Below are 61,021 nucleotides of genomic sequence, written 5' to 3' on the forward strand. Positions count from 1 at the left end.
TCCTAGTCTTTCAAATGCCCAATTAAATCTCTTCCTTTAGGACTGGAGTGAATCTAAAAGATAAGTGGGAAGATTTATTGGCTTTATGGAATAATTTGACCTGAGTTTTGCACATTGACAGAGGCCACTTGATTTATTAAGATCCCTCTCTCCCAATGCATTAAGACATATTGCCAACATATTTTTGTAACTGTAATATTATTAACTAGTGTAGTCTGATTAATCCAGTTTTAAAGAAATGGTTAGGATCCCCTTGTGTCACTAACAAATAAAATAAAATAAAAATGACCAATTTTCATAATTATTTTTCTCTGAATCTGATCTAATCTAGTTGAAACCTGCCCATCACAGAACAGCTGTTAAATATTTTTGAATAATTATGTATAGATAAGTAAATATTATAAAATGTTTCAATTAGAAAATGTGTGTGTGTGTATACATATATATATATAAACATACATACACACACACACACACTATACTTATATATGGTTTAATATTATTTAATTTAATATTTGAATATATATATATATATATATATATATATAGTTAGTTAATAATGATGACTGTGGGTCTCACCGTAGTCCTCCAGTAGCTGTTTCTGAAGTTGTGCCAGAGACATTCTGTCCTGAGGGGAGCTGCTACCGTCCTCATCAAAACACACTTGATTCAGCTGGTAGGGGCACAGAACACGACTCAAAAACTGGGCAACTAAACTCATCAGTAAAAGATAACTTACTAACGTACAGCTATAACGTACACTCTGATATACGATCAGTGACTATATCTGACCTTGAGCCACAGGTAGTCCTCAGTCTTATCGGCCACTTCTCCATGATTGTCGGCGATGTCGCATTTACCAATGAGGCAGTAGACCGCACGCTTGTAGGGGTCTGCGCTGTTCCTCAGCACACGTCGGTAATGAAGTCGTAGTTTATTCTCTGTGGCTGGAGACAAACTGAGAAGAACAATGCAGTTGAGTAAATTTATAAAGAACTATAAAACAGATTTACTGAATTATTCAGTTTTAAGATAAACTTATGCATGAGATACAAAAAGGGAGCAAGCGGGGTCAAGCATACCAGAGAGAAGGAGTTACCAAAAGCAGAGGAGAAATAGTTCTCTTAGGATGTGATCTAGTTTTTGGGGTTTGCGTATGTGCGTTCTCACCGTCGGTCGGGGCTGTTCATGTACTCCTGAAACCAGATCTTAAAGTCTCCCAGCTGATGCTGTGCCCTGTTCACCACCTGCATGGCGGCAGACAGGTCTCCACAACGCAGGCAGAAATAGATCAGAGCCCACACTGAATGTCCCTCCAACTCGCCGTCCTGTTACACACATGCACGCACAGCAAGATTAATCCTCGGGTCACACTGCGTCCATTTACCCCCTTTTTACTTTCAAGTCCGAAATAAGCAGCTTATTGGCCCATGCAGGGAGAATCCACTGCTGTTATCTAAACTACGGAAAGCCACAGTCAGAGCAGTCCGCTCGAGAGTATCTGCAGTGATGCCGTCTAATCTGTATGATGTAGTGCTGCCTGTGTTGTGCGGTGTGGACACGTTTTGCTGCAGTACCTGCATGCCTGGCAGCGGGGTCGGCAGCTTGATGTTTAGGAAGCTGCATACGAGCTGATAAGTGCCAGGTACACCACCCAACTGAGCCTGGTGCAGATTCCCAAAAACAGTGACCATAGTGTAATTTTTATAGCTGTAGAAGAGAGACACAAGCATTGGCTTAAGAATGATTGTTTCACAAACTGAAATCTCTACGGCCTGTAAGCACCCTTTAATCTAAACAAGAGCAAAATCAAGCCGACGAAAATGTATACAGCATAAAATCGATATTCACAAATTTTCATGAAATTTTTTCATTAATTTCCATGACTTTTCAAGTGCTGGACTAGGTGGGTGAGAAATCCCTGATATTTTCAGGTTTTCAAGGACCATAGGAACCCTGAACATACAGTACAATTGAAAAGGCACTTCTTTTATTCAGCAAGGATGCATTAAATTGATCAAAAGTAACAGTAAAGGCATTTATAATGTTACAAAAGATTTCTATTCAAAACAAATTCTGTTCTTTTGAAGTTTCTATTTATCAAAGAATCCTGACAAAAATCGAACACGGTTTTCACTAAAATATTAAACGGCACAACTGTTTTCAACATTGATGAGATAAGACATATTTCTTGAGCACCAAATTAGCATATTAAAATGATTTCTGAAGGATCATGTGACACTGAAGAATAGAGTGATGATTATAATTCAGCTTTACCATTAAAAATAAATTACATAAAAAAAAGTCTGTGACTTATTTCAAAAGCATTTAACATTCAGTGTAACTGCAGAATCATACAAACAATTTCCACAATAAATTGGAAGTCTTTAATCAGAGTAAACTGTACAATTGTACAGTGAAACATTCATTACTTTTCATTATTCAATGAGCTAATTGTTTCTGCCTTAAATTATTACATCGTTTAAATTAATATATTCTTAGCAAACTGTGATTTTGAATATGTAGATTTCTGAAATACATAAATTAGACAGTTAACTCTGATAACAGATCACTCGAAATTGTAATGTGGACTCATGCATTTTCTGTAAAGCTGCTTTGTTAAAAGCGCTACATAAATAAATGTGAATTGAATAAAACATGCAATGTCAATATTATCTCTCTAATCAAAGAGCAAGCTGAATTTCCTTTCTTTCACCTGTTCTCCAGGAACTGTAGAGCTTGTCTGACGAAGGCCATCTGCATGTCCACAGACACTCGACTCTTCAGAGTGTCCTTTGCCGGCACCAACAAAACGTCTGTCATCTGCTTCACCATGAGCCACATGTCTGAAACGTTCTACAAACACACGCACAACCAACTTTACTATTAATGCAATCGCTTCCCTACATTTTTGAGATGAAAAGCACAGTTAAGAACACACATGCTGAAGCCAAATGTGATGTACCTTGTCATCCAGGCTTTCGGCCACTGATGCACAGAGATCTCCCAGGTTGGGCTGAAGATGCCCATTTACTATCTTCTCATTGAAGATGTAGATCTAAACGAAAGAGGAAAAATGCAAATTGAGAATGAAGGTCAAAGACTGATTGCTGGCCAAGCTCTGGGCAGCTGGATCCACTATGATCTGGAGGTGAAATGAAGGATGATGAAAAACAAAACAAACAGGATAAAAATGTTTAGAAGGTCTTCAAAAAAGAGTGCAAAGACTAGAAAGATGACTCCGCAGGCGATGTGGCGACACATGATTAGAGAAAAAAAGACAAAAGAAATAGAAGAGAGATCTGATAATAAAAAGGAGAACAAAGGAGAAGAGGGTGAGAAACGGCCCTCCCCTTTATGGATAGATTGGGAGCTTACCCATCATGACATCATCCAGCCAATCAATTTTATAGATCAACTGAGCTAGGCTCGCAAAACACAAAACATTTATTCTTGTGTCTAGATCCCTGACCAAGAGAAAAGCTAAGCTGAACTAAATGACAAGGTACTCCGATTAACTATGAGCCACTCGTTTATTTTCAACATGTCTGAATTATTTATTAGTGATTATATTGGTTTCGGACAGTTTTTTCTTTCTCTGTGATGTTTCAAAATTCTGGAAAGTTAACAATTCTACTGTAAATTATAATGTTCAGATGACTGATTTCATGCGCTAATTATACGCTAAAGCTTTAATACATTTTTAGTATTTTTTTAATATTATGTATTAAAATGATTTCTTAAAATATATAATAGATATATTTTTGTACTTTAAATTTATATACATACAAACAAATAAATAAATAAATAGATAGAAATGGCAAATTAAAAATATATATATATATATTAATAGATACAGTATATATTTAACATTTTTTTGTTTTATTTTTTATTTGTCATTATATTTATTTTGTATGTGTGTGGCTTTCTACAAACCTGTCGGCTGTAGGCAACTTCCACACTGTCCAGTGCACTGCGTCCTGGAACTGCGACCTCACTCACGAAACTGGGCTGTGGGGCACATAGCAACAGTCGTTAAGGCATAAACAAGGATGTCTACACAACAAGACTGTATTAATATTCTCTACATGTGTAGGTGTGCATATGTGCCTCTAAAAGCGTGGGTTTGACAAGTGCACAAGCTGCGTTTATCTCGGAGAGTTGTTTTAATCTAAATGCAGCGACCAATGTACCGTGAAGCTATTGTTAAGAACATAACTCACGGTTGAGAGCACACAGCTCAGTACTGTGAATATACAGAGAGAGAGAGACACACACACACGAAAACCATCAATTTTTTACGTGGACATAATTGTATCCAACCCGTTCTAAAGAAAAAACATTTAGAAAGATTTGACATTGATAAAGGATATGGTGCTTTAATTGAAATTATTTTCAAAGACACGCACGCGTGCACACACTTCCTAGTAGAAAAATTCCATGAACAGCCTGGCAAGAAAGCCACTGAGGCGTTGTAGTTTGTGTGACTATCTAGCAGGGAGGGGCGACTCAGGCTGGGTGTACAAGAAAGAGTGAGCTCCTGGCATAGGAAGAGAACAGCAGGTCACACATGGAAAATTTAACTGCTGTTTAATAATTAAAGCAGCAGGACAGCAGTCAAAAATCTCCTAGAGCAAAATACACAATATACACACAAACACAACACTCTTCTCGAATCCTTTATAGGACAATATAAGGAAAGACAAAAGCATATTCTGAGTCAAAAGACTGTCGCTATTTGCCGTAGACGGACTATTGTTATACTTGAGGACATAAGAGTGAAACATGCATTTTTTGGTATATATTATTCAGAAGAAGAGTGCTTGTGATCTTCAATGTTTGATGTTTTCTACATCCTTCCTCTTGCTCACCTCTCCATTTTGTGACAGCAGAGATGTGAGCAGTGCTGCCAAAACACCCTTTATTTATGAATAATAGCCTCTAAAAACAAAACCATCTTATTCTCACATGATTTTTCCCCTCTTGTATGCTGAGAGCATACACAACTCTCTCTATATAAAATATACACATATGAATATACCCACAGCTAACAAGAAAAAAAAAATGTATTGGCAATTAATAATGTTATATAAAATATCAAATTCAATATTTGAATATATACATTTTAAAATTATAATATATATATATATAAAAAGCTAACTCTCTCACTCTCCCACTATAGTTTTTATTAATATGTACTATATATATATACATATATAATGTGTGTGTGTGTATCTATGTGTGTTAATATGATCAGCGTAAAAGATAGAGAAAAAATTCATATATATCTTTTTATTAATTGGAAATTTTTGAATTCTGTTTGGTGATGCTTTGTCATTTATAATTAATAAAAAGACAATCAGGTCTAAATGTCCTTGTCTGAAAAGAACTACTAGAAAAGCTCTTGCCAGATAAGATTTCACTAACACTCAGATCCAGGCCAAACGTAGCCACAGGCTGGCCGTATCACAGCAACAGATCTGAACAAGCTCCTTAGAAAATTTGTGCTTCGTGAACACGTCACATGTGATGTGAGGTGAGTGTGTGCTATATATACAATACAAGGGAGCTATATCATATCTGTCCTGTGAGTGTATTGTGTTTTATGTGGCGTGATGTTCCTCAGACCTCCACTTCCTGGCTGAAGTCCAGTGCATCCTCTCCAGCTCCCAGCAGGGTGTGCAACACTCTCTGCTTCACCTGCTCCCACTGCACCAACATAGAGTCTCTGTGGTACTCCTCCGCCAACAGAAACGTCTGCGAGGAGGACAGAATGAGTAAAATCGAGGTACAAATCACACATGAAAAACAGACTACATGTGATGATAGAGAGCCAAATGAGCGAAACTATAAAGCCTTCAGTGAATATATAGGTTACCCAACATGTGACACATTAAAAATAGCTAGTGGAGTAAGAAGGGAGCAGCCTGGATCTGGGAAGCATGCTGTGTCCAATAAGCGCTAACGGGCACCACTATCTTCACCCTTCCCCCAATCCCACCTCCGAGGGACAAGGAACGAGAGCTGGGCCTGGGGAGACTCAAACTGGGTCTGGCCCGCTAAAGCCTGGATGCGCGGAGGCCTCGCTAATGGAACTGTGCCACTATCTGGGTCTGTCTTCACGCCTACTACCGATTTAGCCCATACCCTGATTGAATCCGAAGACCTTACGTCTATTTTTCTCGGTCCCGGCGGATCGACGTGTGATAATTGCAAGCGTTCTAATTAAAAAGGCTTCTGAACTCTGGAGGAAGAGATTTTGGAATCAAGCTTAATGAAGGAGGGAGTGAGATAATATCAACTCAATGTGCAGAAGTTAATGTGAATCAGGAAAAATTCATAGAGGTAAAGACGCATAGGGGCTTTTTGTTTTAGGGTGGGAAATAATAGTGCATGTCTTTATAAGCACTAAAAGGAACTAACTTTTCTCCAGATGATTTTGCTGGGTCAAAAAAGCCATTAATCATCCTGCAGTTTACTCCATTTTCACTTGGGGTCCAAAATTAACACTAAAAATAAAATAAATAAATAAAATTGACAAAGAAAATTGGCTTTGGAGAGTAGTGTGAATAAAGTACTTGCCAGTTGGACGGTAACTTTATTAGGAACTGCAGTTTACGTAGAATTTTAAGAACTATTGTCTGACACTTGCTGATGTAAGTGACGTGCAAGATTCAAAAACACATAAATGGTCTGCTTAAGAAAACTTCTACTTCTAAAACGTCTAGTCCATTTTCTGCCCAGCTCTCCATGCAGCAACAAATATGTGGAATATTCCTCCCATTAAGGCACAATAATAAAAATATGAGGAACTAAATCAAGATGAGTTGTCATGTTTTTCCAGACAGGTGCCATTATTTTTTTTAAATAAATATAAATAATGCAAAACAGATTTGATGGTCTGTAAGAAATATTTATATATTTATAGTAATTAATAGTCAGCAAAAGTTGTCAAAAATCTTGTGTGATTTTGACCCTGTCTGTGATGGACATACATTTTACTTTAGTGCTTGAGGACCCAAAACTTTCACCAGCGACATTTTGTCACATCCAGGTAATCTGGGTCATTGGTTAACACCTCCTCTTTGGTGAGCAAATTATCCTCTCCATCTCTTTGCTGACATTCCTCCTCCTGAGAGGTTTGATGACTAGACTGAGAGGATAGATGGATATTGACCTGAGCTTTCTGCTGCTGAGAGATGGATACCGTAATGACAGCTGAAAGGGCCTGTTTTTACCTCGCTGACAGTAGCTGAAGAGGCAATAAGGGGAAAAGGGGATTTGGCCTGAAACCGAAAGAGTGACCCTCGGAAGGAGACGCTTTTAAAGGAGCAGTCAGATGAATTGTGCAGATTCTAAATGTCTGGACAATACGAGATGTAGTTATACTGAGGTTTAATGTTGCTAAAAATCATATTCCTTTTCTCTACAATGGACAAAAAGGCATAATTTGACCAACTAAGAAAATCAATAAAAAGGATATAGAGTACTGAAGGAAGACACTCACCCTGCGGCGTGATTCCTCGATGGCTGACAGCAGTGCATTGTCTCTCTCGTTCTTGAGAAAGCCCTGGAACAAGAGACACGGCATGGAGGTTAAACGTATTGCAACCTACTTTCCCCTTTTCTGCATGCAGAGCACACGCCCTCTCTCCCTTTCTCTCTCATTCCCTCCATACTTCGTCTAAGACGCAAGCACCACAGGCTAGAGATGGAGAATTGGCATCATTATTAAAATAACTCCTAAAAATGTGCTTAGAATCCACCCTATGAGAGATCGCCCAAAATGGCGGCTCTCGACTGTTCAGCAAAGCTTTGGTTCAATACGTTCTTGAGTGTACTAAAAGTACTGTGCATTTAAGATACCCAACATTCGTGCAAACACGTGAACCACAGTTCTACACACAGAAGTTTATGGACAGGTTTGGAAAATGTGGTTCAAACGGCTTGGTTTCCACGCATCTAGACTTTTTGGACCAATCTCTATGACACTGACAAAACCAGAGACAAGCCCGATTTGAATGTTCCCCAACGCAAATCCTTAACAGCTAACAGCTGCTTATATCTAATTATGGACCATCATCATCTAAAACGTCATCTTTGTTCGATCACAGATGGAAAATGCACACATCAGTAGCCTCAACGGATACACAAGCTACATTTTCTGACTAGATGACAAGTGTGCAGCTCGAACAACCTGTATGGATGCATTATAAGCACTCGTTTTTGATGTACACCAGGGTAACGAACACTCACACACACACCCGCATTCGTTTTGATTAAACAGAACAGAAAGATCCAGCAGCTGATCCTGAGGACAGAGAAGTCACTGGAATGGCGTGCAACACACACACACATTGAGTGGGGGCTGGGATAGGGAGTGGTACTGATGGAAGGGGAAAGCTGGTTCTGATGGGTTTGGAGGATCATCAGATCACTAAAAATCCAATATTGAAGGATGGAGAGAAACGTGACCTCTGAACTGGAACCTGCACTCATCGGCTTTTATTATTGTAACATAGATGGAATTTAAAAAGCATCAAGTACATTTTCCATTGATTTTTACTGAATACGGTAATGTCATAAAAAACATGCCACTACATTGATTTTCAAGATGTTTCCTTGACACCATCATTAAATCCTTGACTCCTCTCTTATCCAAGTGTTAAGTACAGAGTTGAATCCTGACCTCCCCTCCCCCCGCTGATTCCTCACTTCTTTCCTCCCCCTCTGAGATCGCACAACCCCCATCAACACTTTGACTGACAGCTGTAAATGAGGATTGATTTATTCTGATTTGGGGAACGCAATGTCTAAATGACACATCTGAACGAACAAGCTGAGCTAATGGATACAGAGATGGAAAGTGGGTTGGGGGGGGTTAAGGTGTGGGAGCAGCCAACATTTCGTACTTAGCAGAATTATTTCTTGCTCAGTCACTGTGCCTCCAACCGCTAGCTACAGAACAGTGCCTCCTTCAGGCATCCATGCTCTGCATCAAGTACCCAAGACCCACTAACTGACAAAAGGAACACATTTTAAATGGATGCATTTGGGTCATGCCTAAACTGAGAACATGCTTAATACATACTGTGAAGCATGTCATTGCATATGTCATTTTAACCCACTATTAGTCACATTGAAATAAAGTTCTCAGAGGAGATCAGATTTGCAATTTATACCAAAGATTCACATATCTTTTGATGCACATTTTGAATCATCTGACCACGGTGAAATAAATGCGTGACTAAAGGCTGGCATTAAAGCCGCTAGACAAAGTGCAGATTTCATATGCTGAAAGGGAAGGTTATCATATCCCCTTCAATTAAGCACTGTGGATTTCTGGAAGATTCAAAGCACAGCGAATATTGAACGAGTTTGATAGAGATAAAAACGATTCATCATTACGGGCAAAAAAACGTCAATATTACAATATGAAATGCATACATACATACTCAAAGCCATAGTAATGAATGCAACATATAAAATTCATACATGTTCATGATGCACACACCTCCTTTTGGATGCATTTATATTTTGAAATCAGGTATAACGCAATGCACTGATATTGACCATCACAGATTGAGAAGTAAAGTGAAAATAGCAGGAGCATATAGCAGAAAATATGACAAGGATTGGCATCGAATGCAAGAGATGGACAAAAGACATGCATACATACGCCAACCAAACCCACGGCAGTTGATTTAAACAAAACAGCCCCTCTATATCTACACATCCCTCTCTTTTTTTTTATCTTTCATTTTCTTCTGCACAATTATTAGTGGAGGAACCCCACCCTAACCCAACCACTTCCTGTGTGACAGACAAGCCTTCATCATCATCCTCCTCGCCATCTTCATCATCCCTTCGGAGAAGGCGACAGTCTCATTTTCCTGGTTGAACCGACTGACCGAGACACATGTAGAATAGCGAGGTGTAGAATGCATGTGTGTGTAGGTGATACTCACTCATGCTCTGGTTTAACCTGCTGGGAAAGTGCTGCTGGGAGGTGAAACTGTCTAGAAGCGGTGTGCCCGTCCCCTGCTCCTGCTCTCTCCATCTTCTTCGTCCTGTGGAAGCGGGCCAGTGCATTTCTGGGGCGTTTCTAACCTCTTTTACCAGAGGGCCACTCTGTCTGCCACATTCACTCTTCTTTACCTCAAGGCGGCCCAGTGGTCTGAACCTAGATATGAGCCACGAGCAGGGTTACTGTGGGCTGCTTTATTGTCAGAGGCGGAGTGTACCAAGTCAGCCCAGAGACACGGGGGGAATCCGAGGAGAAGTCATTATTCAACCTGATCCGTGTGCCTGTTTACCATCAGCCGTCCACCCCTCCTCCTCATCTCTCCTCCAGCATCCCTGCCAGCCTCCTCATTCACTCACACTCATTTCTTCCTTTTTTAAACATCTCTGCATCCTTCCTTTTTCCACTTCTGCAAGCGCAATGCAATTATGGTAATGCCCCCCCCCCCACCCCCACCCCCACCACACACTCTCCTGATGGATTTCGACATCCTGTCCAGAAACTGGGCTAATAATCCTCTTAAGAGTCATGTTTAGTTAATGAACAGAGTGCACCGACCAGAGATCAGACTCCACATGTAGAGCTATTTGCACTTATCCCACACCTACCATTGTGTGCTTAGATAACACACTCTAGTGTGAAGGTATGGTGCAGGAAAGATGGAAGTAAGTTGAAGTGAGAGTTAAAGAAAAAAGATGAGATGCATCGCCGGTTTCGGCGCCATTTTGCTCGGGTAAAGCATCTCCTGCTTTCAGTCTGTCATTTAAGGCGTTTGCCTTTTTGACTACAGGACATAGGCACCAAAATCGAGTTTGTGCCTTAAAAAAAATTATATTATCCTTAGTTTATAATGGAAACATGTGGGTTACAGAAGGCTGCAGGTTGGGTCCACACACACAAATGCAGAAGGCGAGAGAAAGGCAAGAGACTACGCCTCATTGGTAGCAAGCATTTCCTTTGTCTTCAGGCAGGCAGCTCAGCAGCCTTATGGAGCACGCACAATATACAATTTACACTTTGCCGCCACCTCACAGGGTCGATGCACATCTGGATATCTCGGCACAATTACTGATACAATTCTGAGCATGGCACCTGCAGCATCTTTGTTTTATTCAGCAGCGAGTTTAATGCGATTCTGAACGTCTTTTCAATAGGAGATTGAGACTGTGGCGATACATAATGAGAACGAAGATGATGATAAATGGAAGAGCAGTTACACAAGTTCGACAAAAGGAAGATATTAAATCTCATAGCCCTTAGAGTCAATCAGAGTTGTAGTGATAATGATAAAGAGATTGTCAGGCACAAACACACATACGTTCGGGCAGGGAGGGAGGTGAGGAAAGTGCCAGGCAGTAAGTGCACTTCCAGTAAGAGTCTGCACTCTGGCAGGCCCACCACAAAAATATATCTGACAAAGACGAGAGTAGGGGGAGGGATAGAGACAGTGAAAAAGAAAAGGAGAGAAGAGATAAGCAGTGGAAAAGATGGGTGGGGGTAGATTGTTTCGAACCTTCAGGAAGCGAAAACCAAGTAGATCATTACAGGACTTGATGAGTCAACAGCCAATTCTCTATAAGCGTCTATAACATTCGAACAGACGAAAATATGTTTATCCTTTATGGAAAGAAGCAATTGATGACATCATCCAATTGCTATTATCAGGACATAATCTGTTAAACATCTCCTGTACATTTAATGGGTGCGGCTGTGTGATTGGTCAAAAATTCGAAATATCTTTTGATTCTGATAAAGAGTCAAAATATGTGCACTACGGTTGTGCTACGGTTAACCCAAGTTGAAGGGAAAGTTTGCCCAATTTTTTTTTTATTTTCTGTTAATTTACTCACCCTCAGGCCATCCAAGGTCTAGGAGTCTCTTTTTCTTCAGTAGAACAGAATATTTTTAACTGAAACCGTGGTCCTCGGTAATTCACATAATAAAAGTCAATAGCAGCTAACGTCACTTTGAGAATCAAAAAAACATATAGGCAAAATAAAATTAATACCAGTGACTCCTGATGACACATTGGGGTCATATGAAGTGAAACGATCAGTCTGTGCAAGAAAATGAACATTATTTTGAACATTATTACCTGTAATCCACAGCCTCGCCAAACAGTCCTGAGCACATTCACGACAGTCTGGAGCGCAAGCTTGTGTATTACAGGTAATAATGTTGTAAATAATGTTCAGTTTCTTGGACAGACTGATCATTTCACTTCATAAAACATCAATGTATCATCAGGAGCCACAGGTATTCATTTTGTTTTGCCTGTGTATTGTTTTTGTCTTCCGAAGTGACGATAGCAGTTGACTTGCATTGTATGAATCACCAAGGACTACGGTTTCAGCTAAAAAGCTTCTTTACTGTTACTACAGAAGAAAAAGTCACCTACATCTTCGATAACCTGAGGGTGAGTAAATTAACGGCAAATTTTCATTTTTGAGTGAACTATCCCATTTAAAGTCCGGGCACCCAGCTCAGATTCTGATTACTTCCTGTCTGCTCTATATATTATCCAATTAAAATTGTAAAATGCCTAAATAAAATGATCTTACTGTTTTTCTCATACAGGCTACAGAAATGCCTCGTCTCTGCGCATTGAAAATAGGCCATAGATTTGGATAATTTACAGATAATCACCAGTCTAGATCCAATTTTCCCAAGTTATGGAAGCCCTTCAGTAAGACATAAAGTGCCCCTTCTGTAAGACTTATAGTACCTCTTCATCGACATTAAACCACAAAAGTGTTTGTCAAAACAGAATTTGTCAAAAAATTGGAATAACAAAGTAAAACTGACATCTTTCCCAATAATGATTAAGCAGGGTTGAGTCTGGTCAGTACCTGGATGGGAGACCAGGGGAAAACCAGGTTGCTGCTGGAAGCGCTGTTAGTGAGGCCAGCAGGGGGCGCTCACCCTGCGGTCTGCATGGGTCCTAACACCCCAGTATAGTGATGAGGACACTATACTGTCAAAGAGCACCGTCCTTCGGATGAGACGTTAAACCGAGGTTCTGACTCTCTGTGGTCACAAAAAAATCCCAGGATGTCTTTTGAAAGAGTATGAGTGTAACCCCATATTTGCCCACTGGCCTCTATCCATCATGGCCTTATATATATATATATATATATACACACTAATTGGCTTCATCACTGTCTCCTCTTCACCAATAATCTGGTGTGCGGTGGGCATTCTTGCGCAATATGGCTGACGTAGGATCATCCAGGTGATGCTGCACATTGAGAAAAGTGCTATATAAATGTAATGAATTATTATTTATTATTATTTGATAATGGATGAAGCCCCAATTAATGGCATGACAAGAGCATTTGCAACATCAGGCTTTAGTTTATCTCAAATCCACTTCAACATTCAAGAATGTGATGATATATTACTTCCTGTGATTTTGTGTAAATACATTTAGGTCACTGGTTTGCAGCAGTAAATGTATACACACTGGAAAAGTACAAACATTTTCCACTTATGCAGTAAAATCCCACCAAACAGACTAATTTAAGCTTAGTGGCTCACAATGCTATGAGGTGTGCAGACATGGACAAAAGCCACAAAATCATGTGGTTTGCCAGCTCAGTGTTGACTTGACGGCTGATTCCTGGCTCTAGTGAACTCACTATAATTCACTAAACCAGTAGCAACACAATGCAGTCACCATAATCATCACCCTTCTGTCCCTTTCTGAACCCACGTGCTCTATTTGTCTTCAGGTGCTTTGTGTACCAGAACAGAATAACAAACAGGGATTGGAAATATGCATGAATTGAATAATCCTCTTGTATCAACAGCATCCACTGGGGGGCGTAGTAACCACAGTTACGTTTCATGAAGTAATAAACAAGTTAAAAAATTATTTTGCCTTTTTTACATTTATTACATTTTTATTAAAACATGAAACTCTTTCTTAAGTTGTAATGCTCTTGGCTGTGTAATTTCAATGTTTGTTTGTAAATGGTTTTAATAATTACACAATGCATTGCCTGACTCAAGTTTTGCCACGTCACGCCTCTTGATCATCACGAAAGTCTTACTATTACAGATGCAGCTGAATTCAATTGTAACCCATTGCTTCAGCAAAGTCACGCCTTAGCAAACACATATAATCAATCCACACAGCATGAACTATATATAATTCCCAAAAGTTACCATCCACAAATTCCCAAATCAAAATAAACAGCAGGAAATGCATGGGGTATGGTACTACATACACATGAAAAGCTGCACTAAGGAGCAATGATAATGTACAAAACCATGAATAGCAGGAAAACCTGTTGCCATGAAGATAGACGCATACACATGGACTGTCTGAGACCCATTAGACCCATCCTGTCTCTCAAGCTCTAAAGGCAACAGCCTAGTGCTAATTATAAATGGGCTTAGTGTGGAGATTGTTTAAATGTTTATTTGGCTTCTACTGAGGCAGTGATGCGGAATGTCTCATCAAATTATTACCCTACGTCGATGCCGAGTACATCACTAACAGGGAAAGCAATAACAAAAACCAAACACTACCAACAAAACATTTTCAGGACAGTAAGTAATTAATAATTCTGTTCAGCAAGGATGCATTCAATTAATCAAAGGTGACTGTAAAGACATTTATAATGTTAAAAGAAAATTCTATTTAATATAAATGCTGTTCTTTGGAACTTTCTATTCATAAAAGAATATGTCAGACTGTATCATGGTTTCCACAAAAATATTAAGCAGTACAACTGTTTTCAATATTGATAATAATAAGAAAATGCTTCTTGAGCACCAAATCAGCATAGGCCTGTTAGAATGTTCTGAAAGATCATGTGACAATGAAGTCTGAAGTAATGGTGGTTAAGTTACACATAAAATTGCTGGCAATAAAAATCAAACCGTCTCATGCATACAATTAGGATTCATTTTTAAAAATTACATTTAAAAATGTTTGTTGTAACTGACAAGCTAAATCATTTATTGATATTAGGATCTCTTTTTTAAAAATAGAATCCTTTACATGCACAGCAGATGGTTTCAAATAGAAGCGACTTAAAATAAAATAAAATAAATATAAACATATATTAAATTAACAATTACAGACTGAAGTTTAAAAAAATGCATCTCAAAGCACATTTAAAAGCAAAATCAACTAGGTATCTGATTAAGTTTAACATACATGACAATACAGCACAGAAATGAGTACAACTTATTAAAATATATTTTAAAAAACTTATCATCAGACCAGCTAGCAACTAGCAATTTAGTCATGATATTTGATGTCCATGTATATGACAAGCAAACTTGTATCAAATGGTGGTGTAAAGCTTGATTTTACTGCCCATACATGTTTTAAAATGAGAAAAAGAAGGACAATGACAGACTCGGACTATAAAATATAGAACATAAAACGAGGAATGCTCCACTGTTGCCTTCTGACCATATCAAAAGAAAGTAACTTGATTTTCTATGTAAAAAAACAAAACAAAAAAAAAACAACTAAATCTTTGGTAAACTCCATCACAGCACAATATTCAAACAAACTGCACTTTTCAAGGCAATTTTATGAAACAGCTGGTTTCCACTTATTTGTGGAAATGGTGGTGTAAAGCTTGATTTTACTTCCCATACATGTTTTAAAATGAGAAAAAGGAGGACAATGACAGACTCGGACTAAAAAATATAGAATATAAAATGAGAAATGCTCCACTGTTGCCTTCTGACCATATCAAAAGAAAGTAACTTGGTTTACTATGGGAAAAAAAACACACCACTAAATCTTTGGGATCTCCATCACAGCACAATATTCCAGCAAACTGTATTTGCAAGGCAATTTTATGAAACGGCTGGTTTCCACTTATTGCTGCTCTTAAATGCTAGAGGCCGCTAGAGGTTGCTTATTCAAAAAGGCGTAGCTTGATGAAGCCGTGATTGAGCGTGGATTCATGGGAGTTCTCGTCTTCACCTTCACCGATGGAAAGGAATCCGACGGACTCGGGCAGAAATCATGTTCATGGATGAGCTAATGTATTAAAGTTTTATTATCGTTACTGTGGTATGAAGCAGGGCTGGAGCGAATGCTAATGAGAGAGACCTGCGATACACACCGGCATTTGAGTCCAGCGGTGCTTTTATTATGCTTATGCTGAAAACAATCATACCAAATACATATGGGAGTGTTGAAAGTTATATTATATGCACTTTGCAGTAATCTAGATCGATATTGGAATATCATATTAATAAAACTGGAAGACTTGTGTTGCTAAATGCTAAAAATATAATGTGTGATGGAGAAAGTTCTCTATGATTATGCCTTGTTAGCCACTTGACAAATTTGTGTTGTCTCTGAGGCATGGTATAAACATTGTAAGCTATTCTAGGTAAATCACGAAAACAAGTGATTCAAACAAGAAGACTAACCGTGTTGAGCTATACATTGTTGGAAACGTTTGGAACAATGCAAGTACAAGTCAACAAAATATAACATTGTTCTAGTGGTTTTTGGATATTTTAATCTAAAAATCTTATACAGTATATTGTGCCTTTAAGCAGATCAACTTAAATTCAAATTAAGCAAATCAGCATATTAGAGTGATTTCTGAAGAATCATGTGAATATTTAAAAATATTAAATTACAAAAAATTGTAATATTATTTTACAATATTGTTATATAATATAATGAGGTTTGTTATATATTGTTTTACTGAATATTTTTATCAGTTAATTCCAGCCTTGGTGAGCATAAGAGACTTCTTTGAAAAGCCTTTAAAAATCTTACCGACCCCAAACTTTAGAACTTGGTGTATAGAAGTTATTTTAAACTGTAGCGTACATCCAGAAAATTAGAGCACTTTGATAACAACAAATGCTACAGTTTAAACAATTTAAGCAGTAGCTAAATATATGACATAACACAGCTGCATCTCATGGGATGCAATGGGGAGGTATAAAGTATAAACGCAACTATGAACACAACCTCCCACCCAAACAAAACACCTACTAACCTGAATATCTGTGTCCTTGACTGGCTCAAGAGGCTCAAATGTAGTGGCCGCACTGAGACTTTCAAGACGCTGGGAGATATGGAAGATGTCAAGACCACGAGAGCCCAGGAGGATGGAGCTGGAGTAAAAAAAAAAATGATGGCACCATTTTAAAGAGCATGCTTTTTTTATTACTTCAAATGTATTTAAAAGTCATGCCAATTCATATTAACACATCAATCTGAAAACTCACGCTTTTACATCAGCTGTGTCTTGAGAGGTCCTGGTGAGAGTGCGGGACCGTAGTCGCTCTCCTGCCTGCTGGATCTCCTGTAGGTTTCGCTCGACATGGGGCAACTCGGACACGGCCTCAGTCTCTGCTGCAAGCTGTTCTGCCTGCTGCAGGAGTTCCCCGAATCCCTCAGCATCCATTTCCAGCACCTGTTCCACCTGACAGCAAAACAAGAGCAGTGTGCCTGTTACACATGGTGATATGCACGTCATTACCCAGCAGATTATCTGATACTAGTTTTTGTTATCACTAATACTGAAAGCTTTTTACATTGATAACCCTACAGTTTGAAAGAGACTCCGTTAATTTATCACGATTTTACAGTAGTAACCCTGAGATTTTTGTTGAAAATATATATAATTTTCATGATTGCTTAGGTAAGTCAGTGACATGATATACATACATTCGCATTTAATCTTTTAGCATTGCTTTGACGAATATTCGTCATATGAAAATATATAGATAGATAGATAAATAGGTAGATAGATAACATAATATTAGTGCTACATTTAATGAATATCATGGTTGTTTAGCTTTTGTAATAACTGTAGTCAATAGAAATGACTGTCACTTGCTAGCAAGCTAACTTGACATGAGGGACTGTCGGTAAACGTGTCCCAAACAGACACCTGTCAAATGCAACTACAATCAACAAACTTTTAAATAGTTAATTAGTTAACGCATATGTAACAACCCACCTCGCTGAATGTGTAACGTTATTCTTATAGCGGCTATACTAGAATGATTTCACTTTAGCCGCTATGCTAAACACATCCCCCTCGTGACATCCCGGGTTTCTGTGAGAGCGAGCGCTGATTGGTTCAAACCATTTTTTCCCAAAAACACCCGCGACTAGAGCCCTATGCTAGAGCCTCGCGATAGAACTTTATTCAGATGTTTCTGTTTACAAATTACAAGATTACAATACGTTAATATCGGCGAGATTACAGTTTTTTTCAGTCGCTAACAAGCGTTTGTCCAACCAGTTGTCACATTTTCAATACTCTAAACACAATTAGCACAGCATCGGTCTTTTGTCACACATTTCATGTCGTTTTCACACAATATGCAGTCAGTGAACACATTTCCACAATGCTTACATTTTCTGAACAGACAAGCTATACCTCCCTTGTTTTTGTAGTATTTACAAATGTTAACACACACCATCCCACAATAGCAAACAATATTCCAAACCTTAGATACAGTATAAAATCAGAATATACTGCTTCTGCAATTATATCAGTTCAAAAACAATATATCTCAGCTGATAATAAACAAACAATTGAATAATTGACACACAGCTGATTTATGTTGGGTAAATTGTGCCAACCATAGCTAATTCTGGCTTAGACTAAGTGGCAGGGGTTTATTTTTTTCTATTACATTGACACTTATAAAGTAAACTGTATAAGTTATATAAGGTATTTGACTATAGGCATTTATTATAACTGTATAAGGGACTTTGAGGTGCTATGTTTTTGGACACAGAAACAGAAAAAGACAAACACTGTAATGTCTGGACGAGGAAGAGTAAGACGAGCAAGGGGCCCAGGGAAGAGCAGGCCCAGTGAGATATGCAGTGAGAGGTGCAGGTGCAGTGAGATATGCAGTGAGAGGTGCAGGTGCAGTGAGATATGCAGTGAGAGGTGCAGGTGCAGTGAGATATGCAGTGAGAGGTGCAGGTGCAGTGAGAGGGGCAGGTGCAGCGAGAGGTGCAGGTGCATTGAGAAGTGCAGGTGCAATGAGAGGTGCAGGTTCAGTGAGAAGTGTGGGTGCAGTGAGAGGTGCAGTGAGAGGTCCAGGTGCAGTGAGAGATGCAGTGAGAGGTGCAGTGAGAGATGCAGTGAGAGGTGCAGGTGCAGTGAGAAGTGTGGGTGCAGTGAGAGATGCAGTGAGAGGTGCAGGTGCAGTGAGAAGTGTGGGTGCAGTGAGAGATGCAGTGAGAGGTGCAGGTGCAGTGAGAAGTGTGGGTGCAGTGAGAGATGCAGTGAGAGGTGCAGGTGCAGTGAGAAGTGTGGGTGCAGTGAGAGATGCAGTGAGAGGTGCAGGTGCAGTGAAAGATGCAGTGAGAGGTGCAGTGAGAGGTGCAGGTGCAGTGAGAGGGGCAGGTGCAGTGAGAGGTGCAGGTGCAGTGAGAGGTGCAGGTGCAGTGAGAGGGGCAGGTGCAGTGAGAGGTGCAGCGAGAGGTGCAGGTGCATTGAGAAGTGCAGGTGCAATGAGAGGTGCAGGTTCAGTGAGAAGTGCAGGTGCAGTGAGAGGTGCAGTGAGAGATGCAGTGAGAGGTGCAGTGAGAGATGCAGTGAGAGGTCCAGGTGCAGTGAGAGGTGCAGGTGCGGTGAGAGATGCAGTGAGAGGTCTGATGAAATTCGTGCCACTATCATTGACCATGTAATCAAACACGGTCTTTCACTAAGAGAGGCTGGTAAACAGTAAAGGAAAAAAAAAATGATTTGCTTTTTACTGGAATGCTTTTGAATGTGAACATTACTGTACATGTGGACATACAGTTCCCAACCAAGAAACTTAGTGTAAAAACGGTGGATTGCATGTTTTGCATGCAAATACCTGTAAGAAACACAAAAGTCTATGAAGTTTTTGTAATGTCAACAATAGCCAGTATTTTGAAACCTGGTGTACTTTGATTGACTGAAAGTATCTTGTGAAGTGAAAAGAAGTGTTATTCTTTGACAGAATAATTTCATTCTGAGTCAGATTTCCAGTGTTTTTGGTAAAGTTAGTGTGTGCAGAGAAAGATGTGTTCTATTTTGAAATGAATAGTTAGTATATATTTAACAAAATGTGTTTTTGAGAAGAAAACTATCCATTTGGCCAATTGTGTTTTGTAGGTGTGAGTCTGTGTTAAGAGTTTAGAAAACGTATCTGAAGTATGGGTAAGCGCTTGTTAGCGATTGAAAAAAACTGTAAGTCATGCACCGTTTCTGTAAGATTGCTTGGAAATCCATTGACTGAAACATGGTGTTGAAGATACAGCGGTGTCCGATATACTTGATATATCATGGTAAGCCTATATGACTAAAAATCATGGTAGTAACATTGTACAATAATAGTATTTAAATATTTAATGTTTTAGTAATAATGTAAACTTTATATAATATATAAATTAAATTATATATACATTTGTACAATATAAGTATTAATAATAGTAGTACTAAATTACAGTAATATTAAATTCATATTAAGTCCTTAATTACACCATCCATGAAGATAAAACAAGCAACTTGTTCATGTTGGCATCTGCCTCATTTAACTACCAAGTGACAAATGAATGTGTGCCAAAATACAAAGTATGCTTGGATAAACAGCCTTTGGCATATAAAATAAATACATTGCTTTAACCCAACCCAACAATTGAAAACCATTTATTTTTTCCCCTCTTCACTATGGTGACTATTTCCAGATGCTCTTTCAACAAACCTAGCAGAGCAGTGATTCACTCAAACAATATCAGCTTTAAGTTATGGCTCCTACAGTTATCAGCTTCCAAGAGAGATGTGCTCACATGCCACGTTTAACACCAGAGATTTTGGTTTCACCTTTTAATGGTCCCTTTGACACATTTTGTTGACCAAGCAACATTGCACATGCAGGTCTACTAAATGAGTGTTACTAAGAGTGTTAAGTAAACTGGTAGGGCTAAAATAAATTGACATGTACTTGTAAAGTTTCTTATTGTCAGTATAATGTCTGGAGGACAATCACAATAAAGAGTTGCAGATATTACTCAGGTTGACAGGTAGTTGCAAAGTTCTCTATACAGAATGTGTAAAAGGGACCATCAAAATAAAGTGTTGGTAAAACTAACAGTGGGATTGCACTGCCATCTTATGTATTCTAAAATTTGCATTACCAATATAGCACGTCAATATCCGACCATCAAAATAAAGTGTTGGTAAAACTAACAGTGGGATTGCACTGCCATCTTATGTATTCTAAAATTTGCATTACCAATATAGCACGTCAATATCCAACCCCCAATTATATAAGTTAAGGTGCATAATGTATATTAGAGTTTACAAAAACAAGGTATGAAATAAAGCCACACACACAATTAACTGCTGACATTGATATATTGTAGACAAGGTACATGGCAGAAAGACTTACAAATGTCCATTTATAAAGAAACATCTTGTGATAGCCTAGTCTTTTTTGTAGCAGTACAGATCAGTCCATCATTTTCCCTCTTTAGCCTGTTAAATGATTCCACAACATTAAACTATCAGATTTGAATAACTAGGAGGTCATTTATAGCAGTAAAAATCAGTGCATCATTTTCCCTCCTTAGCCGGTGTTAAATGATTCCACAACATTAAACAGTCAGATTTGGAACAACTGGGAGGTCATTTATTTAATAGAAAGACAACAGTATGCGATGCAAAACGATGACAAATACAGTTGAACAAATTCACATTGTTGTAGCAAAACATCACGTTGACCTCCTCAGTCCTCATTGACAGCAGCTGGAGCCACAGGTATTGCCCTTACAGACACAGCCCGAGGCACATTTGCTGCAACCAGATGGGCAGCATGGACAGCAACCTGTGACAATAGAAGAGGAAATAAGTTTAGCCACCTCAGAGAGAAAATATATAAAAAAGTAAACGTTACAAAGTTCACTTACTCTTCTTGCAGGTTGTACACTGGCAGTTAGTGCACTTGCAGGTGGCACCACAGTTGCAAGTTCCAGCTACAAAAACACATTTAGAAAAACGTTGTTGATATAACTCATTAAACCAATTCAATAGAACTAAAACTACTATCAGATTGTGCTACCAGCATCATTTTAATGTGGTTTGAGGCTTTATTAAAGTCCACCTATCCCTACCCGTAACGTTTTTAAATGAAATAAGCCAAACAATCTGACATGTAAAGTGAGACGTCAGGATACCTGCAAGTGTAACTTCATTCCAAAACTAAATTCAACATAATTGTACATTCAACGTCTAAAACACTTACTCTTGGCGCAGTCACAAGGATCCATTTTTCTCAAAAGTATCTTTCACGAGCCCGAAAGTCCTTTGGAAGTATCGCTTCACTCGATTAGTGAATGAGTTGATGTAGAAGGTGCAGAGAACTGATCGCGCGCTGCTTTTATACAGCTCTGACTGCACAGTCACACACCGAGTGCAAAAGCCCGCCCGCTTCAGCCTGCACACGGGCATTCATCATTAATCACACGGGTGCAAACTATCAAACAATCAAGAATCATCATTCCCACCCTGTCACATCAATGTGTTGTTTTTACGATTATATAACTACCATTCCACTCTACTGGTTCAGCCATTCATGTTGATTGCTGTTTGTTTACGTGATTATATAATTCGATGCTTTTGTTTGTTATTTTCGTTTTGGGAGATGGAAAGACCTTGTTTGATAGCATAAAGTAGTTTGTTAGAATCAAAGAGGTCTATAAAAGACCATACTTTGTCATACTCGCACAGTCTTTGAGGTTCTTTAATGGTTTTAGATTTCTGTGAGAAAGTCAAAGTTATAGACTACGACTCCTTTAAATGTAGCCTACTAACACGAATTAGAGTCTAAATAAGTTATATGCCGCCTAACTTAAGCAGATATTGGCCCATATATGTCATTAAAGACACAGAAGATGCTCGTCTAGAGGCATTTTTTGCTTTTATGAAAGCTTTATTCTCTCCTATAATTGTTTGTCAACAGTTTGTCCTTGCACACGGCACTAGTGAAACAAACTGCGTGCTTGTGCGTGACAGCATCAGCACGTGCTCCCTCTGTCTGCACTCGGCGGAGATGTGGGCGAAACCTCAGTAAACAGAAGAATTGATTTGCACTCGTTTACTCTCTCGCTGCTGCCCGGAGTATTTTTCCGATACAAATTATTCATTACAACTGAACTGATGTAACGAGTGCAGATCTGTCTTTGAATTTTGGGGGTGAAGATAAATAACTTAAAGCATTAAAATGCCAAACAAGTCCACGTCTTCTGTGAATAATCTGTCATGTTAGTGGCATATGCTATTTGAACTTGAAATTCCACTGCCCTGACTTCCCAGCCAACATTTGTATGTGGGGCCCTTACGGACATTGGCATTAAGCATTAAGGGACCCCCATAACCCATACAGAATTCGCCTAGATTAAAATGTTAATAATAGAAGAAAATATTTGTTATAGCCTACTTATGCAAATATATTTTGAAATATGTATTAAAAAATATAAAAAATATTTGATTTGAGCCCCTTTTTAATATTTTTCACATATATTAAACAACAACACAAATATGTACATACGTCATTTACATGTAAATAGGTACGTTTAGATATTTGCAATATATTTACATCTTAATTTTTAATATTTGTTAATAGAATTGTTTAGAATTTTTTCTAAAATTGTTTTCTGTATATGTAAATGAATTTTCTAATATTTCATTTTAAATAAACTAAAAGAGGTAAATGTCCTCAATTAAAACAATGCACCCCTCCCCAACCCTCTGACTTGACGTCAACTGAGCAGAGATGGGGGACTCAAGTCACATGACTTGAGTCAAGGCTTGTTCGACTTGAACCAGCGTTGCACAGACCGATCGGTTGATGACATCAAAGTACCGCGAGAGCGATTAGAGAGCAGACGGCTCCTTATGCTTTTGAATCGCTCTCGCGGTACTTTGATGTCATCAACCGATCGGTCTGTGCAGCGCCAGTTCAAGTCGAACAAGCCTTCAGACTCGAGTCGCAAATTTAAGTAGGCCTACTTGAGACTTGCTTGACTAAATTAAGAAAATGACTCGACTTGACTTTGACTTGAGATCCAATGACTTGAGACTTGACTTGAACTGTATGACTCGAGAATGACTTGATATACATTTATCATCGCAACATCAATTGATGAACAAAATGAAAGCAACGGAACAATTGAAGCCAGTCATCAGATTCTGCGCGATTGCGTGACACTGCACAAGTCCAGAAAAAACATACATCTGTGAGCGCTCTAAATACAAAAACATCTCCCAGCATCGTTTCTTTTTGGATATAAACACTAGAAATTGACTATATTCATATAAGAAGATTTGCTGTACGCATAATAACTGGCAGGGGATATCGGACGACCATCACAACCACGAACAGTCGAACTTCATTCACCACGTCTAAAAGTAAGCTATGGCTTGTTTAACTTGTTTGTTATAGTTAATTTGATTATCTTTTAATCGAGAATATTGGTCAAAACAGCATGCCTCTTTATACACAATTATGTTTTCAAATGTAGCTTAATGTTGTCAATATTCAAATGATAATTAATGATGTCATATGTTTTGTATAACATTTGCCACATTTCTTTTTAAATCATGCTTTAAAGCCAAATATGTCGTTCTTTCCAATGACAAAAAACAACATAGAAAACTGTTAATGTTTTGTCGTGTTTTATGTTTCTCTTAAAGCAGGGTTAGATGTTATCAGGGGTTACATCTATTAGATGTTATCAAAATGCCAGCAGAATTAATATTGCACCCAAAATTCAAAATGTGGTGGAAAAAAATGCCCTAGTATGAGTTATTTTCATAATTATAACATATGATATTAAAAAAATATTTCCAGAATATTATCGCGATTGCAAATGTGATAATGATTCTAAAACAGTTCAGTAAACAAAGAGTGAATATTGTGATGTGACATTTAGACATAGCCTAATATTCCAAATATTTTCTGTTTTTGCTCGATTTCTCCAATGACAATAGTTCCAAACAAGCCACAGAAAGAGTTATGCGTATTTGTGATTCAGTGACCTAGTTGCTTAGCTCCAGAACGAATCTGCAGTTTTGAACATAAGTTAAATGAATGCTTATATGACTCGTACATTAATACGGTAATTTGGCGCCACCTATTGGCGGTTTTTACTTCATAATTAAAAATAGAAGAATGCCTTTGGTCGCATAGGAATTATACTTGAATTGTGAATTGTTTAATACCTTTTAATGGTCTTCTGCAATGTTTGAGGCATATTTATTTTTTCATGCTTTAATGTTGGCCTAATTTCAGTTACATTTAGAATTTTATTGTAGTAACCACTCAGCTATATGTGGAAATGCATATATTAAAAAAATGTTGCAAATAAAACCATAGTCCACAACTTCTGTAGTTTTAACTTATTTTAATATATAAATTCCGTGAAATCGTCAAACGTTTGTATGACTTGCCAGTGACTTGTGACCCAAGCTACGACTTGACTTGACTTGCTTGACATAAGGCAGTGACTTGACTTGACTTGCCTTTATAAAAAATTTACTTGGACTTGCTTGAGACTCGAAGGTTAAGACTTGAGACTTGCTTGTGACTTGCACATGTGTGACTTACTCCCACCTCTGCAACTGAGCATACAGAACAGTTCTCTCTTCTCAGTGTCGCAGAATTGGTGCATTTCCTCTGTGAAATTCAGGTGTGTGTGTGTGTGTGTGTGTTTCATTTGATCTATAAAATCATTACTGTGCTTTAAATCATTTAATTTAATGCAAAACAACATACAGAGCCGCAACGTAACGCCTAAACGAGTGTCGCTCCTGTCTTGTTTTAGCGTGATTGAAACGCCTTGCACAAAACACATGACTTTATTCATAAAGAAAATGAATATAATTAATTTGAATGATAACATGTTCGTCAGAACTGTGCTCTGTTTATTTATTGGCAGGTGATGGAGTCAGTCGCGTCGCAGCATCTTTTGGCTAAGAGTGAAACGCAGGACGGTGGTCTAAAGTTAGAAGTTCAATCTATATGTGGAAATGGGATACCACTACAGACCGGTTGATTACACTTGAATGTTTCATTTTTACTTCTAAAATGTTTGTTACATTAGTTTAAATGTGGGCGGTATTGTATAGATGACGTTAAAACAGTATAAAATATATTGCTGTACTCATCGACAATAAAGGCCAATGTCATGTACCTATACCGGTTGTTGTATGGAATATTTTACAAAGGCTTAGAGGAAATAAAAAAGTTTATATTACTCATAAATAAAAACAGTTAATATTACTCAAATATTGTTTTTGAAAAAACAATTTCTGCTCAATTTTATTTGATAATGCAGCCTAAATGCAGTTACTCAGATCTACTTATTTGTTTTACTTACCGGTACATTTAGCCTACTCAGTTCATACAGCGTATGTAATTGATTTCACTGCTTTAAAATTAAATCAATATTTTTAAGCGTTACAATGTTTCACCAAAAAAATTGAGTAGGCCTAAATCATATTAAAAGTTTTTATTGTGCGAACAAATTGGACTTTGATTTACATTTGACAGAAACCTTCACCAGAGATGGTCTTTCACCATTCCATGGCCTGGTTTCACAGACAAGGTTTAGATTATGCCTTAGTTAAATTAGGATATTTAAGTAGCTTTCACAAACCTGCCTTAGAAAAAAAAAACATCACTGATGTGCATCTTGAGACAAAACAATGCACTGACATATTTTAAGATAAGTCAGTGCAAGTTGCTTTCAGTTAAAACAACTCAAACATGTATTTTAGTGTTTTTGTCCGTACACGCCTCCAAAAAGTAGAAATTTAGAGTCTGTCTTTGAATTTCTACTTGTTGGGCCCGTGGTGTGTCGAGTTTCTTTTTTTTTAACATTATAACAACAAACATTATTCAAGTAGTTATTCTTGATGCCAAACTGCCAACTTTTATTATGGCCTTTCTGTTAAGTTCTTAAATCAGGACCCCTGCCTGCGCGTGCTCACCGCACATCCTGCTGGAAACAATCCTCTCCAAGGAATGGGCATCAGTTTGTCCTGTCAATAATAGCAGAATACAACACCTGGCAGCGAACAAGCTAGCGGCTGCGGTAAGACATTTCCATTTAATGTAACTCTTAAGTTTATTGCAGTAAAGGGAATATGATTGTGCACACATTATCATCTCCAAGCACAGTAAGAAGGGTTTCTGCTAATTAGCTACGCAGAGTTAGCAGCAGCCCTAGCCAACGCTTAGAGAATACACTGAGTTCCCTGGATCTGGCTAATATATAGATAGCATGTAAATTTCTTCGTTTTGAATGAAAATGGCGTCGCATAATTCATATGTTAAAATAGAAGCACAAAGTAAAACCTTATTTTTTTAAACATAGTGAGTAGACGTGTACACTAAAAGGATTAGCAGAATAGCATGCTAGCAAAAGTGGCTTGGTAATGCCGTGACAAGCTGCCCACTGTTGCTAGGTAACGGAAGCCCCATCGGGCGAGAAGCAGGAAGCTGTTTATTCTATTACCCAGAGAGAAGGGGTAGAGTTAGATGTGCTAAGATCCTTGTTGTGGATCATTTCCCCTTTACCCAAAATAGCATTATCAATTCATTTAGATTGGTTTTAATTATGTAAATGTTTTGTTTATTTGACAGTGACAACACCGACATAACATTTTTGAGCTGTAGATTTTAAACATTTAAAAATAATATCAAAACCGGAAAATGTATACAAAACTGAGTATAAAAACTGTTATATATTCACAATAATGCTTCATTGACTTACAATCCATGTAGGAGATTCTTGTGGTTTTCTAGGACATGCAGTGAATGTTTACAGAGGCATTGTTTTAACATCTGTTTATGGTGTTTTAATCTAACATCTGTTTATGGTATTTTCACAGGAAGTTTGCATTGGTAACATCTGATTTTGCTGTTGAGCTGTGCCACCATGTTAGTGCCCATCTTCACCCTTAAACTGAACCATAAGATTAACCCTCGAATGGTTGCTATAGGAAAGTACGATGGGATACATCCATGCCTCACTGCAGCAACGCAAGCAGGCAAGGTAAGTGAAAAGTATTATATTAAAAAGTAGAGATGCACCGATGCATCGACCGCTTTTTTTAATCAATTTAAAACCATCGGCATATCAGCTATAGTATAAAAATGTTTATTCATTAACTGCATGAAGGCTCTAAGCTGTATAATGTCTGTTGCATAATCCAACGTTTTTCTGTAGATAAAATAATTAAATACTTGCTAAAATAAAATGGAAAATAACTTTTGGACACACATACTGAATTGAGTTCTCTTTCACTTCTAATTCACACAAAATGATATCAAATTAAGTGTCTTGGCGAGTATCCTTGTAAACATACTTGGTTATGTCTTAAATGAATGTAAACGCTTATGTACCAGTATATTGGATCCGTGCAGCTTTTAAAGTGACAGCAGCCTAATATTCCTGCTGTGCTGCTGTCTGTGTTTTAATCATACAACAAAAGACATAAAAAATCGCTCGCTTGACTAAAACACTTTTGTAACTTTAATAAGGACTAATCTATTTTTATAACAAAAGTTCAAATAAGAGAAAGTGACAATCAGTGTCTGAATCGCCAATAGTTGTTTGTTAAAATCGTATTAGCCAGAATAAATTCTTATTGGTACATTCCTATTAAAAAGTATTATATATTAAAATATTAAATTAGATTGTATTACAATATGTTCTATTACATTATATTTCTCATTGTAATAGTTAGTCTTCCTTTTGGCGTCAATAGCAAATTCAAAAATGTACAAAGCACATATTTTGTTCAAGAATATTCATGGAGAGAGCTTTGCTACTCTTGCCATTGATGTAGTTGCATTCTTTTTTTCTCTGACAGTACTTTTTCTAAGCATGGTTGGCAGCATAGCCAGCTTTGTTTGTTGTATTTTATTACAATGGACTTCATAGTGCTCGTAGCTTTGCCAATCTTTATTTAGCCTTTTTTTTTGTACATTTACACAAGCAGCTCCTTGTGGTCTTCATGACAAGCAGGATTGATGTGATTGGCTATTTTAGTTAACGTCTCTGATATTTATTATACAAAAAGGATCTGAACTGAACACATACAAATTTTGTAATGTGGACACATTATGTGCCTTGTTGAAAAACTTATTGTTATAAATGTAAAATTTACATTGTTAAAGCAAAGTGATTTTAGGACATTTTCAAATGTGTATTTTTAAACAAAATAAAAAAACCATATCTAATATATATTAATCCATTTGCATTTTTACACACGGTACAATCCAGTGTCAGGTTCTGCAAGAGAGGGGCGTAAAACAGTGATGTTTTATTGACAAGACTGTAGACGGGGCACAACAAGGAGAGTGAGTCATGAAACAGTAGGGCAGGGCAGACAACACGATGACAGGCAGGGAGGATGACCACTGAGACCAGTCCTGGGGCGACCTCGAGCTTTAGGAGTGTAGAGGAAGAGGCAGCACCAGGTGGGACGATGGTGAGGAAGACCGATGTAGCACCAGTCTTGCTGCCAGGCAGAGGCTTCCAGAACCAGAGGCTTGACACTTGAGTATCTGTTCCCACAGTCTTGCTGCTAGGCAGTGAGGGTCAGTGGCCAGGAAATCTCAGGATGCAGGGCAGAGAAAAACAAGACTCACAATGAAAAAGACAAGATTAACAGGCAAGGCACAAGAGAGTAATTAAATAGCAAATATAAAAATAAAGACTGAAACCGAACAATGACTTGTGAAGCAAAAACAAAAAAAAATAGGAATAAAATGAATGAAACTTGCAATCAGAAAATAAAACAAAAGAAAAAACTGACAAGGAACTAGATACTGGAGATGATAATCTAAAGTAGAAAAAAAATCAAGAGAAAAAACAAAAGACTAAGACAAACTAGAACAAGACTAGAAGGAAAAAAGCAAAAGGATACACTAGAGCTAGAAAGATCAATATCACGACAAGAACTAGGTTTAACCATATACACAGGGAGGCAAACAAGAATAAACCACAAAACGAACCAGCAAAGACATGCAGCAAGGAAGCACAATATAAAGGGAGTGGAGCAAACGAGGACCGGGTGAACACAATTCGTGAAGGAACACTAGACAAAAGGAAACTAGGAGACAAGACAAGGGGAGCACATGGCCAACATAAACAAAGACTAAGCTATGTGCTGAAGCACAAGACAAACAAGCAAACATTAAACGGTGACGAAACAGACTGTCACGGCGGGACCCTGACATCCAGTTTAACTTCTAATCCCATCCAGGTGTTTATCCATAACCCTCACACTCGAGGCCAGAGGCCAGCAGCCCACCGGCTGAGTCAGAGTACCCAGGACTCCGATATCTCACTCCTGAATATCAACCAGGCAGTCAGCTGTCTGACGGCTGGTACTTTGGGACCCAACACCACAGGACACACGCTGCTCGTAGGCTCTCAAACCAACCTGTTGGCTTATGATGTGCATGACAACACCGATGTCTTCTACAAGGAGGTAAGGTTTATATGGCATGTCTTGTATACATAAAGCTGCAGTGTTTTCAAAAAATAAAAATGGATTCTTAAAATAAAATGGATTTCTTAAGACATTGATACCAGGTGATTGAATGGTTCCTATCCAAGTAAAACGTTTATCACGTGCTTATTATATAACAGGTGACTGATGGGGCCAATGCTATTGTTCTGGGAAACCTAGGAGATATCCAGTCCACCCTTGCCATCATTGGTGGAAACTGTGCTCTGCAAGGTTTTGACTATGAGGGAAATGACCAGTTCTGGACTGTAAGATCATATTTGTGTCCTATATTTAAAATATATTTGACAAACAAAATTATGAAGGATATTTATAGGTACACCTATTTTTTTTAAAGGTCACTGGAGATAATGTACGATCACTTGTGCTTTGTGACTTTACTGCAGATGGCAAGAATGAGGTGAGGCATTATTCTTTTTGTTTTCACGTCATAATGACAAAATACTTTAAGTTATTATAAAATACTGCTTTCATAAATTGACCATACATCCCATCTTTCCAGCTGCTTGTTGGCTCAGACGACTTTGACATCAGGGTGTTCAGAGAGGATGAACTGGTGACTGAGATGGCAGAAAATGAGGTATGAATTATGACATTGTTGGTTGATATTTGGATAATTTTTTTGGAAACTTTTTTTATATACAGTTATTGCTTTCTGTTTCTTTCAGACAGTCACATCGCTTTGTCACATGCACGGCAGCAGGTTTGGTTATGCTCTGGCCAATGGCACAGTAGGAGTGTATGACCGCACTGCACGCTACTGGAGGATCAAGGTAGTGCATTTTGGTCCATTCAAAATTAAACCTGAATCAGCATTGAGCATTGAGGAAAATGATCATCAACATAAATGAGTAGGAATAATTTAGATTATTTTTTTCTCACAGTCTAAAAACCACGCCATGAGTATCCATGCCTTTGATCTTAATGCTGATGGTGTTGTTGAGCTCATAACTGGGTGGTCCAATGGAAAGGTCAGTCTTTTAGAAATTACCCTGAGTGGCTGTTTACACGACACCTTTTTCAAATAAAAACTGAAAACTTTGTACGTTTTGGCTGTCCATGTACACTAATACAGCTTTTTGGGGGTCCTGAAAATGCAATGTTTTGAAAACTGGTTTAAAAGTGCAAGTTTTTGAAAACGATACCGCAAATTTGAGAAAACAATGTTCAGTCTATAGGCGTGTAGTATTTCTTTACAAAGTGACAATTACTGGCTGGGTATGCATAATACAGCATTTTAAGTCATTTTCGCAGATCCATGTGAACAGGGATCATTTTGACAACGTAGTAAACGCGAAGTAAAAACTTTTGTAGTACAGCGTTGTCGCGGAAACGTACCCTCACATTTTACTTACCAAGGTTTTTTCTGTACAAGTAAAAAGAGGATTCCCTGTGATTCCATGTCTAGATTGATGCTCGCAGTGATCGCACTGGTGAGGTGATCTTTAAGGATAACTTCTCATCCTCTGTGGCTGGGGTTGTTGAGGGAGACTACCGCATGGATGGACAGATTCAGCTTATATGCACCTCTGTGGAGGGAGAGGGTGAGATGACGAACATTTATTGTAAATGCATGTTGCCCTTGAGTATTGTCTCATTAAATATGTGTCATCCTACAGTACGTGGCTATCTGCCTGCCAGTAAGGATATGAAGGGAAACCTAATGGATGCAAGTGTAGAACAAGACCTGATCAGGGAGCTGAGCCAACGTAAACAGAACTTGATGCTGGAATTACGAAACTACGAGGAAAATTCCAAGGTTATACATGCTGTTCTTTAGTTAAAATGTAGTGATTTATGTTGATGTTCCCAATACAGTTTTCGATGAGTGTAATTTGTGTGACATAGGCTCTTCCTGGAGTTTCGGAGGGGGAATTTAAGATGGGTGTAATTCCAGCTAACACGCAGCTCCAGACAGCCTTGTCTGTACGAAGAGCCACAGAGAGCCAGAGAGCACACATAGAGCTCAACATCTCCACTCCGAATGGTACAGTTAAACCATCTTAACGAAGTTGCAACACTTTTTTCACCTGCACTACTGCTGATCTATTGTTTTTTTTTGTTCAATTATATAGACCTGTTATAAAAGCCATATTAAAATTTGTATCTGTTTGACCTGTACAGAGCAACACATGACATATGGGGGGGAAAAATCATTGGGCTCTATCAACATGAAGTTTTAAATGATAATATTATGATATTCTTTTTGCTGCCCTCCTTCAGAAACAATCATTAGAGCCGTGCTGATATTTGCTGAGGGGATTTTTGAAGGTGAGAGTCACGTGGTTCACCCTAGCGCTCAAAATCTCTCTGGCTGTGTCCGTGTCCCCATCATTCCTCCAAAAGACATTCCAGTTGACCTTCACATCAAAGCCTTTGTGGGGGGAAAGACAAGGTACACAAATGTGGAATATCATCATGACGATTGTCAAACTCCATTATTTAGATTACATTTTGAGGATTCATTCAAGTAGTTATTTTAAGTTTAAAATTAAGGTATTATGAAAAAATATTTGGTGAAGAATTTCAAAGAAGCCTCATGACGAAGCATTTTTCTGTTCTTCTTCCCCATTTACTCCAGTACACAGTTCCACGTATTTGAAATCACACGTCAGCTGCCTCGCTTCTCGATGTATGACCTTAGCGTTGACTCCTCAGCCACAGAACCCACAGGAAAAGTCACATTCAACATCAATGACAGACCTCAGAGGGTAAAAGGACACACTCACTCAAAATGGAACTGTGTATGCATGACGTCACATAATTGTGCCATGTGTTGTATATCATAGTGCTGATGAAATATGAGGCATGCATCTTTGTGTGCAGGTAGTAATGTGGCTAAACCAGAACTTTCTGCTGTCGGAGGGCATTGACAGTCCAGACATCACCTTCACCGCACTGCGTGGAGGAGATCTCCTGAGAATCAATATGCAGCATAGTGGAGAGGTGCTTTTATTGTGTGTTTGTCAGTATTTGTGTGCTACTTACTCAAAAAAATCTCTAACTTAGTTCTGCCCAATCAGATCACGTTGAGAACAGATGACATTGATCTGGCTGGAGATCTGGTCCAGTCACTTGCTTCTTTTCTGGCCATTGAAGACTTACAGGCTGAAGCTGACTTCCCTGTCTACTTCAAAGAGCTACGAACCACTCTTACTGAGGTTAAGAAGAGCAACATCACTTTTAAGATAAACATTTTTTTGAAGTCTTTTAGCTGCAAACATCCTTTTATGTTTGTATTAGGTGGATGATTTTCACTCAGTGCATCAAAAGCTCACAGCGGCAATGGCAGATCATTCCAACTACGTAAGAAATATGCTGGTGCAGGCGGAAGATGCCAGACTCATGGGTGATTGGTGAGCATCTTAGTTTGATTGATCAGTCCTCTCGCTTTCTCAAAGTCATTATACTCACAGAAATGATATTCTGTTTTTTAGGAGAAACATGAAGAAACGCTACATTGAGCTGTATGACCTCAACAGAGATTTGATTAATGAATATAAAATCAGGTCTAATAATCACAATGCCCTCCTCGCACGGCTGAAATCAGTTAACCAGGCTATCCAAAGGGCAGGGAGATTGAGAGGTGGGTGGATATTTACTAAGAAAACAGTTAATGAGTATTCATAGTTTTCACTTGACATCACACTGTATAGGAACGCCCACCTGGAGGGCAAAACAAGATTTTCCTCCACTGCCCGGCAGTTATTTTTACCAGGTTTATACTGATTACTAATGTACTAAAACAGTGAGTTTTCTCATATAAAACCTTTTTCAAGTAAAAACTTATCATGAAATGTAGCGTGTTTGCATTCATATTCTGTTTGCCTATATATAGTATGCATCATCAATAAGATGCATACTGAATTTGATCTTTTAAAAAGTATATTAAGCCAGATTAAGTGTTTTAGAATGTCCAGCTATTTTTCGTGATTGAAATACTGTGCCTGGTTTTTTATGGATTTCAAGTGCCACAAACTTGCAGTTTGTTGAAATATCTTTTTCTTTTCTTTTGAGACGTCATCTAATTATTTGTGGTTTGAAACGGATGGAAAATGGACAGGCTTGTGCTGCAGTTCTATGGATGTTTTGCCTTCCAGGTGCCAGACCATTCATATGACTGAAAACTATGAATAGCTTAAATGGTCTATGGTCTTAAATGGTTAGTTGTTTTTTTTGGCAATTAATTGTAATCATGATTATAATTAATTAATTTCCAATTATGCTTTTCAGTGGGAAAACCTAAAACTCAGGTTATCACTGCCTGTCGAGATGCCATAAAGAACAACAACATCAATGCTCTTTTCAAAATCATGAGAGCAGGGACTACTTCCTCCTGAGTACCATCTGGTCCTAAAAGACCTTAAAGTGCAGAAGTCTGGAAGATCAGACCACATTCCTGGGGAAGACCCCCCAAAACATGCTCAGAAAGGGCCCAGTAGCCTTCTGGGAAATGAAAAGGCCTGCATGAGGGGATATTTGGAATCCTGCCTTCCCTGGCTGCAGTTTTGTTTTAGAGGAGTAACTGGGTTGATCTGTCAGTAACTGTAAAGTCTTAGCCACAACTTGATAGCCAAAGAGACTGTATTTGTGTACCAAGGCAATGTGTTTGTAAATCGACTGGTTTTATCTGTATTCAAACAGGATATTAAATTATTATATAAATGTATCTGTTTTCATTCTATCTGTGCTGTTAAACTGTTGAATCTAGTTTTATTTTCCATTATGGCAAAGAGAAAAGGGCGGCAATGGGACACACTCTCCTGAATTCATAATTCTCTTGCGCGTTCTCGCTTCCCTGTCCTCGCTCCCGGCTCTCGAAGAGTTGCTGCGCTGGCATCTGGCGCGCGATGCATCCAACAGGCTTCGAGCTGTCACGTGATCAATAAAAGAGCTTTAAAAATGTGCAAGAAATCTTCCGCTTGTAACTCATGTAAATTATTGCGAACATACTTGATGCGAACAGAGATGTCTAATAACCTAGCGCATTTCAGTGAGTTGGAAAAGTTTTTTTCTGAAACATGCACACGCCACAGTCGCGTGTAGCAGCTTTTATAGTGGAAGCAGATGTTTGGATCTGGTTGCAGTGCTGTCTTGTCTGTGCTGGCTCTCCTGGTACGCCGTCATCTGGGTAAGTTTTGTAAATTTATGTTTGAAACAATGAAAGACAGTTATAAAGAATGCTGAACGCGATAGTGTAATAAAAAAAGAAACCAACTTGAAATGCAGACGCACTATAATAACGATCCTGAAGGGGAATATTATTCATCGCATTAGACAGTGTTTAGTACATTTTAAAATATTGCAACCAAATGCAATTTAATTTATTTAGAGTGTCATTTGTAAATTTCAATTATTTAAATTACACAAGTTTGTCTTAGGCTTATAAACAATATATGCGGTGACGCGTTTGTTTATAAATGAATCTTTTAAGCGAACGAATTGTCCGCGTGCACAGATTCAAATACGAGTCGCTGTTTTGGGTTGTTCACGAGTCGTGTCAGTGAATAAGCTCTTTCGTTAACGAAGTGAACCAGATCTTGTTCGTTAGAAGTATAATAAAGCCAGTTGTAGAGCAAACACAGTACAGGGTTGTTATATGAGTGGGGAAATAAATGCTTAGAAGAAACACTCTTTCGGGAGACTTGTAGGCACACAACTCGGCTTGGCGTTTTAAACGAATCAATTCACTAAATGGTTCAATAACTCATAACTTGTAGTTATGATGTAACGATGTAGTTACAGAATGTACAATTGAGCTAATCATTTTAGTGAACATATTTGAGGAATGAAGTTTACATCTCTTAAAATAATGTATCATTATGTGACGTTGACGAATTATATATGGTTGATTATTGAATATAATTTTTTTAACTGACTGATGACTTCGAAAAGCAACTGTATATTTCTGTGAATAACACATGAAAGAGACACTTAAGCTCTTTCAACAATTTTTTTTTTTTTTTTTACTTTGAAGTGCCAGTTCCAAGTTCCAAAATTGGTCAGATGCGTTTCCTGTCATACATTTTTTGTGTATCCTTTTCCATAGAAGTATGCGGTCCTGGCCGTTTATGAAGCATAACTTTGGTCAAGTAATATCCTGTGTCTCCTGTTGTTTGATGACATCCAGGATGCTGTGGTAAGAAGTATATGTGATGCCTCTCAAATACAGACATATCTTACACAATAGGAAATTGGTTTTAAGGACATGATTTTAAATATAACTGCAGATTTAGTTAGGCTATGTGTTTTAAGAGGTTAAACATATAGCATGAATTTTATTTTTAGGAGGAAAATGCAACCAAAATGATGATTTTCAAGCAGTTATTGTGCATTTGTTTTAACTGACTTTTTTTTTTACTTTTATTTAGCAGAATCTACTACGGCCATGAGAAAATCCAAACACTTTAAGAAGAATGTGAGACTTCTACCGAATTTCATGGGAGTATAACAGTAAAACCGGTCACACCATGAGAAAGGTCTATATAAAGGGAGATATACTTTGCTCCCTAATTCTGCTGGTGCTGCTATTTCTGCTGTTATATGCCCATCAAAGTATGACACCCGTATGGGGGACATTGCACATTCAACATGGATCCACCAGCTTAAGAACCCTCCTCAGTGGAGCACCAAAGGGACTGGAAACAAAGCCGTTCCCTTCAAAATCTCCAGACATACCTCCTTACAAGCCTGAGGTCCAGATCAAGCCTAAAGCACAACGACCATCAAAGGTCAAATCTCAGAAAGCAAAGTCAAAATTTCTCCAACCCTCAATGACAGCAAGTCTGCTACCAACACATGCTTCCTTTGACTTTTACGATTACCTTCGAAAAAAAGACCAACGGGACTTCAAGCTGCTAATCGATCAGCCTACAAAGTGTTCTGGACCAGAAGGAGCGCCCTACATGCTGATCGCCATAAAATCAGTAGCAACGGACTTCGACAAACGGCAGGTCGTTCGACACACATGGGGACGAGAAGGTGTGTTCCAGAAAGACGTGAACGTCAAGAGAGTTTTTCTTCTCGGTGTACCCCAAAATCAAACAGCGCTTCCATTATGGGACAAACTTTTGGGATATGAGAGCCACACTTTTCACGACATCCTCCTGTGGGACTTTGAAGACACATTCTTTAACTTGACACTAAAAGAAATCCACTTCCTACAGTGGATCAATGTTAGCTGTCCCAAAGCAAAGTTTATTTTCAAGGGTGACGCTGATGTTTACGTGAACATCGACAATATCCTGGAGATGCTTGAGGGTCAAGAGATCGATAAGGATCTTTTTGTCGGCGACATCATTGTCCGCGCAAGACCAATTCGCAGGCGCAACAGTAAGTACTTCATCCCCGAGTTTATTTACGGCCAGGGGATCTACCCGTCCTATGCTGGCGGAGGTGGCTTTGTTATGTCGGGACATACCGCATTGAAGCTCCACCTCGCCTGCAAAGAGGTGGAACTCTTCCCCATTGATGATGTCTTTCTGGGCATGTGTCTGCTGAGGATCGACCTTCAGCCGACTCGCCACGAAGGCTTCCGCACCTTTGGAATTGTGAGACCGTCCGCTGCCCCCCACCTCCAGGTCTTTGACCCCTGCTTCTACAGAGAGCTGATGGTGGTGCACAGCTTGACCGTCCCACAGATCTGGCTCATGTGGAACCTTCTGCAAGACCATAACCTTCAGTGTCACAGCAGTCAGGATCCTATGGTTTTCCCCTTTCAATGGAGAGACAAGATGACTGCTAAGAACAAAGCAAAGGAGAAGCTTAGGAACAACGACTATGGGTTAAAAGTGTTTGTGGAGCATTAACTTCTAGCAAATGACTGTACTGTGAAAATAAAACATAAAACGGACAGGGAATATGTGACTGGGCCACAAAACAATTTGAACATCTGGAATCTGAGGGTGCAAAAAAATCGAAACATTGGGAAAATCGCCTTTAATGTTTTCCATTTATGTTCGCGATTATGCTAGCATTCACTCACAAAAGTAAATGTTTTATATATTTACAGTAGGAAATTTACAAAATATCTTCATGGAAGATCATTTCCATCTTTTTTTGTCTTCCAATGATATTTACTTAATATCCTAATGATTTTTGGGATAAAATAAAAATTGATAATTTTGACCCATACAACGTATTGTTGGCTATTGCCACAAATATGCCCGTGCTACTTGTGGCTGGTTTTGTGATCCAGGGTCACATATGAGGAAAAACTAAAGCAATAATTCACCTGCATGTCAGTCAAATGCAGACGTGGAAGAAAAACTAGATACCATAAGCTAAATTAAGAATTAAGCTTCCACAACATTTCATGGCCAGTTGCCACGTTTTATTATTTCGTTCCCTTGTTTTAGTTAAATTGTGGCCACATTGTACTTATTTGTTAGTTTAGTTAAATCATGGACATGATTTAAAGTCCCCCTGTAGTCAATAATTTTGTCCCTAGAACTCATCTTTGATCACCAAAATGGCATGTTTTTTTCCTGTGAAAATATTTATTCATGGCTTAAAACAGCTTGGATGTAACTCTATACACTTGCTTCATTTAGTACATGCTGAGCCATGAATATGCAAATGAGCCTGTCTCCACTCACTCATACAGGCTCGTCTACAAGTCGATGAATCAGAATGGTAATGCGTTTTATGTATCCCTCTCTACAACACTGGACACATAATTCATATGATTAGCCTTTTGCTTGACTACGTTATCAAACAGCTAATAATGTGTTGCTAATATTACACAAACCATGTTCACATCCGCCATCTTAGAGTCAGACACTTCTGAATAGCTTCATTCTTAGAAACGCTTAGAGCGTCAGTGGAGAAAGTTATTAGTTCATTATAACATTGTAATATACATCATATACATAATTCACCCGCTATATTGCTAAATGTACAAAATTTTTCATATTAACGGAAAAATATACCAGGATAACCTGGCTTCTCTCGAGACTCCCCTGCTTCACAGCAAAGTTAGTGATATGCTAAAGCCCGCCCACACGCTGACGTGATTGGTTATGTAGTTTAAGAAACACCAGCAATTTCGAATTGTCTTTTTTTCACTGCAGTTTTAAGGAGAAAATACTCAGCAGTGGTGTTGACTTATGAATTTGCTCATGGTTTGTCTCAAAGCATATTAAAAACACCACATAGACATATAAACAACATTAAAAGATTTATTTTCACCACAGGGGGTCTTTAACTAAATTAAAATGAGGTAATGAATCAGTACAACATGGCCACGATTTACCTAAAATGATGAAATCAATTAAGTTAATGAATTCTTAATTCATGGCCATGATATCTGTTTTTCCCCCCACGTCATATGGGGGCTCCATTTACATGACTTCCTTTTATGATTGTTTTTTGAACATGCTGCACTTTTCCACACAAAGTAAACATCCAATGACTATCAACTGCCCTGCAAAGGTACAACTCATACAGCTATATTCCAAATGCTCTGAAGCCATTTGATGGCTTTGTGTGAGATATTAAAGTCATTATTCAGTGAAAATCTTCTTAAGTGATCTGTGTTGACGCGTATCTTAACATTTCAGGCTTGTTTAAAAAATTGCTCAAATATAAAATCTAAGAAAAAAGGTTCACAAAAGCTTCTGTAGAGGATTCTTATATCCAACTCAAACTATTCTCTATTTTTTGGGAAATTACTGTAGACTTTGTCTAAATGATAAATATGTTGTACAGGAAGTGCAAGGGAATCTGACACATTATGTATGCACAAAATGGACACTAATGTTATGCATTGAAAAGTACTAAGTTATGTATAATAGAACAGACTATATACTGTATACATATCCTTAATTAGACAAATTGCACCACTTTTTTGATTAGTGTGCTGCATTGTTTTAGATGACCTGCTGTCTTTTAATTTACAATAAACTGAATTGAATGATTCTGAAAGTAGCCTGCTGTGAACATGAAAATTAAGTGAATCATTTTTTTTTTAAACAAAAGACAAAAGATGCCTCCATTCTTTCCTGCCATATTTATTACATCCATTCTTTAAATATTTTTGTTGAACACACTGTAACAGATTTAATGAACAAAATGCAAAATTAGCAGTTAAAAAAAAATTATAATGCTTTCAGTAGATTGAACAAGGAAACTAGAATCCAATGGTCACAGCATTGTTGCCCCACTCGGAGCTTTTGACAGACCAGACCATTCCAATTCATACTCCATCAACGCAATGATTATTGCTTTGAAAACATAACAAAAAGAAACAAACAACAACAAAAATTGCCTGATAAATGTTGATCTTCCGTGTACATGTTCCTTAAACCTACAGAAGTAAAAATATCTGTGATACAAAACACCACATTGCAATCAATTTAGATACACACTTTTTTTTTAAATCGAGGATAAGTCCCACTTCCAGAAATGGGTTAAATGTACTGAATCCACAAAAAAAATAATCACTTTTTGGAGGATGGGAAGAACATACAATATAGAGGAATACAATACATAGCATTAATATGCGCATTACACTGTATGGAGTTTGTCCATTTCTAATTACAATCCTCAGGATGATCATTCATTCATTCCGATGCAAAAATAGGATAAAGTCTGAAGAAGAAACAATACAGCCAAAACCCATTTGATGAAAAGCATTCACTTGCTCCTGGCATTAAAAAAAACATCCACCTGAGTTTGGGCCGGCAATCAGCCCATCATACCACATTCCGCCCTCAGTTCAATCCCTAAATGACAATAAAACAGCGGTTGTGTTGTTCCTTATCGACAACAGAGATTCCAATTGTGCATCTAAACAGTTTGCTTTAAGATCTAACCATATTAAAGCGGAACTCCACATCCGTTTCAAAAAAGTACAAATTGTATTAATACAGAAACACCACAACCACTTTGTGAACTTCAGATCATGAAGGGCAATCTCCATTTTCTGTAAATTTTTTGTACGCTGACTGCAATAATCAATTAAAATACACCGAACACAGTAAACTAGCGCTTCATGAAAAGAGTTCAATACCCAACGGTCATTTTTTTCTTCCTCTAATATTCAGGTACGTTTTCGGAAACAAAAGGACTATGACTATTAATTTAGCTTTACATGCTGACATACACAAAGCAGTTCAAACAATTTCATTTACAGAGAAAAAAGTCAAGACAGGCTCGGTGGGAGATGAGGCACAATGATAAAAGCATCTTCCTTGTAAAAGACCAAAAGTTAAGGGTAAAATATATTAAAAACACCACTGACGGTCTTCCAGCGGAGTTAATGAGAAGTTAATGTCACAGAAAGCTAAATGCCCGAATTAGCCTGAACCACACACTGCAGAAGCCTGAAGGGAGGTTGGAATGACACCAGAGGTGTGGAGCTTGACAGCCATTGGTGGTTACGCTGCCAGGAAGCAAAGCAATGAACAGTAGTTAGAGGTGAACAAACCATCTACTGAAGTTAGAATGCTCTAGTCATCTCCGAAAGTGGTCATATGTAGGCTACGCCATCTAGGACAACACTCGAGGGAAGCTGCTATATTGTCCCTCAAGAGCTGGCAAAGGACACCAGAAACTCAGTCTGGGGAGTTTCAAACATCAGCTGATCTGATAGGGTACCGTTAGGGCTACAAAACAATGAAAATTCTGCACGCTATTTACAGATCTGTACAGACATGGACACACCGTGCTTGAGAAAACATCACATCTACTTGCTATGGAAACGACAGCAACAAATCTGAAGCTTCAAATAAAAAAGCATTAGAAATGGATGGAGTTACTATGCTAAAAACAATTCAGGGACTTAATAGATCAAATCAAAAGGGAATGTTCTTACACTGTGGGTTTTAAAAATGTCAAAGAGCTAACTGTTGTTTCTTCTTTGGCTAATGATTTGGCAACCAGGTGACAAAACAGTTCTGCAGTTAAGACTTTAAGATACTGAACAAGGGAAAAGAACTTCACATCTTTCAACTTGGAACAAAATAAAAGGACGCAAACAGAATTGACGGCATGACATCCAGTGGGAAAAAGAAACAGCGATGGGTGGATGGCTTTGCTCTCCGGTCTGGGTTGCAACTAGCTCTGAAATCCAGATTGCACGTCGTCGTTCCCTCCCCCGCCGTCCTTTCTCTCTGAGACTCGCAATTAAAACGTTCCTCAGTGGACAGGAGACAATTATCAAGTAAATTAGGTGTATTTTAGTGCAAATGTTCAAAACTAATGAGCTCATGAACAACAAAACAATAACAGAATCAACATAAGGGGGTGTAGGGTATTGAAATGGGAGGTAATCTGTGCTGCTGACTTGGTATGAAATGGGTTTATGAATCGTTATGTGTGTATGTGAGCCTGCTCATGTGCCACAAAAACATTTTCACAGCACTGGATCCACACTGTGCAAGCTTGTGCTTGTAACCTCACGTAAATGCATACAAAACACACGTTGAATTTACGCGGCAAAAGTTTGTCCTCATTTGACTTTGTTCTCATCCTCTGCGCATAGGAAAGCAAATGAACTTGAATGCATGAGCGTTTTTGTTAAAGTGTTTAGCGTGCAGAGGAGAAATCGGTTCAATGTTCGCCCTTTGGTGCGTCTGGTATGGAAATTTAGAAGGTTGGGCAAATATGTTTGTGTGGAAATTAATCACTGTGCATCCACAAGTACTATAACGATGCTGACGTTGATTCATGTCTGGGTTAAAGCTTTGGGGGCAGAGCCAGGTTTGCATGGTTATCTGAGATTATTAGCAGGCCCAGGGCAGCCTCCATGCTATTATTGAGGAGATCGAATTGAGGGGGAGAGTTTAACTCCAGAGAAACTCCCAGCATGTCTTGCTTTAGCTTGTGTGATGGCAGCAGTGAGTGAAGGCACACTCTACTGGACAGTTCAGAAGCTCTGCAGGGCTGGACGGGCACCGTGGGCATGGCGGATTCCTCAATGGGCACTGGACTCGGCACGGGCCAAGCTACTTGGACGAGGCGCTCCGTAAAGAGTCACAGAAGCTATGTGGTTATTCTGCATGACCTGTAACAACAGCAACAGCATGGAGATGAGATCCAATAAGTGCTCAGCTGTGTATGAGCTGTGGTATATGGTTATCTGCCAATATTATGGACTATGAAAAAAAATATTATTAACCAAACAGTTGATGGACCTTATTGACTTCCATAATTTAGAAAAAAAAACAAAAAAAAACTATGGAAGTCAATGGGTCACATCAACTGTTTGGTTACCAGCATTCTTTCAAAAGATCTTCTTTTGCGTTCACTGTTCATCAGAAAATTGAAATTCATACAGGTTTAGAACAACTTGAGGGTGAGTAAATGATGACAGATTTTTCATTTTTGGGTGAACTATGCATTTAACGGCATCATCCACAGTTTTAATATCAGTACATCCTTAATATAAGCAAATTATACTTTCACTGTACTGTAAACATGAAAATCAAATCTGCCATTTATTTGTAAAATTAATATCTTTATTTGTTTTTAAAAGCAACTTTTTATACAGGCTTACTAAGTAAAACAAACAGTACACACAGATGGCCCAATCACATACCTCAAATATCATTCTCTGCAGTCCAATACAAAATGTGGAACCAAAAGGGTTGGTGTTGTTTGCAGAGGATGACCTGCAGAGCAGTGCAAAATTAATCCATTAATCAGAGCATTATAAACAAGTTTTCATATGCAGCGGAGGCTCTGTGCTGTAGTTTGCATTAACGCATGGGAATGACCTCTGACTTTTTTGTTTTAATTCAGGCGGTGTTATTTTAAAATAAAACAATAAAAAATATTTAGTCAATTGAAGTAAAGCTGAAATAATAAAAGGTTACCCTTTATTTCTATATATACACTAGAAGTACATTATACTAACTATAACTTTGCAACTACATATCAACTAACTTTCATTAATTTGCAACTACATGCCAACTAACTCAAGAGTATTAATAGGCTGTTTGGTTAGGGTTAGTAGAATTAGTAGACATGTAGTTGCCAAGTTACTTAGGGTCAGTATAATGTCTGTTGGAGGACCATCAAAATAAAGTTTTTGCAGATATTAAGCAGACAGTTTACTAATACTCTAATGACTGCTAGTTAACATGTAGTTGCAGAGTTACTTATGGTTAGTAGAAGGGATATCGGTATCGGCTGTTAAAAGCAATTATTTTCACTATCGGCCAATTGTCGGGGCCAATTATATCCTGTCAATCAATAGGAGGCGGAAAAACGTGTCAGACCTATTACCAGACTGCATACTGTGTGTGAAGAAAATGTCTCCTGTGTTGAATTTAGGGCAATAACATCTTTAAATAGCAACGTTAAAGCAGGCACTATTTGACCCTATGAATCAAGCCAGGGTTGCCAGGTCCCAGATTTTTCCCTACACCAATTATTATTTGTAGCTCGCCTCGCATCCAACAAAGCTTTGTTACTACTGATAAGAAACAAAGTCTCAGCTTTCAAATTCTGTCTATTTGATCATGAAATTCAAACAATAAATGGTGTTTTGATGCTCTTGAATGTGACATAACAGATCGCTGTAGTGCCCCAGTTCAAGTGGCAGCGCAAATCTTTTCTTCCACCTTAATATAAGTTATAGATACAGTACAACTTACTGAATTTGCATCATGTCTCATGTAATCGCTCAATCAGTTTTTCAGCCATGGAAGACATCAATAAAACAGTTTGTACTGTATATGTGGCCAAAATATACGTTTCTCACCTGTGTAGCACAACTGGTTTTTCCATGGGGTGTCCTAGCAGCTCCTGAATCTGATCCCACTGAGTGCAAAGGTTGAAAACATAATTAGTACTCACTTAAAAATGTTTTATTATTTATCACATACAGTACTACATAACATCTAATGCATGTGTATATAATGTATTACATAAAGAATGTGTAGGCTAAACACGGTCTATGCACTCACTTTGCTGTAAGTGGTCAGAATGCAGTCCTCACTCGGAGCGTCTGCCCCATCTGAAACAGAATTTAAAGAATGAGACAAACACAAAAGACCACAGATACACAACAGAGAATTATGATCTAGTGCAGGGAGTCTGATATAGACTTACCTTTTTTAATGACAAGAGGAATCTTGAAATCACACCGATGATATCTGAGATGGGAGTGAGGGTCAATAAAGTGTGTAAATAAAGTGGTATGTAATACTGAAACCACAAATTTCTAAACACTTAAATGAAAATCAATATTCAATCAATATGTCCAGACTGCAAACCTTCCAGACCTTTCAAACAACAGCGACCAATGCAATACAGCAAAGAAATGAGACTTACATGTTAAAATTGTAATGACCAGGGAAGTTGGTGTGAAGGACAAATTTTTTGACCAGGTGGGTTGAAGAGTCAAACAGTATGTCCTGAAAGATATATAGAGACATAATGCTCAAAGTTCAATGGCTTTATGTAAATTGAACAAACAAAAGCTACACTAACAGCATGTTGTGAAGTAACAAATAGTCATTAAAGTAATAGAGTTATTTAAAGCTAATACTCACCACTCCTAGAATATAATAATTAAAGAAGTAGTCATTACATTTGGACGGGACTTGCTTGTGAGGGGAGGGTGAATGGATCTTCATCTGAGACATAAAAAGGGAAAAGATATGTCAGGACAAACAGAGTAAATGTGAAGAGGGAATGTCGTGGTTTATTTCTGAGAATGTAGCTTTGCTCATCTTGAGATTACTGTACTGTGTGTGTTGAGTATAAATTGGATCGGTCATTACCTTGTCCTCTGACTTGTAAAAGACCTTATGTGGGGAGCCAAGAGCACTCAAAACATCCTGACAAGAATCTCCAAAGTAGATGTTTCTCTCAACAGCCCGCACTTTCGTATCAGCCAACACTCCCGGGCCACATCCTGAGAAAGTGAAGTAACACATACAATGTGACAAAGCAGCGTTCCAAACAGCATATTTGTTTACCAATTCAATTTCCATTAACACTGGATCACTGGATTATATATATATATATATATATATATATATATATATATATATATATATATATATATATATATATATATATATCACTTATAAACTGGATTACAGCACCAATATTTTACTTTGGACATCAAGTCGTGACACAACGCAGTAGCCAAATTGGTTATGAAAAAAAATAAAATAAATAAACACACTGTCATTTCAAATGCCTGGGGCCTGTAAGATTTTTTTTTATCCTATTCTCACCAAGGCTGAATTTATTTGATAAAAAATACTGTAAAAATAGTAATAACTTGAAATATTATTACATTTTAAAATCTAATTTTAAAATCAAATTTATTCCAGTAATGGCTATGTTGAATTTTCAGCAGCCATTACTCTAGTCTTCAGTGTTACATCATGTTCCTTCAGAGATTATTGTAATATGCTGATCTGGAGCTCAAGAAATATTTATTATCATTAAAGTTGAAAATACAATATTTTTGTGGAAAACGTGTTAAAAAAATGCAGGATCCTTTGATGAATGGAAAATTTCAAAAGAACATTATTAGAAAAATAAATATTTTATTACATTATAAAAGCCTTACTGTGGCTTTTGATCAATTTAATACATCTTTGCAACAAAAAAAGAACAGATCTTAATGAACGATTTGTTTATTAAAGACATTTTTGTTTACTTGTTATGATAAACAATTTTAATCCTGAGCTCATTTTAATATTAAATACTATTTTTTAACAGTAAAATAAAAAAAATAAAAAAAGGATTTTGCTATCCTTACAAATTCATGATTACATTGTTGCAGGTTATGGTTTACATTTATTGTTTTTCTTTGCTGACCCTTCAGACTTATCAGACTTGGAACCCAAGTCTGATTGATCACAACCCTCCAGTTTTGGGTCAGGACGCTTCAGCTGAGAACCACTGGACTATTAATAGTAGTTAAAGTCACACAGTACTGATTACCAGGAAAATTACCAAAGAATGGATAATAGAAGTTATATATACATCTTTGTTAAGAGATCAATACATTTATTATTTTTCCAGCTCTGGTTTATGCTAAAGTGATTAAATAAACCTATGTTGTCCGTTTATGTTGGTGATGACAAACATTTAAACAATAATCAGCAAAAATGTTTATTTATCTCACAAGCACACATTACTAATGCTGGTTTTCTAAGCATAGCATAGCTTAGGAAATAAACTGTCATGACATGCCTTTAAAAACAGAAGCATGGCAAAAACAGGAAACTGTGTTGCCCTCAACAAAACAATACATATTTGTTAATGGCATATTATGATTAATTAAAATACATAGAAATTTGAATGGAATCAAGAATGATCAAAGTATGGTATTCTACAAGATATATTGTTTTCTAGTGGTTACAAAGTACAGGATGAGGGCGATGACAAGAGCTGGTGATGAAAAGTTTCCTTTGAGGCATCTAAAAAAATCTCAGTATTCTGCATTCTGGGAGTTCATGAGAATATGAAACTCTTATAAAAAAAAAAAAAGGTGTGCATGCTTACAATGAACTTAGTCATGTGCATATTTAATAGAAACATTGAATAATGATTTGTGACATTAGTGAATGAGTTTGGGTTGCTTGTAATACCTGCGGTGAGGAGACGAAGTTTGAGACCCATGGGTCCCGCCCCATCCCTCAGCACTTCCACACTCTCTGCATACACATTACCAAGGAAACAGGCCAGAGGCATCACCGGAGCCCTGCGAAGAAATGTATCATTTACAATGATCGTGTGGATTGTGGATTGTGGAAACCATGAGGTTCTTACCAGACGCTTAAACTGAACAATCAAAACTAGACACCCAAGGTAACAGACTAAATGCAGATTAATGATCCCCTTGGGCACATCTACATTACAAATGGACATAATAAGATGATGACTTTGAAATTTGAAGGTCTGTTAGTAAACACATCCATGCTCAATAGTCTTATGTATATAATCATTCATTAGTGGTGGCATTTTTACACATTTTTATCCTCAAAATAATTATCCAAACAAATGCAAAAATCTTACTTGGTTTCTTGAAGGTTATTTCCGGAGTAAATGTACATCCGTTTGACAGTGGCCCCATGGGGAATCTGCAGGGAGGCCAAGCCATGGGCAAAGTTAGGCTGTCAAAGCAAAACAGCTAGTAGTAGAATGCAGTGTCTGTGTCTCCTCTGGGGAAAATATGCTCGCATCATCATCACCATAGGATAAATTCATACATCAGGCAGGGGTTATTTTATCATTAACTGAAACTAAAACATAAAACATTAAAACATTTTGTTCATTGAAATATAGCTCCACAAAAATATATATATTACAATAAAAACTTAAACATTTTTATTTTGGCTTTATTTCAAAAAATGTTTTCATAGTATTAGTTTCAGTTCATGATAAAATAACCCCGGCCCGATGTATGAATTTATCCAAAATAAGTTACTGTGAAGATGATGTGAGCATCTAAGCACTAAAACTGAACTAAAACTAAATGGAAAAAAAATAAATCTAATTACTAACATTTTAAACTAATTAAAAACTAATAAAAATGTCAAAAGCACACAACAAAATAAATAAAAATGTGCAAAAAATATAATGAAACATAATGACCTAATTAAAAATATAAATACATTATACACAAACTATAATAGTATATATATAATACTAACATAACACTGACATTGGTATAATTGGATTTCATGCAATAATAGTGTTACTGTATTTATCTTATTTAAAGTACTTTATTAATAATAAAGTAATATTTCATTCATTAGGGGCCAAGCACTGAAAGTGCGTAGGCTCCTCTTGAAATCGTTGGCGTTCATATTATTCTTCCGCTGCTTCTTCCGTATGGAAGTCTATGGCAGCCCATAGAATCGCCAGCGGGAAAGTTATGAAATTTAACACACTGATAGAGAACAGTCACCATAGCAAATTTGGAGTCTCTAACTCATCCCTCTAGCGCCACCAACTGTCCAAAATTTCACTAATGTTTATGCTAATAACTTTTGAACCATAAGGACTAGAAACAAAATTCCCAAAGATTCCTTGGCTCAAGACGATTCGATTGCATCATATGACATAATTTTCCGTAATGAAAATCCCTCCGCCATTTTGATTTTTTTTTAAAACCTCTACTTTTTCGAACTCGTCCTAGACGGTTGCTCCGATTTTCACGAAAATTGAACCAGAACATCTTCAGACCATGCCGACAAAAAGTTATGGAATTCAATTTGATTTCTCAAAACGTTCTTGAATACCGCGCAAACTAATTTTACGTAGCGCTTGCAAAACCAGACGCAAGGCTGTATCTCCGCAACGCTTTATCGTATTCAGACCAAACTTGGTACATGTCATCACAAGCATGACTTGAGGCTACATGCTGCATTTCGGCACAGCCCCACCTATTGGTCCGGAGATACGAAAAATGGCTATTTTTGGTTATAACTTCTGAATGGTTTGTCCAAAATAAAAGTGGTCTCGTTAGATTCAGGGCGTCATGCTGAGTCGACTGATATAAATTCATTCAATATCAGCCATTTAAGGTGTCGGCCATTTTGAATTTTGTACTAAAATGCTGTATTTTATGAACGCATGAATGTATTGTTACAAAACTTGGAATGGGTCATCGGCACAATGCTCTGAAAGAGTCTGAGAAGTTTTGGATTTGGTTGACTTATTTTCATGGGAATTCCTGAATCCTTGCCGAGTCCAATGATACCAAACATGCTAGGTTTCGCCTTACGGTTTGTGTAACGCTGTGATTTAGCGCTTATAAAACATTTGCCAATATGTTCGAAACCGTTAGACAGATCGAGACGAAACCACCCAAGGAAGCTCGGAAACATAGGTCGTTGGCTAGTCGCTAATGCCCAAATGTCAAAATATTAATAGTAAGTGGCAAGAAAAAGCAAACAAAGTCTGGTGTGGGTCATTTTTTATGTGTTTATATTTTCACCAAATTTGACAAATATATGGGCTCACTCTGAGGACACATAAACAACTTGGTGGGATTGTGCCTCTTGATGGCGCTATAATAGAACAAAACAAGGAAATTGCCATTAATTACCGTACAATATAATATCATGATATTAAATGCTACACTTTAAGAATGCATTGGTATACCATTTAAAAAAATCGGTATGTCATCGGCACCATGCCTTGAAGGTACTCAATGAGTTTCAGGGCAGCACCACCTAGTGGTACAAAAGTTATAACAAAATTTTCAAACATGCTAATAACTTTTGAATACATTAGCCTATTGTAATTACACTGGTCTTAATAGATTCCTTGGGTTATGCTAAAAACATAGATACAAATGTGTCTGCCATCTTGATTTCATTCAATACCTACTTTTTCGAACTTCTCCTAGACTGTTTGTCCGATTTTCACCAAAATCGAATCGTATCATCTCCAGACCGTGCCGACAAAATGTTATGGATTTTGTGTTGATAGACGAAACTATTATTGTATACCGCAGCAGCAAATTTGAGGCATGACTATAAATGACTATTCAGGCTTTATCTCTGAAATGCCTTGACATATTGATACTAAACTTTGTATGTGTCATTGTCACCTCACTCTGACCACACCACATCAATTTCGTAACTATGCCACCTATTGGTCAACCGTGAAAAACAGTTAAATCATATTATTAGTGACTGTATATATGATTATTCAGCTATTTTGTCTTAAATCATCCTAAAATGTCTTTAATTGCTGCTTGCTGCAGTTGGTCTGACACTCCCAGCCATGTTGGCATGTCTTATCATCTTCTTGCGCTTGGCCCCAATAATTGCTCATATTATTAGGGCTGTCAATAGATTTAAATGTTTTTTAATTGCAATTAATCACATACTTATCGTGAAATTAAGATAATTTATTTTGTTTTATTTTGTCATCATTTGCTATATCCAGCAAAGTAAACTATCAGATTGAAGGATGATTCTCACAAAACTGCATCCTGGCGCCACGACTGCTAATTATTATTATTTATTCATTTGTAGTTTACTTCGTTAGTAATTCAGTAGTGTTTTATTTTTTGCAACCATTCTAAATATTTAGCTTTAAATGTATTTTATTATAAAGAAATCACATGTAACAATACAGAAGTCACATTTTTTAAGGCAGTGGGCTATTTTCTACTTGTTTGTGCACAGAACAAATACGAAGCAGAAGGAAGAATAAACACTTAAAAAATGGAAAATATCATGCTTATTCAGATATATACCAATACAATGCTTCTTGAGATATGTACCACGGTAATATCATAGGATTCTTTGAAGCTCCATCTAAATACCATGATAAATATGGTATCCTTCAGAACCATGGTATTCCATCGAATGGTAATACAACAGAACTTTTTTTATAAGAGCATGAACAACACAGGGAGGGAACATAGTCTCACCTCATATTTAGGAGCTTCACTCCAGGAGTCCAGCTGAAAGGAGAAGGAAAGCCCTCGGAAGTTCAGATGGAAGAGCTGCTCGGCAGCATTGTAGACTGGAAAGAGAGAACATGAATCCGCAGGCAATCACACACACACACACACACAGCAATGAGGGGTCTGGGCAAATAACTGACGCTAACAATAAATCTCACCTCCTGGATGAGTAGCGCCAAAGGACTGATCAATCTGCTCAATAGTAGGTGCTATTGCCTGAGAGTTAAAATGTACTCCACTGTAATGAACAGAGAAAATGGTAATTTTACATTTCTGTGCCTGACACAGTGGCTAGTGGTAGATGTTAGTATATCAACATCTACAACATCTAGAAAAAGAGTAAAACACAAAATGTAATCCGCAACTATTGTGGCAAAACATAAGATCACTTACCAGTATTTCAGTTTCACTTTGCTCAAATCGTACACTTCAATGACCTGAAAATGATGGAGATATATTTTAAGAAATAAAATAAAATATTTTATAAGAAATAAACCATGCGTGTGCACACACACACACACACACACACACACACACACACACACACACACACACATAGATGTTGTCTCTCACTTTCAGTCTCTGATTGCAGGCGTCAAACAGCAGTTTAATTCCATCCTGAGTCAAGTTGAGAATGAGGTCGTGGCTGAGTGGCATCTGTTTGGGGAAGAGAAACAGGTCAGATAAGGATACAAGAAAATCTGTATGATTAACTTCACTGCACATAGACATTTATAGAAAATAATAGTAATAGCACATCCTTACTTGTTCGCTGTAGAGCACCTGGACATTTTTGATGATTCTGCAGTGTTTCTGTAATATGGAAATGGCCTGGGCCAATGGCATCCCTGGAAACAAATCCAGACAAACAAATAGATTGTCAGATTTCGGTTCACATGATGATAAAAGGAGTGGAGTCAACAGCTCTAGAAGCTGCTGTAGTAAAAATATAATAATTTCATGGTATATAACACAGACATGTAGAGTATGTAAGAAAATAACTTGTCACTGTTTATAATACTGTTTATAATAATTTATTAACAGCTTTCTGAAATAGTGGATTGTTATTGGTCAGGTGCCACTGAGTGTTTTTTTTTAATGGTCAAATAACAACACAGCTACTAGTAAATCCAAAAAATTACTTAAATTAAACATAAAAGGTCCATTCACATTAAAAACGATAACTATAACCATGAAGTAGCTATTAGCTTGAACAAAAATATGTTCTCTTACTCTAAAAGAATAGTGGATTCCACACCAAAACTATGACAACAATGACACGAAGGAACAATATTGTTGAAATAACTTTGAGAGCGATTTTTCCCCCAGCTGATAAACAATAAAATTGACAGCCAATCAAAATAATTCATATTTTAACCCATAAGAACCCAGACCAATTTCCCCCTTATAGGAAAATTATGGGGCATATAAAACAGACTAAATGGACCACTTAAAACATATTTCTGCCGTTGTTTTTTTAAATACAACCACTCCTTGTCAAAGATCTGTAATGTTACATATATGTCACATTGGGCTTTTAGTTCTCATTTGGAAAAAAAACATTTTTTGTCAGTTTTCTTGCTAAATAACAGTTTTTTCTGTTTATTTTCTTTTCCACAACATTTTCAAAATTATAACTTTTCTGGGAAGATAAATAAATAAATAAACTTTTTCAGAAGTAATAACTTTTGCATTTTATTTGCTTTGCCACATATTTCAAAAACACATAACTGTGACCATAACTGTGACCATAAATGTGACCTTTTCAGGTATACAGTTTAATCAGAAATACATTTTTACATTATTTTTTCACAACTCGAAAATGTGCAAACTGAATAAAAATAAATAACTACCTCACACTGGAAGTCAACATGTTGAACATGCATGTAGTTCAATAACATTGCAAAATTCTACCTTTTCAGGTATACGGTTTAACCAAAAATACATTTTTTGATAATTTTTTCACAACTCGAACATGTGCAAACTGAATAAAAATAAATCTGGTGTTTTATACCAGATGTTGCATACCTGTTTTAGCTACAGGTATGCAAAATATTTTCAAAATACATTTAATTAAAGGGTAAACCCTAAACCAACTTATTTCAGTTAATGATCTGTAAGACTGGGGCTTTATTATTGCTGTTCATTGATTCAAGTAATTTTTTAGACATTTGGGCATAAAGTGTTTTAATTCTACAATATATGATGTAAAAACATCTGAGTGCTGCCCTCTTCAGGTAGAACGGTGGCTACTGCAGTTGAATTTTCATTTTGGAAGTTGTGGTGCCGTAGTGATTGATGTGTCGTTCATGAACGATTCGTTCATTTTGAACGAATCTTTAATATGACTCGGGACTTCCGAGTTGTCTCAGAGAGTGATTCGTTCATTTTGTGTCGACCGCGCATGCGCATTGCGCAACATATGGGTTCTGAATCTGTACTGGAAACAGAAATGATTAGTTCATCTCTCTCGAGTCTTCGGGTTCGGGACGGGTCCGAGTCTTTCGTTCTTCCTGTCAGTCCATAGAGACTATGCTGTCAGTACCGGAAAGAGAATTGATTAGTTCATCTTTCGAGTCTCGAGTTCGGGTTCGGCCGGGTCCGAGTCTTTCGTTCTTCCTGTCAGTCCAATAGAGGCTATGCTGTCAGTACCGGAAAGAGAAATGATTAGTTCATTTTTTCGAGTCTTCGGGTTTGAGTCCTTCGTTCTTTTGTCACGTGACTTGTCACCGTATTGAATAGCCTACTACAACCTTTTTACAAACAAGTATAGTTAAGGTATTAAATATAATAGTACTTAATTAATGTATAATATATAATAAAACATACCACAGATGCACAAAAAACATTTAGAAAAGAGAAGGACAGGGACAATATAAGATGGAACTTTTATTTTACAGATAATGTTTTGCACATATTTTGTATTTTAATTCCTAAATATAAAACAATATACATTCAGACGCAGTCAATAATACGAATATAATGTTGTATTTGATGCGAGATACCAGCGGTCACGTGACAAAAGAACGAAGGATTTAAAACCCGAACTCGAGACTCGAAGAAACTGAACTAATCATTTCTCTGTCCGGTACAGACAGCATAGCCTTTATGGACTGACAGGAAGAACGAAAGTCTCGAACCCGAACTCGAGACTCGAGAGATGAACTAATCATTTCTCTTTCCGCTACTGACAGCATAGTCTCTATGGACTGACAGGAAGAACGAAAGACTCGAACCCGAACTCGAGACTCGAGAGATGAACTAATCATTTCTCTTTCCGCTACTGACAGCATAGTCTCTATGGACTGACAGGAAGAACGAAAGACTCGAACCCGAACTCGAGACTCGAGAGATGAACTAATCATTTCTCTTTCCGCTACTGACAGCATAGTCTCTATGGACTGACAGGAAGAACGAAAGTCTCGGACCCGGTCGAACCCGAACTCGAGACTCGAAAGATGAACTAATCATTTCTATTTCCGACCCTGCTGCATCACACACACGGCACGGTCGGCCCAGCAGACAGATCCGAGTCAGACACTGGCGAGTCGACAGCTAATGTCTCGAGACACGAGAGGAAAACTAACCTGATAAATATGAAGTTGCAAAGGAAAGAACATCTCGGATCAGGAGGTGAGGTGAACTAACATAATCAGACTGCAATAGCCTGAACTTAAGACCCAACAACTAATCAATTAATAAAACATTTCGGTTTCTTATAATTTGGCTTTGGCTGCATTACCCTATAGTTTATTTTTATTCTTTTTACAAATGTAATCAACATTTTCGTAAGTACTAGATGTGATGGGATATTTAACATGCCATTTTAATTATATTATGCTGAAATGAACGAAATGAACGAAATGACTCGAAAAAAGATTCGTTCTTTTTGCTGAACGAGACTCAAAGATCCGAGTCAGTAAAATGATCCGAACTTCCCACTACTAGTGCCCTGTGACGTCAGAGGGTACCAGCTAACCACACCCTTGCCTACAGAGAGATGTCTCAGGTGCACGCCCCCCCTCTGCTGGGCTCCGCCCACTTTTACAGCATTTTTCAAATATTGCCAGTGGGTGGAGTCAGGCTCTGACCAGGTGTTTAGTTACACTTTAACAATGTTATTAATTTGACATTTTTTTGTTTACATATGTTAAAATATGTTTTGAACTGAGCAGCAGAATATATATAACACTAAAATAATTGAATCAGCTAAATTATTTGAGCAGCTCATTACCATTTTTCTTAATGTGACACATACGTCACATCAAAATTCCACCTACTGTTTTAAGGTTAAAAGCCCGATCTGACACATATGTCACCACAACATTTTCAAAACTTGTTTTATATCAATTTGTACAAGACATGTTTTAAAATCAGGTCAAGTGTAATCTAGGATATGTTATTAAAACATTAGAATTTTTGCATGGGTTGAAACATACCTCTAATAACAAAAAAAGTGTTTTAAAAAATTGCTGACATGTGCACACCAGACAGGCCACCATTTTGGAAATGTTACCATGGCAACAAAAATGCACACATTGTCACATGACTGACCTGGGTGTTCCTTAAATGTCCCTCAGGGACTTCCTGGGTTGAAAGTGAGGTATAATCCTTTAAAAAGACCTTTCCAGATAATCACCAGTGTTTGTGACACCCACGTTACAGCGGGTTCTTATGGGTTAAAGTTGACATGAAACGGAAGTTGTGATATTTTCTTGCTTGTTGTGACGTGAAACGGCTTCTCGAATGAGAAATAAAAAAAGGTAGTACGGGACTTGATTGGTTCATTGGGGTTTGCTATAGAGTTTAACAGTCAGGATCCGGAAGCAAAAACTCCATTCATCACTCCATTCGAACAGTGGAATTCGTGGTGAAAAACTACATTATCCACCATTATGCTGTACAGAAAATTCCACCAGTCGGCAAGTAGAAAAAAGCAAAACATGGAAAAAGAGCTATTTAGCTCTGCCACTTCCCATTAAGCACTGTGAATGATGTAATTGAGTCTCTATTAGTTCTCAAAATACTTACATATTTGTGTGTGTGTGAGTGTGTGTATAAAAAAACAAAATTAAATATATATATATATATATATAAAAATACATTAAAAAAATAATTAGCAAGTATTTTTATATTATTCCAGTCTCCATCGTTTTTAATTTGATTAGGCTGTTCGCAATGTTTCATGGGATTGTAGTTCTTTCCCTCACTAAAGCCATTACCTACAAAGTCTTGTACCATTGTATTTTTGTCTGATTATCAAAAACTTTTTTTTATTTTGTGATTCACCACGCCTCATTGGCTAAGTTCATGGATTGTAATGCTTTAACAAAGACTTATTTTTTAAATCCCTATGGAAGAAATTAATGTGGAAAAAAACACTTCAATGGCGTTGATGTGTGGGCGGGCACTAATGCACTCTATTGCTGTGATCTCATGTGAGTGACAGGTTGTCTCGCCCTCGCGCCAGTAAACACGTCATCAGAGAAGATGCAAGGAAAAAATGCAAGTTTTATTTTGGTAACAGATTACAAGGGCACGTGAATTTTAAAAATTCACTGATAAAAAAAATTAAATAATGATGAGTATCATGTTTGAATATCATGTACCAGCCCCAATGTAACAGAGACCTTTTTCAGGTCAAGAGAACCTCAGATGTGAACGTGTCAAAAAGCATGTGATGCAATTGTGAAATCCAGATGGCAAATGGCTATACAGTCAAATAAAACAGCATATTTTCAAATAGTATACATCCTGTCAATAACAAATACATTTTTGTGCAACATGCAATGTTACTTCAGATTTTGAACTTATTCCACACTCACCTAATGCGAATTCCCATTGTTCATTTCCCAAAGATCGCTCAGGAACGACCTCCAGATCCAGCATTGGAGGGGAGAAATTGGGGATATCAACGAGGATCTCTGACTGTGCCAGATCTGAATCTTCCCTCTCAAAAAATCTTGAATAATCCACCGTTAAATCAACGAGTCCAAATATAACGAAGTAGTACGTTTAAAAAGCTCCCACACACTTTAAACACAGTTTGAGTGACACACGACACCCTGACGTCAGATATGTCAAAACACAAGTGAAGCAATCCAGCTATCAACGCATTCCACTGTCACCATACTTATAAATAACACTATAAAACGAATAACAGATACACACGTATAAAAAGGTCAATATGACTTAAGCTTAAATAAATTAGACTAGTAAATTAAACTATATGTCAGTCACAGCGAGCTGATGACAGGAAGGAACAATTGGTTACAGGTTGCTGCTCTTTTATAAACTTTCTTAAGCATGAATTATTTCAGGGCGTTAATTATCTTATAACTCACATAAATTGAATTAAGGTATTTATAAAACTGCTGTCAGTTGTAGAAAAAAACCCACTTTGATCTGACCTTTGACTCACTCCTGAATCACATAAAACACACGTAAGCTACTATTTATTACAGCGAACGAAGAACGTTTCGTGTCCACACGGTTACATTACATGCATTATAAGCTTTATATGACCGGTCTATATGACTCGAGACACACACATCAGACTATCAGTGACTCGTTCGAGCTACGCCTGACGTTGTTTTCTTTCTATCCGATGATTCAACAGCAAGCAAACAGATCATCACTTATGACCACCATCTGTTCATAATAACGCGGATTTCTCCGCGTTCGGCCGTTTCGGTTGTTGGAGGCGCCGCACTGTTACATGCAGCTTTATTTTCCGGTGTCTTTGACGTTCAAGATTGGCTTAAGACGATAAAGAAAGAGCCCCTCCGTGCCAAAAACAACTTCCATCCAAAACACCATGATCAGCTGATAATTCAACTTCCGGACCCGTTGCGAACGACATAGCACTTCCTGGCGGCAATCTTCAAAATAAAAGTCAAATAGCGCAGTTGACGAATCTCTAATCGGATTTTGTGAGTCACACCAATTAATTTGGTGGTTGAAGTAAAGAAAATAATTATGAGAGGTATACTGTTTTAATTGTTGTATTACTCTGTGTAATCATATATAGCCGCCTGTGTAATTAGGTTAATTCAAGAGGGCTGGTTTTTATTAAACTTTACTTTTTAGCTCAACTGACAAAGCAGGAAATAAACAAAATAACATTACAACTTATTTTCCACTACAATGATTTATATACAAATAAAAAATAAGTATATCCAATTATTTAGACCTTTAACGTGTTTGTATTGTACTGTACTGTTGAAAGATAAGGAGTTGGTGTTATGGGCAGGGGCAAATATGGATCTATTTACTTTTTTCTTGTTCATCCCAGGCAAAGGCTAGATCTGACAGCTAAATCCGTTAAACCGAGTCACTGGTCGCACGAAAATTGACACCAATGAGGACAGTAATTTGAAAAGGTTATAGATTGAGAATACTGATAAAAATAAATATAAAAAAGAGCCACCAGATGGCATCATTTCTTGAGTGCTTGCATTATAGTAGGCCTACAAGTGATGATAACAGAAGTAAACGGTGAGATTAAGCATACCGTCTGTGTTTTATTATTTAATCTTAAAAGCGTGACTCAAAATGTTCAAATGATATGTTCTCCTGGTGTCTATTTTGCTCTCATTGAGTTTACATTTGTCTGTGTTTTCTGTGAGTACTCGGGATGGTTTTATAAAACGTTTTGTGTCCTGGATGAATCCTTGTAATAAAATAATAATAATAAAAAAAGAACAAAAATGTTTGTTGGGCATATGCATGCAAATAGAATAGAATAATGAAATATAGCATATAATAGAATAGAACACAATAGAATAACAGCAGCATTTAGAAGCTGAAGTGGTCTTATTTTGTGTGTCAGTGATCTGAAAAATGTATAATATAAGCAATGTTTGGATGAAAATCGTTATATACATTTAAGATCCAGATGCACCTCCTTGTGTTGGTCACATGCGGTACAGTGTTCTTCCATGATAGTTTGTAAATGTAACAAACTATTGTTTGTTTATTATAAGGAACATGATTTTGTGTGTCTATAAACAAACCCTATTTAACCCCATATTGTCCCATTGGGCCTTTTCCCGTAATTAGGTAGCTTTGTAAGTAGCTTTGGATAAAAAGGCCTAGTAAACAACAACTGTCCAAACAGAATGAAAGATACATAAAACTCTTCTTAATAGTATGCAATATATTCACATTGACATAAATTGATTGAAAAGACAGAAGGAGACACTGTGAATGATTTGCAAAGCTCTGCGAATAATTTGACTTTCTCTGCACCAATAGCCCAGATCAAAACTCCAATTACATTGTTTGTGGAAACATTGTTGGCCCTGATTTTATTTATTGTGTTTGGTAACAAACCTTGCCAGTCTGTTTCACAGGGGTTTTTGTTTGTTTTTATCCTTCAGATGGGAACATGATGAATAAAACAAAAAGTAAGGAATTGTAACACATGTTGCTAACGGTTAAAAATAACAGAAAAAATCTGTGTCTACTTATACAAACAATCTAAAACCACATTTCTCTCCTTGTTTTGAGTCTAGAAGACAGATTCGCTGATTAAAAATTCATGTTGAATGAAAAAACCTGGAATACATTTTTTTAGGAGCGGTCAATAATGATGTATTAGATATAGTATATGAAAACAAACGCAATTATACTGCAACATACGTTTTGATGAAACACAAAACAGGCCTTTTCTCTAATAATTATAGCACACTAAAACAATATGGAAAGGTTAGACATGCTCAAAGAAAATGGCAACATGTCAGTTAGATTATTCAACCTCTACAGAAAGAATAAGAAGCTACATTATCGGAGTGGCGTGCTGTCGGTGTGTCTGGATTTTTAGTCTAAAACTTTATGAATCACCATCTTTAGAGGGATAGTACAAACTCAGGAAAAACTTTTAAGTTTATCCACAAAAATCTCCAAACGCATAATGTAATCACAGGCCAGCTGTGTGCACTTGTAAAGTTGTTATAATCCCTCTCGGTCCTATAAACAGGAAAATACATAATATAAAGCATCATGCGTGCATCCACAAATAATACAGTTTCTCCCAACGTCCAGCCAAGTTTTCCTTTT

The 61,021-nt window shown here is 37.5% G+C and overlaps 5 protein-coding genes across 7 annotated transcripts in view; 2 read left to right on the forward strand and 3 right to left on the reverse strand.

The window, feature by feature from the left end:
* The window catches only part of nup93 (nucleoporin 93), a 21,698-nt gene extending 3,557 nt beyond the window's left edge, over positions 1 to 18,141 (reverse strand). Inside the window, exons 1-12 of the mRNA XM_077193364.1 lie at positions 17,986 to 18,141; positions 17,249 to 17,445; positions 17,017 to 17,134; positions 7,508 to 7,570; positions 5,629 to 5,757; positions 3,937 to 4,011; positions 2,966 to 3,058; positions 2,717 to 2,856; positions 1,578 to 1,710; positions 1,171 to 1,328; positions 793 to 958; positions 580 to 673 (exon numbers count right to left, since the gene is read on the reverse strand). Of these exons, the coding sequence (XP_077049479.1) occupies positions 580 to 673; positions 793 to 958; positions 1,171 to 1,328; positions 1,578 to 1,710; positions 2,717 to 2,856; positions 2,966 to 3,058; positions 3,937 to 4,011; positions 5,629 to 5,757; positions 7,508 to 7,570; positions 17,017 to 17,134; positions 17,249 to 17,427 (1,348 nt within the window). The 5' untranslated portion in view covers positions 17,428 to 17,445; positions 17,986 to 18,141. The remainder of the gene's footprint in view (positions 1 to 579; positions 674 to 792; positions 959 to 1,170; positions 1,329 to 1,577; positions 1,711 to 2,716; positions 2,857 to 2,965; positions 3,059 to 3,936; positions 4,012 to 5,628; positions 5,758 to 7,507; positions 7,571 to 17,016; positions 17,135 to 17,248; positions 17,446 to 17,985) is intronic.
* A 3,215-nt stretch (positions 18,142 to 21,356) lies between these two features.
* On the reverse strand, positions 21,357 to 22,420 carry mt2 (metallothionein 2). The gene is made up of 3 exons (XM_077193365.1): positions 22,262 to 22,420; positions 21,927 to 21,992; positions 21,357 to 21,844 (listed from the first exon to the last, which is right to left on the reverse strand). Exons 1-3 carry the CDS (start codon positions 22,284 to 22,286, stop codon positions 21,753 to 21,755), a joined length of 183 nt encoding a protein of 60 aa, XP_077049480.1. The 5' UTR covers positions 22,287 to 22,420; the 3' UTR covers positions 21,357 to 21,752.
* A 4,564-nt stretch (positions 22,421 to 26,984) lies between these two features.
* bbs2 (Bardet-Biedl syndrome 2) lies at positions 26,985 to 35,230 on the forward strand. Its single transcript, XM_077193372.1, has 18 exons — positions 26,985 to 27,113; positions 27,913 to 28,076; positions 30,295 to 30,522; positions 30,684 to 30,809; positions 30,899 to 30,961; positions 31,064 to 31,141; positions 31,230 to 31,334; positions 31,446 to 31,532; positions 31,970 to 32,105; positions 32,181 to 32,320; positions 32,410 to 32,548; positions 32,785 to 32,956; positions 33,143 to 33,272; positions 33,388 to 33,507; positions 33,585 to 33,722; positions 33,805 to 33,917; positions 33,999 to 34,147; positions 34,795 to 35,230. The coding sequence occupies exons 2-18, from the start codon at positions 27,960 to 27,962 to the stop codon at positions 34,899 to 34,901; spliced, it is 2,148 nt and encodes a 715-aa protein (XP_077049487.1). The 5' UTR covers positions 26,985 to 27,113; positions 27,913 to 27,959; the 3' UTR covers positions 34,902 to 35,230.
* A 143-nt stretch (positions 35,231 to 35,373) lies between these two features.
* On the forward strand, positions 35,374 to 40,485 carry b3gnt9 (UDP-GlcNAc:betaGal beta-1,3-N-acetylglucosaminyltransferase 9). 2 transcript variants are annotated; one of them, XM_077193374.1, is made up of 3 exons: positions 35,374 to 35,692; positions 36,611 to 36,700; positions 36,933 to 40,485. In XM_077193374.1, exon 3 carries the CDS (start codon positions 37,032 to 37,034, stop codon positions 38,367 to 38,369), a length of 1,338 nt encoding a protein of 445 aa, XP_077049489.1. In that variant the 5' UTR covers positions 35,374 to 35,692; positions 36,611 to 36,700; positions 36,933 to 37,031; the 3' UTR covers positions 38,370 to 40,485. The 2 variants fall into 2 exon arrangements, with proteins under 2 accessions (XP_077049489.1, XP_077049488.1); XM_077193373.1 differs by having other exon boundaries at positions 35,559 to 35,692; positions 36,936 to 40,485.
* A 70-nt stretch (positions 40,486 to 40,555) lies between these two features.
* Positions 40,556 to 58,826, reverse strand: phaf1 (phagosome assembly factor 1). Of its 2 annotated transcripts, none has more exons than XM_077193376.1 (16): positions 57,787 to 58,826; positions 52,727 to 52,809; positions 52,535 to 52,618; positions 52,355 to 52,398; positions 52,120 to 52,199; positions 51,926 to 52,020; positions 48,550 to 48,614; positions 48,123 to 48,235; positions 46,293 to 46,426; positions 46,062 to 46,145; positions 45,841 to 45,923; positions 45,619 to 45,662; positions 45,474 to 45,523; positions 45,269 to 45,327; positions 44,102 to 44,174; positions 40,556 to 43,567 (listed from the first exon to the last, which is right to left on the reverse strand). In XM_077193376.1, exons 1-16 carry the CDS (start codon positions 57,848 to 57,850, stop codon positions 43,478 to 43,480), a joined length of 1,245 nt encoding a protein of 414 aa, XP_077049491.1. In that variant the 5' UTR covers positions 57,851 to 58,826; the 3' UTR covers positions 40,556 to 43,477. The 2 variants fall into 2 exon arrangements, with proteins under 2 accessions (XP_077049491.1, XP_077049490.1); XM_077193375.1 differs by having other exon boundaries at positions 48,550 to 48,647; positions 57,787 to 58,796.
* Positions 58,827 to 61,021: the final 2,195 nt, after the last annotated feature.

This window comes from Siphateles boraxobius, unplaced genomic scaffold (assembly GCF_051911475.1).
Source record: "Siphateles boraxobius isolate OS27281-9 unplaced genomic scaffold, OSU_SipBor_1 31, whole genome shotgun sequence".
Lineage (NCBI taxonomy): Eukaryota > Metazoa > Chordata > Actinopteri > Cypriniformes > Leuciscidae > Siphateles > Siphateles boraxobius.

Coding starts and splice junctions, on each gene's coding strand:
- mt2 (XM_077193365.1), bottom strand. CDS start 22,286: ATGGATCCTTGTGACTGCGCCAAGA. Junction 21,993..22,261: donor TCCTTGTGACTGCGCCAAGA/GTAAGTGTTTTA, acceptor GTGTTTTTGTAG/CTGGAACTTGCAACTGTGGT. Junction 21,845..21,926: donor GTGTACAACCTGCAAGAAGA/GTAAGTGAACTT, acceptor CTATTGTCACAG/GTTGCTGTCCATGCTGCCCA.
- bbs2 (XM_077193372.1), top strand. CDS start 27,960: ATGTTAGTGCCCATCTTCACCCTTAAACTGAACCATAAGATTAACCCT. Junction 30,962..31,063: donor CTGCAGATGGCAAGAATGAG/GTGAGGCATTAT, acceptor CCATCTTTCCAG/CTGCTTGTTGGCTCAGACGA. Junction 32,321..32,409: donor ACTACGAGGAAAATTCCAAG/GTTATACATGCT, acceptor TGTGTGACATAG/GCTCTTCCTGGAGTTTCGGA.
- b3gnt9 (XM_077193374.1), top strand. CDS start 37,032: ATGAGAAAGGTCTATATAAAGGGAGATATACTTTGCTCCCTAATTCTG.
- phaf1 (XM_077193375.1), bottom strand. CDS start 57,850: ATGCTGGATCTGGAGGTCGTTCCTGAGCGATCTTTGGGAAATGAACAA. Junction 52,399..52,534: donor CCTGCAATCAGAGACTGAAA/GTGAGAGACAAC, acceptor CATCATTTTCAG/GTCATTGAAGTGTACGATTT. Junction 52,021..52,119: donor TGGCGCTACTCATCCAGGAG/GTGAGATTTATT, acceptor CTCTCTTTCCAG/TCTACAATGCTGCCGAGCAG.